The sequence below is a fragment of the Vigna angularis genome, chromosome 8 (genome assembly GCF_016808095.1).
Source record: "Vigna angularis cultivar LongXiaoDou No.4 chromosome 8, ASM1680809v1, whole genome shotgun sequence".
Taxonomy (NCBI): Eukaryota; Viridiplantae; Streptophyta; class Magnoliopsida; order Fabales; family Fabaceae; genus Vigna; species Vigna angularis.
Window position 1 is genome coordinate 25,923,766 of NC_068977.1, and position 72,089 is coordinate 25,995,854.

Below are 72,089 nucleotides of genomic sequence, written 5' to 3' on the forward strand. Positions count from 1 at the left end.
CTCCCCGGAACGCTCGTTCAAAATTCACAACATTTCATCCAACTCTTATACTCTTCATCTTTTATTATCTATCATTTTAATTTCATCTTTATCACCAATTCCAAGAACATCAAATACCAAATGTTCAGTCCTCACTCAGAACGAGGATGAACACTAGGAACGAGACTGAGAAGTCTCCCGTTCCAGAATAGAATAAGACCGAGAGGGTTACTGTTATATTTAGGAATAAACCGATTCAATTATATAATATATGACGAACGTTACTTACAACATGAATCAGTTAAATGAACTGACTCTCGTGAGCTCAAACCAACACTCAAAGAATATATCAAGTAAGGAGGCTCTAGGCTGGAGAAAATGAATGTAGACACGTCAATACGTTAAAGAATCATACTTAGAATAATTCATATACAGAAACCCAATGTCAGTAAATGACCGAACACGGTAAAAGGAAATTCTACTGAAGTTGGACGAACGCTATTTCATCAAGATTGATCAATTATAAACGAGTACGAGCGCTTGGTATAAGACCGAGCACCACTCATTACGAGAGCTTGGTATGAGACCAAACATTTGCCTAGAACGAACACTTGGTATAAGACCAAGCGTTACTAAGCTTATAGAAGATGAGCTTGATAAATATAATCAGTTATTATTTGAGTGGTGTTTAAGAATAACTAAGATATACAAATACATATTTTACAACATTTAGGTTTATCACCGAATACTCAGACGCAACTACGCTTGGCCGAACGCTCAAGCACCGTACTATCACAAGAAGACGCTCGTCCTCAACTAGAATTCTTTCCAAATGAAAGAATTAAATTTCAAACAAATTTACTAGAAGCACCGAAAGGTCAAGGACCGTTCAATGACGAACGTACACTATCATAGGAAAATTCATATCCAGAATTCATTTATTTTCAACTCATTTATCTTCAACTCATTTCTCAATACATAATTTCCTATCTTTATAAATTCATATCATAATCAATTTGCATACTTCGTACAATCCATATCATACTAATAAATCATATTTCACATAAACAATCATAATAGCATTCATACTTTATCTACATTCAACCACTCATCAACATGCTTTCATTATCCACGAACGTGCAATCGAACATACAATTAAATTAGAAAAGCTTCCCTTACCTCTAGCGTGAACGAACGTCCTACAGACTGAAACTCAGTTCGCCGAACTACGATTCCTTCTACCCTCAACGCTCAACGACTCTTCGAACCAAAATCAAGCAACAAACCAAAATCGTTCAGAACGACACTCAGGACTCATGTAACCAGAACTTGGTTTGCATGTTCACAAGAACGAACAGCTGGGGACAAGAAACTTACCGGTTTCAGAACCCAGAACTATTCGGTTTAAATTGAAGCTTGGGACGCCGGGAGTGCTCCTACGGTGCCTGAACGGTGATCGGAAAAGAGGAAGGGTGAGTTTTGGTAGAGAGAAGGGGAAGTTTCTAGAGAGAAGGAGGAGAAATGAAAAATTAGAGTTTGAGAAGAAGGGTGCATGCAGAAGAGAGTGGGACGGAAGTTTCAGAAAAATCATTTTTCTTCCCACGTCAAAACGAGCGTCCGCTCTTCTGCTGACACCTGCATCCCACTATCTGATTTCTCATCCTTGTTGCTTGACACCTAGCGTCCGTGCAGAGGAGTATTTGGGTGCGTTTTAATGAGGTCTGAAAATTTAGATTTAAAAAAAATCTAAACGCAGTAAAAATATATTTAAATCCAAAATTGATCCAATTATTTGGGTTTAGATTGCATGTACTCCCACCCTATTTATAATTTTTAATTATTATCTTTTAGGTCTTTACCGCATCCACAATGAAAGTGGTACCAAATGAAATGTAATTGGTTTTATAATATGAACACGGTTTGGTAGTTGTGGAAATATCAATCCTGAAAACATTTTAAAGCAATTAGTCTATTCCAATCAATTGACTTATCCGAAGACTTGTGAAAAAAAGGTACTTTATACTAACTTGGAATTTTTATTTTAAACCGCAATTTTATTTTATATAAAAAAGTAAACAAACCATCAAACTCGTCCTTAAGTATAGTGGGAGAATTCTACGTTAATATGTTAAAGATATTAAAATTAAAAAGTACTCTGAAAATTCCTTTCGCAAGTTTTGAACAAATTATAGTGTTTGTAATATTTTTTATACTAATACTGGATACTTTTTATGAGACAAAAAAAAATCCGAATTAATATAATATAACAATCTACACCTGAGAACAGGAGAAAACAAGTGAGGGTTTATATATCGCATTTTTATTCTTAAAAGTAAAATTTAATCTTTTTCTTATTGCCACGTATGAGGTATCATAGTTTTATCTCATTCTCATATCCATGAAATTCATAATGTGTATTTTGAATGCATTTTGAAATGTCCATTATTATTTGATTCGAAAAATATTTTTCAAAATATATTGAAAAACATGTATTTTGGATTGCATAATTAGAAATATAATTTTTTTAATATATTTTGAATTGTGTAATTTGAAATATTTTAATCTAAAAGTATTGGAAGTACCTTAGTATGTAAAAAAAAAAACAATAAATCAGATCTGATACCTCATCCCATAAACCATCATCTTAATTCCAAAATCGCAAAAAAAATAAAAAAAAATAATGAAGGAATACCTAATCAATCGATAAAGAAGATGCTAAAGGGAGGGGCAAACCTTCCAAAGGCTTCAAGGGAGGGATTGTGAAGGAAGGGTGAAGAATGAAAGTATAGAACAAAGGTGAAAAGTGAGCAAGGAAGAGAGATGCAGGATAGCTTTTCCCTTCTTATTATAAATATAAAAGGGGTAACTTGGGCATATGAAGAAATCAGGGGTGCATGAAGAAGAATTGGAAATACAGGAAGAAGCATCATATTTTCAATGGTAGAACATATTTGGGTCCTAAAATGCAACCTCGGTTTGCTCGTGTTAAAGAAATACAGAACTTCTCATTGTTTTCTTCCTACACCCCAACTTTTGGGATTCTTTCCATTTCGCCCTTATAAATTATATATTAAATAATTGAATACATATTATTTGTATTTGCTTCTTTCCCATACTGACTTCGTGCAAGCCAAACCTTAGAGTGGGGTGGGTGGTTGAGCTGAAGCAAAACATGCACTAGATTATGTTTTTGGTTTTTTAAATTTTGAAATCTGATTTATATTTATGGTGTTAATCAGATTTCGTAATTTGGTGGATTTTTAGACAAGATTTCAAAATCAAGTATATGATGTGGTGACGTAGATACTAAATTTTGAAATCTGATAACCATAAATAATACCATATCTAATATCAAAATATGTAATTATACACATATTCGATATTTTAAAATCCGATGTACAAGATTTGAAACAATAGGATTTCATAATTCAGTATATATTTTTAACTGAATTTCACATACACACGGAATTTCACAATCCAATTCGCAGATGGCAAATTTCAGTAATTACCAGATTTCACAATTTGATTCACCAATAACGTATTTCAACACCAAACAAATTTCACGACCCCGATTATTCAACGGATTTAAAAAAATAAAACCGGATTTCACAATTATACCTTCAAGCTATGTGAATTGCACTGCCACACGATAAGAATTCCAAAAGCATGAATATGTTAAATATAAACATGGACCCACATCCTTATTTATAGCAAAAATGGCTTGAAATTGGTGCACATAATAAACCTATCAAAACCAAACTTGAATGCATGAAGAGCAAAGCATGTTTGATACCCCGAACTTTAATCATATAATTTATGGAGTAGAAACCCCACATATGCATAGTTATATATTTTGAGATTCAATGTGATCTTATGTATGTATTTAAGTGTAATAGAAATTTTAGAAGAATGTAAAAATTTTTAAGATAGAAAAATTGAAATTTAATACAAATTTTAGAATATTGTAAAAAGAGTCTAAGATACGAAAAAGAAAATAAGAACCATTATATATAGGTAAAAATCTAAAACATTCTAAATAAGTTTTGGCTAGCGTGTTCTAGAGTAATCTATGGGTCTATAAATAATCATGTACTTACCATTTGATGCAAAACAACATCTATCACAACTAAACAACTACAACATTTCTTTCAACTAATACTTTCACATTCTACTATCTACACATTTTCTCTATTCCACTATCTCTACATGTTTTTCTACCCCATTAATTATTCCTTTCACAACCTCAAAATATTAACCGTGGTACCAGACTTACGTTTGATCATTTACTAGATGTAGATAAAATTTCCAACTACTTCTAACAAAACAATAACTCCATTTTATACTACTTCCAAAATATTTTTTCAACTCATGGCTACTACCAATCAAACATCATCAATTCTAGTACCTATTTTCACATCAAAAAATTATGATTTTTGAAGTGTCAAAATGAAAACATTCTTCTGCTCAAGGGAGATTCACTATTCTAAAAGACACATCCACTCTTACTGTAGCTCAAAAGAAGGAGTTAAAGGAAAACAAGCAGAAGGATTCAATGACTTTATTTGCTCTTCAACAAGCAATTGATGAAATAATTTTTCCAAAGATAATTGGTGTCACAAGTGCAAAACAAGCTTGGAACATAATACAGGAGGAGTTTCAAGGAAGTGACAAGGTACGCAATGTTAAACTTCATTCTCTAAGACGAGAGTTTGAATTAATAAGAATGAAATAATTTGAGACCAATAAAGACTACTATTATATAATAAAAGAAATAGTTAGTTAGATGAGAAACTATGGAGAAAATATTCTTGACAAAAAATCATTGACAAAATTTTAATTTTTATTTCCCAAAAATATGATGCAATCGCAACTACGATTGAACAAACAAAAAATTTGGCTACATTCTTAGTAACACAACTAATGAGCTCTCTTGAAGCTTATGAACACGAATGAAAAGACATGAAGAAGACTTGATCAAAAATGTCTTTCAATCAAAATTAAAATTACAGTCTTAAAATAAAGAATATGAAGGAAATAAAAATAGAGGAAAAATTTCTAGAAATAAAGAAAATTCTAGAAGCTTCTCCATGACTCGTCAAGGAAAATATCCTCAATGTGGCATATGTAAAAAGACAAGTCACTTGAAAAAAGATTGTTATGATCATGAAAAACCTCAATGTCAATACTGCAAGAAACTTGGTCACGTAGAGAAGTATTGTCGTAATAAAAATAAGCATCAAACAAACTTTGCGGAAGAACATAATTAGGATAAACTTTTATTCTACGCCAATCAAGAATCTCCTAGTGAAGAAGGAAGTTGATACTTGGATAATGGATGCACCAATCACATAGCGAAAGATCAAAGCATCTTCAAAGACATTGACAAATATGTCAATGTCAAAGTTAGATTAGGAAAGGGCACCATAATGGAGTCTCGAGGCAAACAAACTCTCATGGTAGAGATAAAGAAAGGTACAAAATTAATTAAAGACGTTTTACTAATTCTAAATCTTTTAAGTATTGGTCAAATGATGGAGAATGAATATTCCCTTCATTTTGAGAAAGATACATGCAAAAATTTGATAGTAAAATGATAGAAATATGCCAAGTAAAAATGGAAAAGAGAAATATAAACTTTCTTATAAGCTTCAAACCTGAAACTAAGGTAGAAGTTGATGATTATGTATTAATAAACTTTCCTATAAGCTTCACTTTTTTTTTTGTTTTAATTCTTTGATTATGTATTAAGAGTTTCATAAAGATTTCACATATATTATAAATAGAGACAAAATACAATATAAAAGTATGTGTAAATTTTACTTTATTAAACCTATTTTTTAAAAGTTAAATTATATTTAAATATAACTATCTTAATATGATATTAAAATGATCAAGAGTTGTTGATTTTCATACTCAATATTCTGGACATAAATGTAATATTTTCTTGACTTAGAAAGATATATTTAAAATCTTAGATAAGTAATTTACTAATTTTATCAACTTAAATTAGACTTAATATCACTAACTAAATATTACTTAGGTAATTTAGTTATAGCTGTAGTTACACAAAAAAGTGTAGTAAAATTTCTAGCATATGAAGAGAGTGGGTATTTCTTTGGTTGTTATGACCTTGGATACATTAAAGACCGGGATTGCGACACCGTCCTACACCTATCGGACCCCACAATGTCCACACCGTTGGATAAATTTGACTTTTGCTTCAACTTTATAAAGCTTTAAATGTTTTATAGTTGGTGCTAGACAGAAACATGCACTCCTTTACTAAGAAAAAGACCTATGTCTTACGACTGTTCTGTAAGATAAAAATTGTGATTATATGGGTGTGTGATTCCCATGTCTATCAGTGGTCATTGTCATTATCTCCCTTCATATTTCACACATATCAAAAGGTTGGAATGAGGTACAAGGTATACGAGTTATTCTGGTATCACATAACATAAAAAATTATTTGTTTAAGAGATGAAAATTTCTATAAATTTTAAATTATTTACTATAGAAGTTAATAAACCTATCCTATAATTTTAATTAATATTTTAATATATAATAATAACACCCTAAAATGTATATTACTTGGTTACGTGTTAATTATTAACAATCTTTTTGGTGTTTATTTTTCTGATTTTCGACGCCGTGAACTTTTTTTTAAAATGGTAGCTAATTAATATAGTAAAATATTCTAAGAAAATAATTATTAATCTTTGGACGAGTTTTTTAATAAAATAATGAATTAAATTATAAAAAAAACTAATTTGTTAAAGTTATTTTGTATAATATTTTTTACTTTTGAATTTAAATATAAATATGAATTAATTTTAATTTGTGTAAAATTATGTTTTTATGATTTTAAAGTTTTTATATAAAAGTTGGGTGATGACATAAGTGGAGTTTACTATTTTTCTCTTGTCATGTGGTTCTGGTTCTCACGAGTGTTTAAGTTATAATTTGAGTTATGTATAGGATGACAACGGGGCGGGTCGAGCATGGATAGAGTGATATTCGAACCCAACTCGCATATAAAACTTGTATCTGTTACTTGTCCTGTTATTTGTCGGATACCCGCATAAAAAAAATTCGCAGAATTTTTACTACCTGTGGATATTCGTTGGATACCCGTTTTTAATAGTTTGTGCATTATTATCCAAGCTAAGGTGCAGGAAGCAAAAATAGGAAACAATAAAAATAATAAGCAGATAAAAACATATGAAAAAAAATTGATGGGCTGACCCATTTACTCTCTTTTAGATCAGAAACCACTAGGGTTTCTTCTTCTCAAACAAAAGGAAGCAGCCTAATGGCCACCACCACCTCCTCCGACAACCCCTGCACTCTCTATGACCTACCACCACCACTCGGTTTGTTCGCCACTATCTCATATTTCCCACCACCACCACCACCTTCTTCATCCTCTTCGTGCTTTCCGGCCACACGATCAGCGGCGCCACCGTGCTTTCCACTTCACCGCCGTCGTCACGCCCTCTACCTTGCTCTTCTTCTTGTATAGCGCGTCCAACTGGTTGTTGCTTTCCTTCACTTTCTTGAAGTACTTGTTGATGTTCTCCCACTTCTCTTTGCACCTTTTTGCGTTTCGGTTGTACCGAGCTTCCTCGTCGAGGATGAGATCTCCTCCCATAGAGGACCCTTTGGTCCGTTCTCCTGATACTCTGCATCCAAGTTCGTTCGAAGCGGCAGAAACCCTAAGAAGTGATCCTTATTCTGATTTGAAAAAAAAAACCCTAAAAGGGATTTGGGCTAGGCCCAACAGATTGAATATTAATTGAAAAGTTAGAAAAACAAAATTAAAGGATAAAATTATAATTTCATTTTTTTAACGAGTAATGGATATAGATAGTTTATATATGAACTTGATCCATTAACAAGCAAGTATGAAAATACTCGTTATTCATTGTCTGCAAGTACTCCTACTTGCGGATACTAAATACCCGTAAGAGGCAGATACTCGCGACTACATTTTTTTTTTCATCCCTGGTTGTGTACATGGAGTCAAAATCTATTGCTGAGCATATTCATGAAACTATGAAGTCCTCGTAGGTCATGATGATTCATGAGAAAGTCTTTTTTTTTTCATTTTTTGTTATCTCTCGTGATTCAATGTAATTATTGGGAGGATTGACAGTGGAAAAAATGTTGGTGCCTCAATTATATTATGGCCGAAATTGGGGTTGAATATATTATTATGATGTATATTTGCTTTTATTAATATTATTATATAATTAGAAAATCAATTACATATAAGATTAATTAATCAAAAAGCATCGCATTACATAGTACTTTATTTTATTTTTCACCATATCACTAATTTAAAAACAAACTCAATGACGTGGTTAACTCTTGAAAGAAATATTTCGGAGGTAATTTCCCACATATTTTGTCGGTGATTTCCGACATATTCATTAGATATTACCAGTGTATATTTCCGCATTTCTGTTGGTGTTTACAAGAACATTGTTGCTGACTTTATCGACAGAAATATTTCTAAATAATTTACTTTTCTTAAATTCATGTACATTGGACTTACCTGTGCTTGTTATATTAATAAACTATAAAAACCACTTTCATCCATTTGAAAACCCACAAAATGCTCATATAATAAATTATGACAAACCATAATATATGATGGTATGTTTGAAGTCTTTAGATCATTATAAGCAATCATAATCGAACATACTAATTAAATATGAGGATAAAGGGAATAAATCAATTGTATCATAAATCTTAATATATGTTTATGAACCAAATATCATAAACATATAACGCATATCTTAGAAATCAAATATCTGGTTTAAAATAAAGCTAAAATATAACATACCAACCTAAAACTACAAAAACCTCAAATAATAAAATTCTAAATATTGTTTCTAATAATTTGAATAATGGTAGAAGGTTGTGATTGAGTAAATTTTCCTCTTGTTGATTATATTTGGATTGTTCAGTGTCTTCTTGTTAAAATTTCTCGATGTCTTCTGGTTGAAAAACTGCATATTGATTTTGCTAGTCCTGGCTGAATGGTACTAATTAAAAAGAGTCTGTATATGAAAAGTGAAGGATTGAAATTATTCAAACTAGCTAGTGAATCATTTATCTCTTTTACATGATAAAACTCGTAGCTTAATTGGTTATTGAACTTGTTTGTGCAACAACTCCAAGAAAGCAATGTATTTGTGATAAGATATTTCCTAGTCAAACCATCTTTGATTCCTCACACAATCATTTTGTGAAGCATTAAAAAAAATAGTAAAGACTTGATTCTTTAGGTAGCTAAGTAAAGATTATTTTTTATATTGTATTGTCTATCATGTAAAGTATTTTTTGACTCACTACCTAAGTTACTACAAGAAAAATTGGGAGTTACCTACGATATTTACATACGAATTTAAATTCGTATGTAAAGTATTTTTTGACTCACTACCTAAGTTACTACAAGAAAAATTGGGAGTTATCTACGATATTTACATACGAATTTAAATTCGTATGAAATATAGATATTTTGTATGTAATATAGATATTACATATACGGATCCTACATACGGATTCAGAAAAATAAATTACATATAGATTTTACATACAGATTTTTACCTACCGATAATAGGTTGTAATATTCGTATATAAAGAAGATGCATTATGGCGAGAATGATTCATAAAGACTAAATGTAACACCCCAAAATATAAAACATCTCACACCCAAATTTATTTCATTAATAAAGAAAACATCGTACAATATTACAATCCTCCATTTAGGAGTAACATAGTTCACACTAGAAATACATTATATTTTCACACATAAATAAAACACTCTTAATTTTTTTTTCTTCTTAAAATATTCTTCATTTTTCTGCTGCTTCCTCCTTCACTTGAATTGGTTCAGACGTCGTTCCCTCATCTGCTCCCGTATAACAAAAACATTATACGATCATCGCAAAAATAAGATTTTTCCGGCACAAACAAACAACTAAGGGTGAGCTACCATGCAAAGTTCAAAGAAAAGCATGACACTATTATTATACGTAATACATTCACCATAAATTCTAGTAAGATGCAATTATCATACTAGACTCTATTATCCGGATATAATGTTGATGGAAGTCTCGGGTGGTCATGCACTTGTGGTGATTTCAACAACAAAATTTTTGGCCAAATATAATATATCATATCACCCATAAGGTTAATCCATTAATGTCTATAAACATAGACTAGGACCTCCTACTACTCTCACCACATAACACATCCTTCTCTAATTGATACTGGAAGATTATTAGAGTTTTAGGATCACCACCAACAACAGGACCCTCAACATCAACATATACACTAATACCATGCCATTATAGAGTCTCTCCCCGAGACTCATACTATATTTCAAATGCATAATTTCATATCAAACATCACAATAAACATTCATAATAGAATTCATACAAGATAATTATAAACAATTAACAATAATAAAATATTACTATAAATGGTCATAGAAGAATACAATATTTGACAATCATAAAAATAATCTTAATATAAAAATTCATGGGGAAACAAGAAGTTGAATCTGGCAGAGCCGGTTAGACAACTTCTAATCCATCCAAAAATACAATATAATTAAATAACAAGAACAATACATGTCTGGAGAAATAAGAAGTTGAATCTGGTAGAGCCGGTTAGACAACTTATAATCCTTCCAAAAATGCAATAAAATAAATAAGTAAAGCAATAAATAGTTTGGGGAAACAAGAAGTTGAATCTAGCAGAGCCGGTTAGACAACTTCTAATCCTTCCAAAGATGTAATAAAAATAAGTAAGGAAAGAAATAAAAAGTTTAGGGAAACAAGAAATTGAATCTGGCAGAGCCGGTTAGACAATTTCTAATCCTTCCAAAATACAATAAATATAAATAAGGAAAACAATAAAATGTTTGGGGAAACAAGAAATTGAATCTGGCAGAGCCGATTAGACAATTTCTAATCCTTCCAAAATACAAAAATAAACAACTAATAACATACAAATGACATAACATAATCAACATCACATTTTACAACTATCACACTTGGATATCAACACAAAAGCATACTCTCATTTAAATTCAAGATCATACAGAAACAAAACACTCCATATTCAAGATTTAAGATCAGACAAAAGCAAAATATAGCATATTCAAGACTCAAGATAATACAAAAGGAAATACTCAAAGTTAGCTCCCCTTACCTCTATTCCAGACTTAGTTTCCTCTTCTCAAACCGTTCTCCAGAAACTTCCAGAATTTCCCTTCTTCAACTAGAATTTCCTCCAACTCTCTTCTCTCACAATTTCTCTAGAATTTTGGTGCAAATCTTCAGCCTCCCCCCCTTGGCTATTTATAGCCAAAAAAATTTACTATTCATTTTTAGTATTCATTTTTACTATTCACTTTTACTATTCATTTTTACTATTCAAAAATTATTTTTTATTCACCATTCTTATCTCTGAATCATTAATTCTACGTGGAGTGTTTTCTTCCACAATTTATTTTAATATTTTTTTTAACTATTCACTATTCACTATTTACTATTTACTATTCATTTTTTTTAACTTTTAAAATAAATTCTCAAATTTTTAAACTCCTTCCTTTGAAATTATTATTATTGTTACCTATCATAAATTTTAATTTTTTTTTCTTACCATACTTTTATTAACTTTATAAAAATAAAAAAAAAAGACAACTATTTATTAAATTTAAATATTTTTCATGGGTCTTACACTAAATAAGTATGTAATGGGTTCCAATTTGTATGTAACTGAAAGTGAATCTTTCATACAGAAGTTACATACGGATCTGAAAAAGATTTTATTAAAAAAAATAAGTTACATTGAGGTCTTACGAAACCCTCATCCCCTATTCTACTAACTTCGTCTTCTTCTTCTCTTAACTAAGAACCTTCTACTCTTTCGGCCTCTCATCATTTGTTGACGAAGCATTAGTGTTTGTTGATGAAGTGTTTGTGTTCGGCCTTCTCTTTCTACCTTCTTGTTGGTGTGGATAGTATCATACTCTATATGAGTAAGATATTAGTTGAGTTTGGATAGTATGTATCACCTCCAAAGTCTCCTTCAATATAGTAATATTTTTCGTCACCTCTCGTGTTGTCGTCGTTGCCTCTCGCGCTGTCGTTGTTGTTACTGTCGTCGTTGCCTCTCGCGTTGATGCTATCGCTATCGTATCTCGCATTGCCGCCTCTCGCGACCGCATTCAGTGGCGTCCTCCTCACTCTTCCCGTCCCTAATTTCAAGCACAAGTTTCTGGTAGTGATTTTTAAGGTTAAGAATTTTTAGAGTTTTTGGGTTTCTTATGAGTGATTATTAATGCTCCAATTTCTCTTCCCTTGTTTTTTATTTGTATTATGTTGTGTAAAGAATGTGATTGAATTTATGGGTTTTTTTTTTGCTTTTCTTTGGTTGTGAAGATGAATTGAATTTGAAGAATAATTCGTTATGAAGATGTATTTATGTTGTATTATATTTCAATTTCATCTTTTTTGTGGTGGTTGATTGTGGTAACTAATTAATTTTTTTTGGAGAGGTGTCAATGAAATATATGGTTGGATTTTACGTTTTGGCTAGAAAATTGAAGTCTATTGATTCACAATAGAGTTAAAATTTAAATCTATTGCTTAATAACAGATTTAAAATTTAAGTCTGTCGAATCTAATTTTGTTCTAAAACATACTTAAAAACCCTATTTTTTACTAGTGTATATATAGAGATACCAAAAATTAATATAGGAATTTTTTAATCATAATATATACAATTGCATTTTTTAGAGAGGATTATCTTTGTTCTTAGATTAGAACTCTTATTCTTATCAAAGATTAACATCTTTGTGGCGAATTTTCACTTAACTTATCAATATGCTACCATCCTCATATCAGTCTTATTTCACATTCTTATTTGATTTATTTTTGTTATGCATCTTGAAGATTCAAATTCAGAAAAAATCATAATCTTCTCTAAACAAGATCGCATTAACACTATTTTAAAATAAATTCAACATTTCAAGAAAATTAACAATTCATTTAAATCAATTTGAAGAAATTTTTTTAAATAATTAACTCTCTTTACCTTAAAAAGGAGTCTACAATGTTCTCCTTGGACACTACCTTCTGCATAAGCTTTTCCTGTGTACACAACAAAATCCGATTATTAGATTGCAATTCTATGACCCTCCCACGTGATGAAGGTTCATTTAGAACACAAAAACATCACATACAAACCCAAAAATTTGATCTGTCTCAAATATTAGAGTAATTTCTAAGAAAGGAAAGATTCAACTCACATGTAAATAGAGTGATAGGAGCAAAAATCTCGAACTAGTTGTAGAAATTGTTTCTATTGCTTCAATCTTCAAAAAATAATGAATGCTGTTAGATTCCAAAACAAGTACAGAAGAAAAAGGGAAGAACTCTCGGAGAAGCAGGTAGCAATATTTTTTCAACACTTTTTATTTTGAAGAGGCCTATTTCAATAGTTTTTAAATTTTTAATACCTAAATTTAATCATTTAATAATCTTATATATATATATATATATTGGATTCTCACATACATATATTAATCTTGTATTTGTTTAACTTATTTCAATTTTATTATTAAAAGCTCATAAAATACTTTTAAAAAGTTAAATATTAGAATGAGAGTATTATTTATAATATTTATATTATTTTTTAAAAATTCTATTTATACATACTAATTGGCTTACAACTGCATCATTGCAACCTCTATTTCACCTGTCAAATCATTATGTCATATTAGAAGCATGGTTTCAAAATCTTTTGAATATTTTCAATTTCCCATGTTTTATACTGGTAGTCTAGTCAGGGTTAGGTTCACTTGAAATGATTTGGGAAGAGTGATACAATAGATTTGAGGGTAAGTTTTTTGTTATTTATTTGAGTGGATTTGAAAGTAATTAAGAGTGAATTTAGAAGTAAAGTTTATGACAATTAGTGTAGGATTTGATTGATATGACAGATTTAAAAAATTTGTTTGATTGGTAGAAATCAAAAATTACCAAAATGTCCCTAGGTATTAATATAATATAAAATTATATTTGTTAATGTTATATTTAATTATAAAAAAGTTTATAGAGTAAAATATTAACATTAATTATTAAAATTAATTTTAATATTGTACAAAAAATTTATTTTAGTAAAAAGAATTTATTTATCCACTAAACAAGTTACTACCTATTTAATTAAAAGAATCATAAAAAAAATTAGAAGATTACAATACATAATCTGATAACATGAACAAAATGGTATTAAATGTAAGATCCTTGAAAATATTTGTAAGTCAAATGCTAAAAAAAAATGATGAATAGTAAATTGTGAATAGTAAATTGTGAATAGTAAATTGTGAATAGTAAATTGTGAATAGTAAAACGTGAATAGTAAAAAAAAATAAAAATAAATAATATTTGGAAAGGATAAGTGTTCCACGTAGCTTTGAGATCAGAATTCATCAAATTGCAAATAAAAAAATTATTTTTGTAATAGTAAAATGAATAAAAAAAATGAATAGTTAAAATGAATAGTAAAAAATGAATAGTAATTTTTTTGCTATAAATAGCCAAGAGGGGACGGTTGAAAATTTACACCAAAGAACTTAGAAAATTTTTGAGAGAAGAGAGTTGGAAGAATTTCTAATTTCAAAGGGGATATTCTTGAAGTTTTCAGAGAGCGAGGAGATTAAGTCTGTAGTAGAGGTAAGGGAAGCTAACTTTGAGTATTTCTTTTTGTATTATCTTGAGTCTTGAATATGCTATATTTTTCTTTTGTCTGATCTTAAATCTTGAATATGGAGTATTTTGTTTCTGTATGATTTTGAATTTTAAATGAGAGTATGCTTTTGTGTTAATATCCAAGTGTGATAGTTGTAAAATGTGATGTTGATTATGTTATGCCAATTGTATGTTATTAGTGGTTTATTTTTGTATTTTGGAAGGATTAGAAATTGTCTAACCGGCTCTGCCAGATTCAATTTCTTGTTTCCCAAACATTTTATTGTTTTCCTTATTTATTTTTATTGTATTTTAGAAGGATTAGAAATTGTCTAACCGGCTCTGCCAGATTCAATTTCTTGATTCCCCAAACTTTTTATTTCCTTCCTTATTTATTTTTATTACATTTTTGGAAGGATTAGAAGTTGTCTAACCGGCTCTGCTAGATTCAACTTCTTGTTTCCCCAAACCATTTATTTCTTTACTTATTTATTTTATTGCATTTTTGGAAGGATTAGAAGTTGTCTAACCGGCTCTGCCAGATTCAACTTCTTATTTCCCCAGACATGTATTGTTCTTGTTATTTAATTATATTGTATTGTTGGATGGATTAGAAGTTGTCTAACCGGCTCTGCCAGATTCAACTTCTTTTTTCCCCATGAATTTTTATATTAAGATTATTTTTATGATTGTCAAATATTGTATTCTTCTATGACCATTTATAGTAATGTTTTATTATTGTTAATTGTTTATAATTATCTTGTATGAATTCTATTATGGATGTTTATTGTGATGAATTTATTGAATGAGTTTGTTGGCTGAAATTGATCTTGTTGGAAGGTTTGGAATAAGGGTTTTGTAATAGCTTGTATATGGGTATTAAATATATATACAGTGTTTGAGGTTGTTGTAAGAGGAAGTAAAATTAGGCATTTTAAGATTTAGATCATAAGAAAACAAGGTAGATAAATTAAATAAATAAATTGTTAATTATTGAAGGCCTCCCTTTGTTGGTAGGATAGAGGAACCTTAAAAACCTGAGTTGGCACATCCCTGATCATAGAGCAGCTCTGGCCTGGTCCAGTCAGTTGTGACTAGTCATATGTGCTGGCGTCGAAGGTGAGTTTGATGCGTTCAGACATCTGGGTCCTCTCCGGTGACCAATTGGGGTAAAGAAAGATCTTTAATAGGATGAAATTAAAATAAAATAAGTCAACTGTAGATGCATAAAGTTATCATGGTAAAAACTTCACATATATTTTATTTATCGTTATATTGAGCTCAGACTATATTATGTAGTTGCTAAGATATTTTGAAATGTTTTGGATGATCTATGAATCTTTGATTGGCGAAAATATGTTGAGTTATACTCGTTATGGTCAAAATGAGTTTATAATATGAAGTATGATATCTGGCAATATGTTTAATTTATTGACACCAAAATAGGTTATTGTCAAATTATGATTAGAGAATGAACATGATTGAGTTATGCGGAGAAGAGGTTATGAATTGTTGATTTGATGAAATGTTGGAGTGGATAAGAGGGTATGAAATGTTGATTTGATGAAATGTTGGAGTGGATATAAGAAATCATTGCTTATGAAATGATGTTTCCTACGGGAAGTAGTATGTTCGGTTTATACCATGAGAGCTTGATATGAGCAAAGTAACACCTGAGGTTTATGAAAGCAGGCAGCAAGTGGTCTGACCATAAGGCTTTGACATAAACATATGATTAGTAAATTTTATAGAAGCAGGCAGAGAGAGGTCTGACCATAAGGCTTCAGAGAGTAAGACATAGTATACAGGTGAGGCTTAAGGAAGCAGGCAGAGAGCGGTCTGACCATAAGGCTTTGTGAGTAAGCATGGTAAAATTGTAAGGTTTATGAAATTGAGGAAGATGATTTTGATAATGATGAATTAATGACATCGGGGTAATGATATTTTAGTAATTGTAGAAATACATGATTGAACTATTTTTATTACAAGTTTAATGATTGATATGATATGGTTGGCTTACCCTTATTTGTTTGTGCTATGATCATATAACTCATGTTATATGTGAATAGATAATGTTGCAGATGCGGTTGAAAAAGCTTAGAGATGAGAGAGATGCGGGGAAAAACTTTCAGGGATATTTTGTAAAAAGAATAAATTTGTATTGGAAAAATTATGTTGTGTAAAACTTATAAGTTGAAATTCGAATTTATGTTAAGTGGTGAAGACTATATTGTTTGAAGTTTGTAAGTTTTGTATTGTACTTTGGGAGAATTGAAATTAAGTTGGATTGTTTATAGAAGATAAGTTAATTTAGTCTCTACTAAAAGTAATACTCTTTAAAATATTAGGGTATTACATTAAACGGTTTAAATAATATTTTTAATCAAATTCAACCCAAAATACAACAGAGAAAAATTGCAAATGTGAATAGATTAATGGCAACGAAAACAAAAAAAACTAGAAATGAAAACGACGTTGTGCGTTACCAAGAGGTTATTCACTAACTTACTCGTATTGAGCGTGAAACTCGAATGTGGGGGCTTCTTCGAACTAGAACGTGTTTGCGATATTCAGAGGCCCTTCATCTTCATCAACCATGGAAGAAGGTTGGGTTCTGTTTTTTGTCCGCCGTTGACGACCATAATTGCCCTCTGGATTTGCCAATGGATGTCAAAGCTTGCCTCCACCTTCCTCCACCTCCTTCAATCCCATCCTCCTCCGAAACTCAAACTCCACTTAACCTTGCCTGTGAACTCCATCGCGACGGGACGACGATCCGAAAATAAAACGCTGGTTTAAAGTTTTGAAAAAAGAGATTTGGAGTCGCCACCATAGTTTATTCTGGAAAACTACGGAAAAACCATAAAATGATAAGACATGGTCTGCGAAAATGAGATTCTAAGTTCGGGAGTCAGTTACGTGTAGGGAAGGTATTAGCACCCTACAACGCCTGCCCTAAGGCAGTACCTTTAACTAAATATGCGAATATGATGTGGTTTTCAAAATGTTTAACTATCCCCTAAAATAAGATTCTAAAGAAACAACATGTATTTTTTAATTTTTTGAGCCCGACAAGGATTGACCTTGCTCCTACGTATTCTCATTAAGAATGAGAAATCAGGGTTCCGTAGTTCTTTTGAAATTGTTTGAGAAATTTGCTTGAAGAAATTGATTTTGGATTTTTGGGGAAATGAACCTGACAAGGACTGGCCTTGCTCCTACGTATCTCCACTTTTGATGGATAATCAAGGATCACGTAGTTCTGGCAGAAACATTGTTTGTTGTTTGAAAATGTTGATGTTTTTAGTTTTTTTTTTTTTGAAGATTTTTATATTTTTGGTCATTTTTGATGTAATATTTAGGTTTTTTTTGCGTAATGAGCACTAGGCTGATGCGTACGATCGCACGAGCACTCACACGGCTTTTTCCTTATTTTTTATTGTTTTGCGTAATGAGTACTAGGCTGATGCGTACGATCGCACGAGCACTCACACGGCTTTTTTTTGTTTATTTTAGATTTTGGGTAATGAGTACTAGGCTGATGCGTAAGATCGCACGAGTACTCATACCGATATTTATATTATTACATGTTTTTAAAGTTTTATATTTGTTATTAAGAAGGATAGATGAGTTGAAATATGAAAAGCATAAAGAAAAATTGTGATAGAAAACAAGATGAATTTATAAACTAAAAAAATGATCAAAATGCATATATAAATAGAATGAAGAGAAAATGTGTACCTTGTTGAAGATTTGTGTGATGAAATAAAACCTTACTTGTAATAAGTTGTGAGAAAGATAGATGGAAGATGAAGAAGATAACTTTATGGTAGAAATGTGGTATGGGATTTATTATGTATAGAGAGATTAAGAAATAGTAAAATGTGAGAGAAAAATGAAGTAGAGTTTTGGGATGGAATGAAGAGATTTTGAGAGAGAAGAGATGGATATTATGTAAATTGTGTGTGTGAAGTGAAGAGAATGTAGGTATTTATAGAGTTAAGGATGAAGAAAGTTGATAAATAAAAATAATATAATAAGTTGGTGGAAAATTTAGATGAAATAAAATATAATTAAAAAAATGAATAGAAAAAGTTAATGTGGAAAATAAAGGAAAGAAATAATATAAAAAGTGGGTGGAAAAATAAGGCGAAAAAAATGGATAATAAAAAATGTTGATGGAGAGGATATAATAAAAAAATGTAGTGGAATAATTAGAAAAGTTGATATATAAAATTAATATGAAAATGATGTGGAAAAAATAAAAGAAAAAGATAGATGATGTGGAGAGCGATGTGGATGGTGATGTGGAGAATGGGGTGTGATAAGAAAAGATGGGTGGTGAGGAAGTAAAAAAAAGAGATTATTTTGGACCATTGGATTAAGTGTTTAATAGAAAATTTAAGGGTGCAAAAAGTAAAATAAATAGTGTTTTTCATTTTGGTGTTTTTGTGTTGTGTTTTTTTTTAATTTTATTTACCCGGACGAAATTTGGTATTGACAATCACAATAAACATCCATAATAGAATTCATACAAGATAATTATAAACAATTAACAATAATAAAACATTACAATAAATGGTCATAGAAGAATACAATATCTGACAATCATAAAAATAATCTTAATATAAAAATTCATGGGGAAACAAGAAGTTGAATCTGGCAGAGCCGGTTAGACAACTTCTAATCCTTCCAAAATGCAATAAAATAAATAAGTAAAGAAATAAAACGTTTGGGGAAACAAGAAGTTGAATCTGGCAGAGCCGGTTAGACAACTTCTAATCCTTCCAAAATGCAATAAAATAAATAAGTAAAGAAATAAAACGTTTGGGGAAACAAGAAGTTGAATCTGGCAGAGCCGGTTAGACAACTTCTAATCCTTCCAAAATACAAAAATAAACAACTAATAACATACAAATGGCATAACATAATCAATATCACGTTTTACAACTATCACACTTGGATATCAACACAAAAGCATACTCTCATTTAAATTCAAAATCATACAGAAACAAAATACTCCATAATCAAGATTTAAGATCAGACAAAAGCAAAATATAGCATATTCAAGGCTCAAGATAATACAAAAGGAGATACTCAAGGTTAGCTTCCCTTACCTCTATTACAGACTTAATCTCCTCGCTCTCTGAAAACTTCCAGAATATCCCCTTTGAAATTAGAAATTCTTCCAACTCTCTTCTCTCAAAAATTTTCTAAATTCTTTTGTGTAAATTTTCAGCCTCCCCCCTTGGCTATTTATAGTAAAAAAAATTTACTATTCATTTGTACTATTCATTTTTACTATTCATTTTTTTATTCATTTTACTATTACAAAAATAATTTTTTATTTGCAAATTGGTGAATTCTGATCTCAAAGCTACGTGGAACACTTATCCTTTCCAAAAATAATTTTTTTTTACTATTCACTTTTTACTATTCACAATTTACTATTCACTATTTACTTTTTTTTTTTTTTTTTGTGATTAATTTTATTTACCCGGACGAAATTTGGTATTGACAGCTGCCCCTCTTTACTTAGATTTTACTAGATAATATGACAAATAATGTTTTTATATTATCAGAGTAAAAGATAAGTGAAGATAGAAATACTAATTTCGTCCATATTTCAAAATGAACAAGGAACTTAAAAAAAAGAACAAGGCTGGGAGAATTGAGGTGTGTAGACATTGCGGAGGGTGTAACCACCCTATGGATGAAGTAAATGATTTGATTTTGATCATTGGGTCCGACCATTGTCTTACAGAGGGCCGATATACAATTAGCAGAAAGTAATATTGGGCTTGACCATTGTCTTACAGAGGGCCGAGATACCAATGACAGAAAGTAAAATTGGGCTCGACCATTGCCTTGCAGAGGGCCAAGATTGCAGAGGAAAACTTAAATTCGACCATTGCCATGCAGAGGGTCGTTTGACAATCTGGACTTGACCATTGCCTTGCAGAGGGCCAAGATCGCAGAGGAAAAATTAAATTTGACCATTGCCATGCAGAGGGTCATTTGACAATCTGGACTTGACCATTGCCTTGCAGAGGGCCAAGAATCTGGACTTGACCATTGCCTTGCAGAGGGCCAAGATCGCAGAGGGCCAAGATCGCAGAGGAAAACTTAAATTCGACCATTGCCCTGCAGAGGGTCGTTTGACAATCTGGACTTGACCATTGCCTTGCAGAGGGCCAAGATCGCAGAGGAAAAATTAAATTTGACCATTGCCATGCAGAGGGTCATTTGACAATCTGGACTTGACCATTGCCTTGCAAAGGGCCAAGATCGCAGGGGAAAAATTAAATTTGACCATTGCCATGCAGAGGGTCATTTGACAATCTGGACTTGACCATTGCCTTGCAGAGGGCCAAGATCGCAGAGGAAAAATTAAATTTGACCATTGCCATGCAGAGGGTCATTTGACAATCTGGACTTGACCATTGCCTTGCAGAGGGCCAAGAATCTGGACTTGACCATTGCCTTGCAGAGGGCCAAGATCGCAGAGGAAAACTTAAATTCGACCATTGCCCTGCAGAGGGTCGTTTGACAATCTGGACTTGACCATTGCCTTGCAGAGGGCCGAGATACTAATGACAGAAAGTAAAATTTTGTGGTTGTTTTGAATTGGAAACTTTTGCATTTGTTTTTTTTCCGATTTTTTTAGACAACAATAAGTGTCCATGTTTATGAAATGAGCAAACAAGGCTTTAAAAATTTTGCATAATGTTGAAATCAATGAATCAGGAGTTGTATTATGTAAATTTTGAAATTTGGAGAAGCAAACTTTGATGTATGTTGATTTTTTTTGTCTTTTTGAAGAAAGAAGATTTGATGTAATTTTGTAATTGGAAGAGAAAACTTTGATGCATGTTGATTTTTTTGTCTTTTTGCAAGGAAGAAGATTTGGTAAACATTCATTTAAATTCAAAGTTCATGAAAATATGTACATGATGTGATTTGTTTTTGTAATGGAAAACTATGACATATTTTTTTTTGAGTCAATTTGTTTTCTTTGAAATCATCAAAATTATGAAAATTTAAACCTTCATTTTCCTTTTTTACCATGAATGTCGAATTATAAAGTCAAATGTTCAAAATGAAACTTATGTGTTGGATATTTCTTGATGAAATACTAGTGTGTACATGCTTGATATGAGAGGATGGTTAAAATGGTAAGAGATATTTGGAGGGGTTTAGAGGAGACTGAAATGGCTTTTTGGGTACATCATTCCTTATACAATCATCAATGAAGATGCAATATATGAATGTCAATGTGAAATAGGATATACCCAAAGGTTACTTTGGTTTGGTGTCTGGGAAAAGGAATGTGAGGGGATACGTTATGAATCAGGGACTGAGAATATCATGTGAGATTTATAAAATAAACCCAATTTTGGTGGTGGTAGATTTTTTTTTTGAAATTTAGGGCGAACCAAGATCATGCGAGGCCTAACAAGGGATGCCCCAGTCTTGGTATGAGCTTTGTGAGATTAATAAACTTTGCTCAATATCTTGAAGGGGCCAAAACATATGAAACTTACAAAGTTGCCTTAGTTTTGGAGAACGAGTGAAAAAAGTTATGCAAAACCTACAAAGTTGCCCCTCTTTGGGAATTGGGGGAAGAGTTTGAATGTGATATGAATTTGTTCAAAAATTTGTGATGGATATGGAAATGATTGGCTTGAAAAGATTGCCTCAATATGCTTGATTTTCCTTCCTATAATTCTGATCAATAGGGAGTTTCCTTTCTTCCGAGGACATTTTTTTTCATCATTTTTTTTACAACTGTATTGTTAGTCATTTTGTCTTGTCTCAAAATTTAGCTTTATGAAAATTTAAGCAACCATCATTCAATCTGTGTGGACTTTTATTGAGCTTGTAATGTGGCTTGGGCTGAAGGGTATTGAAAGAAAAGATATGAAGGCCCAAATAAATGTTTGTGGGTTATTTATTTTTTTTTTGTTTTTGAAACAAGAGTTACCATCTACACCTTGCATCGGTTATTCGTCAAATCTGTTTTGACTATTTTTCATTCTTCAAATTTCATTCTTTGTTTGTCATCACTTTGTGATTCTTTCTATTTTTTTTCTTTGCTTTCGATTAATTCTATTCATTTGATCACTAAGTGTGTTTTTTATTTGTTTGCAATTTGAGTTGACTTCTACTGTGCTGGTAACCCTTGCTTAGGTAAATTTTGAAAAGAAGTTTCTTATTGGCTCAAATTTGGTATCAATGGATATATTTTTGGATGAAGAAATATGGCCACACATCATTTCAAATTTTGGTTGTTTTATTTTCACAAGATTAATTAGAAGACAATCAACAAGAGTCATTCATTTTTTTGTTTTTGTTTTGTCCTAACGGATTCAAGGATCTCCCAAATTAAAGCTAATGAAGGTAATCTTAACATGGAAAATCTGCCCCAATGTAAAAGTTTGCGTTTATTTGGACTCAAGAACATGATTTGGGTCAATATTTGGTTTAGTGAAGGTTGAAGGATGATGTTTCCAAGCAATGCACACACAAATACTTCTTAAGAATACGTGATTTAATCATTTGACTATAGGAGATTATGACATCCATCACATTTTTATGAAATGTCATAAAATTGATTATTTGCATCGAAAATAATTGACTCAACATTTAATATGATATGCTTATTTTTGGTTGTAATATGAAGTAAAATGATGATGCTAGTTGAAAAAAAGATTTTTTTTTTATTATTGTTTGTTTTTCTTCACGACATCCTTCAGGAACGAGTTTGTGCTCATTGGATATACCCGTGATGCTTAAATTATTATTACCTTCCCTTTTACTTTAAAAGTCAATGCGATATGAATCGTGTTGAAAGGCAAAAGCGTAAAAGTTGAATAAAACCGTATGGTATTTATTGAATTAACACAAAATACAACAGAATTCAAAAACAGTGTTAATATCCCTTAGTAGCATCCCTTATCGCGAAATCATCATGCGTAAAACTTTTTTACCGCATCAGAATTAACCGGTAAAGGTAACTCTTCTCCGTCCATCCTTGTGAGGATTAACGCCCCTCCAGAGAATGCCTTCTTTACTACAAATGGCCCTTCATAATTTGGGGTCCATTTGCCCCTGTGATCCTTTTGTGTAGGTAAAATCTTTTTTAGCACCATTTCGCCTTCATGGAACTCCCTTGGGCGCACCCTTTTGTCGAAAGCCTTTTTCATCCTTCTTTGGTATAATTGTCCGTGGCATGCTGCTGTTAGTCTCTTTTCTTCGATGAGATTGAGCTGGTCAAACCGAGTTTGAACCCACTCAGCTTCCTCTAATTGTGTTTCCATTAAAACTCGTAAAGATGGGATTTCCACCTCAAATGGAAGTACTGCTTCCATCCCATACACAAGTGAGAAAGGTGTTGCCCCAGTTGATGTTCGTATTGATGTACGATATCCATGTAAAGCAAAAGGAAGCATTTCATGCCAATCTTTATAGGTGACCACCATCTTTTGTACAATCTTCTTGATATTCTTATTAGCAACCTCTACTGCCCCATTCATTTTTGGACGGTAAGGAGAAGAATTAAGATGATGAATTTTGAACTCCTCACATAACTCCGTCATCATCCGGTTGTTCAGGTTGGTGGCATTATCAGTGATAATCTTGTTAGGTAGCCCGTATCTACAGATCAACTCCCTTTTTATGAATTTGGTCACCACCTTTCTAGTCACATTGGCATAAGAAACGGCCTCGACCCACTTGGTGAAATAATCAATTGCGACTAGTATGAAGCGGTGTCCATTTGAAGCTTTTGGCTCTATAGCCCCAATAACATCTATCCCCCACATCGAAAATGGCCATGGTGCAGATAATACGTTCAAGGTCGTGGGCGGTACATTCATATTGTCTTCAAACATCTGACATTTCTCGCACTTTCTCACGTGTGTACAACAATCATTTTCCATGGTCAACCAGAAGTAACCAGCTCTCAAGATCTTCCTGGCCATTGAGTGCCCATTCATGTGGGTGCCAAATGTACCTTCGTGCACTTCTTTCAATATCAGCTCGGCTTCCTTTGCATCCACACATCTGAGGAGAACCATGTCATGATTTCTCTTGTATAAAATATCCCCATTCAAGATAAAGCTGCCAGCCAACCTCCTTAACGACCTTTTATCATTTTCAGATGCCTTCTCGGGATATTTTCGGGTCTTGAGAAAGTGCTTGATATCAAAATACCAGGGTTTACCATCTACCTCTTCCTCGATGAGGTGACAATATGCTGGCTCCGCATGGCTGTTCATTTCAATCATTGGTAACTCTGCATCTTGGTCAACTTCAAACATGGATGACAAAGTAGCCAACGCGTCTGCTAATTGGTTATCTTCCCGCGGTAGGTGGTTAAATGTGATGACGTCAAAATACATCATTAATCCCTTGATGTATGCTTGGTAAGGGATTAATTTTGCATCCCTAGTTTCCCATTCTCCCTTTAATTGGTGGATGACTAAAGTTGAATCCCCATATACGTCCAGAATTTTCACTTTGGACTCTATTGCCGCTCGAATACCCATAGCGCAAGCCTCATATTCTGCAATGTTATTTGTGCAATTAAAACACAACGTCGCTGTCATTGGCGTGTACTGCCGCTCTGGAGAGATAAGAACTACCCCTATGCCATGCCCCATCACATTCGAGGCTCCGTCAAATAATAATATCCACGTTTCTTCGCCTCGAATTTTTCCGTTTTCTTCGAATAGAGCCATGATATCTTCATCGGGAAATTCGGGTTGCATTGGCTGATAATCACTGATGGGTTGATGAGCCAGGTATTCTGCTAACGCACTGCCCTTGACAGATTTTTGAGTGACGTATACGATGTCATATTCTGACAATAGCACCTGCCACCGAGCTATTCTTCCAGTAAGAGCGGGCTTTTCAAAAATATACTTGATGGGATCCATCTTAGATATCAACCAGGTAGAGTGACTTAACATATACTGCCTTAAACGATGAGCAGCCCATGCCAATGCGCAACAAGTTCGCTCTAACGACGAATATCGCTTTTCGCAGTCTGTGAACTTCTTGCTCAAATAATATATAGCATGCTCTATTTTCCCATCTTCTTCGTGCTGACCTAATACACAACCCATTGACTCATCCAACACAGTCAAATACAAAAGGAGCGGTCTTCCTGGCTCAGGTGGACGCAACACTGGAGGGTCCTGTAGATATTGTTTAATCTTTTCAAAAGCGGTCTGACAATCTTCATTCCAAACCAAAGCCTGATTCTTACGCAATAACTTGAATATCGGTTCACAGGTGGCGGTTAATTGCGAGATGAATCTAGCGATGTAGTTTAATCTACCTAGAAAGCCTCGAACCTCTTTTTCTGTCCTAGGGGCAGGCATCTCTACTATTGCTCGTACCTTGTCAGGATCCACTTCTATCCCCCTTTGGCTAACAATAAAACCTAGCAATTTTCCAGATTTTACTCCGAACGTGCATTTAGCGGGGTTTAACCTGAGTTTAAACTTTCTCAGTCTTTCAAATAATTTCCTTAAGTTGAGAATATGCTTTTCTTCTGATTCAGACTTAGCAATCATGTCATCCACATACACTTCGATCTCTTTGTGCATCATATCATGAAAAAGTGTCACCATCGCCCTTTGATATGTTGCCCCAGCATTCTTGAGCCCAAAAGACATCACCTTATAACAAAATGTTCCCCATAATGTGATAAAGGTAGTCTTTTCCATGTCTTCAGGTGCCATCTTGATCTGATTATATCCCGAGAAACCATCCATGAACGAAAATAGTGAAAACTTGGCTGTATTATCAACTAGAGTGTCGATGTGCGGTAGTGGGAAATTGTCTTTTGGACTTGCACGATTCAAATCACGGTAATCAACGCACATCCGAACTTTACCATCTTTCTTGGGTACTGGTACGACGTTCGCCACCCATTGCGGGTATTTTGCCACAGCCAAAAATCCTGCATCAAATTGTTTCTCTACTTCTTCCTTGATTTTCAAGGACATCTCCGGTTTCATTCTTCTTAGTTTCTGTTTGACCGGGAGGCATTCTGGTTTAAGAGGGAGTTTATGCTGCACAATATCGGTATCCAAACCGGGCATATCGTTGTACGACCAAGCGAAAACGTCCTTAAATTCCTTCAATAGGACTCACAACCTTTCTCTCACTTCCTCTTTCATGGTAGTGCCGATCTTTACTTCTTTTATCTCGTCTTCCTCACCCAAGTTGAGAATTTCAATCTCTTCCTGATGGGGTTTTATCTCTTTAGACTCTTGTTCCACTAATCTCAATAGCTCTGGAGAGGGTTCCGGATCATCTTCACAATCATCTTCCGTATTATTGACAGGGTGCTCCCACTTAGGGATATCAACATTATTATTTTCAAAACATTCATTGTCATATCTGCATTATTTAAGTTTGCGAATAAATAAATAGGAAAAACAGTGAAAAAGGCTAAATGATGATAGAAATGAGAACAAACACGATTCAATTATCACACTGAAAGCAAAATAAAAGCATCAACCCGTAAGTCATGAATCCCAAAGCTCCGGGTAAAGCAATAGGGTTAATTAACATATTACATTTCATTTGAATTAAACATCATGGGTAAATCCAAAGTCTTCCAATTGTTGAGTTGTGCATCTGGGGAGCAAACCCACATGAAGTTTGAGCTTTCAGATCTAGCTTCCTCTTCCACAACCGCTATATGGCTAGTGTTCACCCATCCAGCACTGCGAAAACTCTCTTTGATACTACAAATGTGGATCGTCCTCGTCCTTGGTTCCCGTTTCTCCATCCGAGCCAAACTGCGCTCCTTCCTTTCCTCAATCAACCTCTTCTTATCCCCCTTGCTGGGCTTGTACCCCAGGCCATATCTGTTTTTGTTCTCAATCACCTCCAATGGGAATGTACGTCCTTGTCCATACTTCCCTAACCCGTTCCCGTACTTATAACCTTCTTTCAGCATGACCTTTGCCATCATGATAGAGGTGCCTGATAAATGTGGATTCACAAGAAATGGTTCGACATAGGTGTTTCCCACGATCTCTAATGATTGAAAAGCTGTCTCGAGAGCTTCCTCGGCTGCCTCTATGTAACGGGTGGAGGATGGCCCACTCACAAGGAGATCCTCCTCTCCAGAAACTATTATCAGCTTATCTCCCATGATATATTTCAGTTTTTGGTGCAGTGTGGAAGGCACAACTCCTGCAGAATGGATCCATGGGCGACCCAATAGACAACTATAAGCTGGGAGGATATCCATGACCTGGAAGGTTATTTGAAAAACACATGGGCCAATTTGGACCGGCAACTCTATTTCTCCCATGACTTCCCTCTTGCTACCGTCAAATGCTCTCACAATCATAGAACTTGGCTTCATCTGCATTCCGTCACAAGGTAGCCTCTCTAATGTCATTTTGGGCATGACATTTAGGGAGGAGCCGTTGTCTATCAACACACGTGCTATGCCGTAGTCAAAACATTTTACGGAGACATGGAGAGCCTTGTTATGCCCTCTCCCCTCCTCAGGTATTTCCTCATCAGTAAAGGTGAGGTAATTATTAGCAGTGATGTTGCTGACAATGCCCTCGAAACTTTTTAGGGAAATACCTTGTTCTACATGGGCATCGCTCAGTATCTTCATCAACAGTTTTCTATGGGAGGTTGAGTGCATGAGCAATTCTAATAAGGAGATTCGAGCTGGCGTACGATTCAATTGTTCCACCACTTTGTACTCACTTTGTTGTATGAATTTCAAAAACTCGCAAGCCTCTTCCTCAGAGATTTCTTTCTTGTCTTCCTTGTCAGGGGTCTCCTCTATCTGCACCTCTTTCCCCTTTAAGTGCTCCTTAGCATTTGCTGCCACTGGTGTTTCATTATTGCTAGTTCCCTTTCCCATCAAGTTTGGTGGCGTGAAGATTCGACCACTCCTTGTTATTCCGCCGATGCCTGATATATTCTCAATAGCTGGATCCTGACTGGAGAATTGACTTTCAATGCACTGTCCTTCGTCGATTATATGTGTTCCATACCTCCACGGGACAGCTTTCCCGCTCTTGTAAGGAAAAGGAACTGGTGTATGGATGACAACGGACGATCTTCCTTGAATTACTGGTGCAGGGGTGGTTCGAGTGAAACGGATTACCAACGGCTCTGACAGAGTTACATCAGACTCCATACTAGTTTGTGCAAACACCTCCTCATCCTTGTTCTCGTAACACACTTGTATCAAATTCCTATCAAGCAGATCTTGCAGCAACTCTTCAAATTCAACACATTCATCGATAGAGTGTTCCGCGCATGGATGGAGTCCACATGCTCTTCCTAAATCATAATCCCAGTTTAAAAAGCCCAACTTCAATAATTCCTCGAAAATAAACCTTCTGGAACTCCGAATCTTACTTGCATCCCTTATAAGTTCATGCTTCTTAACCTCAATGGCATTTGTTGAGGCACTACCATGCCCGGATAATGGATTAGCATCAATACTAGGTTTATCTTCTTGAAATTTCAGCCACCCCGCGTCGATTAGAGCTTGCACTTTATGTTTGAAGGACATACACCTCTCAGTTGAGTGACCCACGCCTTCCCCATGATAACTACACTTGGCTTCGGCATCATAACCCCTAGGGTATGGAGGCTGCATAGGCATCATCGGACATATAGCAACCAGGCCCTTTTTGACGAGGTGAGGTAATAACTCAGTGTAAGTCATAGGAATGGGGGTGAAGTGAACAAAGTTTCTTTCCTGGGTTTTCCTCGGGTAAGTGCCTTGACCTGCATTCGGATTTGGATTCACGCTTGACGCAGTCCTCCAAGCGTTGCTTGGGATAGGTTGCGGTTGATAAGATCCTTGTTGCTGTTGAGGCCTAATTTGATGAGCAAACGACGCATTAGCTGCATAAGGAGGTTGACCCAAGTATGGTCGGAAGCTATGAGTGGGAGCTTGACTTCTCCACACAGGCATTGCCGATGCCGCATGCACATCCCCTTCCTTCTTCTTTCCCGCATTGAAATTGGGTTTTTTGTAATTTGCCGTTGCGGGCGAACTGTATGCAATTTTCCCACTTTTAACCCCAATTTCTATCCTTTCGCCTATTATAATGATATCAGCGAAATTGGCAGACACGTTCCCGACCATGTGCTCGTAAAATGGCGGCTGGAGAGTGTTCACAAACATTGCCACCACCTCCCTGTCATACAAAGGTGGTTCAACTTGTGCAGCTAACTCTCTCCACCGTTGGGCATATCCCTTGAAAGTTTCGTTGTCCCTCTTTGACATATTTTGCAGCTGTAGTCGGTCCGGTGCGATGTGCGTGTTGTATATATACTGCTTTACAAAGGCGTCTGCCAGGTCTGCCCAGCAACGGATTCGGGACGGCTCAAGGTGGGTGTACCAGTTCAATGCTACCCCAGCCAAACTGTCTTGAAAAAAATGGATGAGTAGCTTATCATTGTAAGCGTACGCAGCCATCTTTCTACAGTACATGGTCAGATGGCTTTTCGGGCAGGTATTACCCTTGTATTTCTCGAACTCCGGTGCTTTAAATTTGTGTGGTATCATCACCCCGGGAACCAAGCTCAGTCTCGCAACATCTCCAAATCCATAGCTCTCGACCCCTTCAATGGCCCTCAATCTCTCCTCTAGAATCTCCAATCTACTCTTGGCCCCATCAGCACTGCTAACTACCCCCTGCAACACAGTGTGTGGTATGACTTTGGCTGAAGAGCCCTCTCCAGTACCTATATGGGGTGGTACAGTTACTCGCGTTCCTTCAACCGTGTTTGCCCCAGTCATCCCTATACTCGCCATGGGAGTCGTCACTGAAACAGGCCCTTGAGTGTCGGTCAGTACTACATTAGCCGTTGGGGGAAGGGAGACTGAAGTTTGCTCTACTTCTGCGTACTCTCCTGTAGGAGGAGTATAACCTGGAGGTAAGCCATATATCGGGAAAGGGACTGATTGGCTTACAGCGTTGAACATCGGGGGATAATAGTGGGCATCCCCTCAACTCGTGCAGATGAAGACTCCCTAGTAGTCTTCAGGGATTCAAGGGCAGCCAAGATTTGGCCAACCTGGTCTTTCAACTCGCTCACATCAGCTTTGATGGATTCTTGTGACTCTTCCCAGCTTTCCATGATCCTTGAATTGGCTCGAGTCCAGTAGGGATGTCGCGGAAAATTGGCCGTTGTTTTTCTTACTTGTATTCTGTTATTATTTTTTTTGAATTTAGATGAGAATAAAAGAAAACATGATGCACGCTAGTAATAGGTGGAAATCACAGGATCACGATGACGTTAATGATGGAAATTAATACAAATCGATATCATACAAAACATCACAGGTCCTTCATATAGAGAAGTCTAATGCATTACATTGTTGTAAGAGAACAAGACATAAACAAATTATCACTCCCTGGCTCGAGCGATGAAGGCTTTCATTTCGCCTACTAACCATTTACAATGGCTGATAAAAAGTTTTATCTCTTCAGGCGGATTATAAAAGTGAGTTATCGCTTCGGCGTCTGACACCATCCTTGGAACATTCTCAATTGCTCCGTTCGCTAAGGCAGCCAGTTGGGAGAAACTTTCCTTCCAATGATCCACAACCCTTTCTTGTTCTACAATGCGATCTTCCATCCATTTAATCAAGGCTTGATGACTCTCTTCGCACTCCATCATTTTCCATCGCTCCTCTTGCTCCTTAATATAACCCTCCATCTGTTTTAACATGTCCCGATGCTCTCCTTCAGCTCTTGCCCGCTTCCACCGTTCTTGGTTCAAATCTGCCTCAAACGACGTAGCCATTTCCTTCATCTGATGCCCTACTTCTTCTACTTGAATTTGGGCATCTCTTAGTCTTTTCAGGGCTTCTCGTTTACCTCTTTTGGCTTCTTCGTAGAGGTGTTCCCATTGTTTCCCTTCTTCCAAAGCTGCATTCTTCTCTTTTATTCTCACGGCTAGTTCTTTGCTTGCGGTCGCCAGATCCTGCTTCAATCGGAGTGTATATCCTCTTTCAGCTTCTCGACTTTTAATCATTTCTTCGTAGGCTCGCGACTTATCCTCTTTATCATTCTTCATATTCACAAAATCATTGTGCATCCTTTGTAGTTCGATTTCTAACCTGGCATTCCTCTCTCTTAGTTCTTCCATCTCCGCTTTCAATTGCCTCACCTCTTCACTCTCTACGTCCTGAGGTTGCCCTTCCTTGGCCAGATGATCATTGATTGTCTTGAAAGGGAGTTTGACTTCATTTACCCTTTCTAAAATCCAAGTGTGGTAACTAACCTTGCTATCTACTACTCCAACCCTTAAATCCCTTTCAGCCCGCACCACGCTTTCCCAAGCATTTCTGACCTTCCTTAACATTTCAGCAAAACGCCCGTCCTCATAGTAGATGAATAGTGTAGTAAGACAGTCCGGTGAAGGCGCCCCTCTTATGGGATGCCCGAATTGCCTTTGGACTAAAACGGGGTTGTAGTTGACACAATATCTGGTACCTATGAGGGGCACATTGGGAAAGCTGCCACAATGATGGATGGAGGGTTTAAGCTCGAGCCAAGGAAGACGCCACTTTATCTTTTCCCCATTCAAACCAGCAAAGAAATGGGCCCACTCATTTCCTCCTCTGTCTTTAAGCCTCTGGTGTGACGGACCTTCCAACGGACAATCAACTACCCCTTTACCCATGCGCGCAGTCATCCACGCATACAGCACCGGCAAACAACAAAGAATTTTCTTTCCGTTCCTTTCATGACAAAAACTCATGGTCCCATAAACATCTGCGAGGACTGCTGTTACAGGGTTCTCTGATCTTGTCTTTTTTGCTACGAAGACATCTATTGCGGTATAATCCACAAAGCCTTCTACTTTGGGAAACAAAACGACGCCATACACGGTAAGGGCTAATACGTCCATGAAAGTCTCCCACTCTTCTTTATCAGCTAGATGATGTAGGTACTGCTCCAAATATTTTTGTGTCAGTCCACACACTTGATTCCTCGTTACCAACCTTTGTTCAAGTTCTTTGGGATGTATTTTCATTATGGCGGCAATGGTGGGGATAGAGGCGTGATGTTCCAGGTGCTGATACGGAGTGGTACCCTCTAGTGGCAATCCGAGTATATACTCAAATTCCTCTATAGTTGGCGCCAGCTGAAAATCCTGAAAGGTGAAGCATCTTAGTGGAGAGTCGTAATACTGTGCAAGGGCTGTGATGGCTGGCAATTGTACTTCCACCTCCATTAGACTCAACAAATTTCCATACTTTTTCTTGAAGGTTTCCCTCTTTATGGTCTTTAACCTTTTGCCTAATTTTATCAGACTTGTCAAGTTCCCACCATGAGTCCTCAGGCGAGATTTATTTCTTAACATGACAGAATCAGTATGTTGTGTAGCACCAGATCTTGTATCAACTTCCATCTTTGTATGATATCAAGTGAACGCTAGTGATTTCCCCTAAAACCAGTATATTATCGAATGATGAATGATGCATAAAGTGACAAAAAAAATGCATGCATGGTAGGAGAATAAAAAATCATTATTTTCGAAGAAGAACAAACAACGTGAGAGTTACAAGAACATACATTCTCCCTTTTGTGCTTTATCAAAGGTTGAATAACTTAAAGTTCTAAGGCCAAAGATATGCATTCACAAGGATAGCTCCCTATTACTTAAATGAAGGCCACCAGAGCTATGGCTCTTTTCACTGTCTCTCCACAACAGTCAGAGTAATCAACTAGATGTGGAGACACAAATGAAGAGAACAGACTCTAGCTGGGGTTCTCACGATAGCCAAACAGGAAGTACATCCCAGAGTGACACCGCTACACAACCCCTCTAATTCTAAGTTGCGCTCAGACCCGGGTATAGGGCCCCACTCATGATATGCATAAAGTGTGTCGAGATTATAATGTAAAACAACAATTGCAAAAATAAACACAAATAAGTAGACATATCAAACATAGGTAAGGAACAATTATTTCAAACATAAAGAACAAGTAAAAGAAACTCACATGCAATTATTTCAAATATCAATCATAGATAAGGAAAAAGGGAAAAAACATAAAGAAAAACCACATCGAATTCGCATACCTAATTAAATGGCCTAACTCTCAGAGTCTCCCCAGCGGAGTCGCCATCTGTCGCAACCGGGATCGCGACGGGACGACGATCCGAAAATAAAACGCTGGTTTAAAGTTTTGAAAAAAGAGATTTGGAGTCGCCACCATAGTTTATTCTGGAAAACTACGGAAAAACCATAAAATGATAAGACATGGTCTGCGAAAATGAGATTCTAAGTTCGGGAGTCGGTTACGTGTAGGGAAGGTATTAGCACCCTACAACGCCTGCCCTAAGGCAGTACCTTTAACTAAATATGCGAATATGATGTGGTTTTCAAAATGTTTAACTATCCCCTAAAATAAGATTCTAAAGAAACAACATGTATTTTTTAATTTTTTGAGCCCGACAAGGATTGACCTTGCTCCTACGTATTCTCATTAAGAATGAGAAATCAGGGTTCCGTAGTTCTTTTGAAATTGTTTGAGAAATTTGCTTGAAGAAATTGATTTTGGATTTTTGGGGAAATGAACCTGACAAGGACTGGCCTTGCTCCTACGTATCTCCACTTTTGATGGAGAATCAAGGATCACGTAGTTCTGGCAGAAACATTGTTTGTTGTTTGAAAATGTTGATGTTTTTAGTTTTTTTTTTTTTGAAGATTTTTATATTTTTGGTCATTTTTGATGTAATATTTAGGTTTTTTTTGCGTAATGAGCACTAGGCTGATGCGTACGATCGCACGAGCACTCACACGGCTTTTTCCTTATTTTTTATTGTTTTGCGTAATGAGTACTAGGCTGATGCGTACGATCGCACGAGCACTCACACGGCTTTTTTTTGTTTATTTTAGATTTTGGGTAATGAGTACTAGGCTGATGCGTAAGATCGCACGAGTACTCATACCGATATTTATATTATTACATGTTTTTAAAGTTTTATATTTGTTATTAAGAAGGATAGATGAGTTGAAATATGAAAAGCATAAAGAAAAATTGTGATAGAAAACAAGATGAATTTATAAACTAAAAAAATGATCAAAATGCATATATAAATAGAATGAAGAGAAAATGTGTACCTTGTTGAAGATTTGTGTGATGAAATAAAACCTTACTTGTAATAAGTTGTGAGAAAGATAGATGGAAGATGAAGAAGATAACTTTATGGTAGAAATGTGGTATGGGATTTATTATGTATAGAGAGATTAAGAAATAGTAAAATGTGAGAGAAAAATGAAGTAGAGTTTTGGGATGGAATGAAGAGATTTTGAGAGAGAAGAGATGGATATTATGTAAATTGTGTGTGTGAAGTGAAGAGAATGTAGGTATTTATAGAGTTAAGGATGAAGAAAGTTGATAAATAAAAATAATATAATAAGTTGGTGGAAAATTTAGATGAAATAAAATATAATTAAAAAAATGAATAGAAAAAGTTAATGTGGAAAATAAAGGAAAGAAATAATATAAAAAGTGGGTGGAAAAATAAGGCGAAAAAAATGGATAATAAAAAATGTTGATGGAGAGGATATAATAAAAAAATGTAGTGGAATAATTAGAAAAGTTGATATATAAAATTAATATGAAAATGATGTGGAAAAAATAAAAGAAAAAGATAGATGATGTGGAGAGCGATGTGGATGGTGATGTGGAGAATGGGGTGTGATAAGAAAAGATGGGTGGTGAGGAAGTAAAAAAAAGAGATTATTTTGGACCATTGGATTAAGTGTTTAATAGAAAATTTAAGGGTGCAAAAAGTAAAATAAATAGTGTTTTTCATTTTGGTGTTTTTGTGTTGTGTTTTTTTTTAATTTTATTTACCCGGACGAAATTTGGTATTGACAATCACAATAAACATCCATAATAGAATTCATACAAGATAATTATAAACAATTAACAATAATAAAACATTACAATAAATGGTCATAGAAGAATACAATATCTGACAATCATAAAAATAATCTTAATATAAAAATTCATGGGGAAACAAGAAGTTGAATCTGGCAGAGTCGGTTAGACAACTTCTAATCCTTCCAAAATGCAATAAAATAAATAAGTAAAGAAATAAAACGTTTGGGGAAACAAGAAGTTGAATCTGGCAGAGCCGGTTAGACAACTTCTAATCCTTCCAAAATGCAATAAAATAAATAAGTAAAGAAATAAAACGTTTGGGGAAACAAGAAGTTGAATCTGGCAGAGCCGGTTAGACAACTTCTAATCCTTCCAAAATGCAATAAAATAAATAAGTAAAGAAATAAAACGTTTGGGGAAACAAGAAGTTGAATCTGGCAGAGCCGGTTAGACAACTTCTAATCCTTCCAAAATACAAAAATAAACAACTAATAACATACAAATGGCATAACATAATCAATATCACGTTTTACAACTATCACACTTGGATATCAACACAAAAGCATACTCTCATTTAAATTCAAAATCATACAGAAACAAAATACTCCATAATCAAGATTTAAGATCAGACAAAAGCAAAATATAGCATATTCAAGGCTCAAGATAATACAAAAGGAGATACTCAAGGTTAGCTTCCCTTACCTCTATTACAGACTTAATCTCCTCGCTCTCTGAAAACTTCCAGAATATCCCCTTTGAAATTAGAAATTCTTCCAACTCTCTTCTCTCAAAAATTTTCTAAATTCTTTTGTGTAAATTTTCAGCCTCCCCCCTTGGCTATTTATAGTAAAAAAAATTTACTATTCATTTGTACTATTCATTTGTACTATTCATTTTTTTATTCATTTTACTATTACAAAAATAATTTTTTATTTGCAAATTGGTGAATTCTGATCTCACAGCTACGTGGAACACTTATCCTTTCCAAAAATAATTTTTTTTTAGTATTCACTTTTTACTATTCATAATTTACTATTCACTATTTACTTTTTTTTTTTTTTTTTTTGTGATTAATTTTATTTACCCGGACGAAATTTGGTATTGACACACTGGAATCAAGTATGAAGCAGTGTATTCGATCACACCTAGTCTCGTAACCGAATACGAGATGTTGAAGCAATTCTCAAGGCTATGGAACCCAATCCCAGCAACTGGAACTGAATATGCTGCAACACAAAACATGATGGAACGGAATCCATCCACACGAAACCAAATACAATCTCCACTTCTGTATCTTCTACGCGCTGGAATATATTATTGTTACTTGGAATCAAATACTTCAATTTGACATGAGTTATTTCAAACAAAAAGTGATGACATTTGACGAAAAGGCTAAGATTAAGGATGACATTTCTTAATAAATCAGCTCAAATCATCGCATTTCAACAAGATACTGAAAATGCATCAATTCCACAAATCATCTCAAATTCTTCCTCGCTAATCACTCGAAACCAACATGAAAATCTCACAAAGTATCGCTCAAAATTCTTCTTGAATAGAGTATTCCGCTCATGTCAACACAGCGTAAGGAAAACTGAATCTGAGAAGTGAAATAGTCCTCAACTGCATTTCCTTCGGTCGTGTCGTGTTGAACAGCTTCCAAAAATTAATGAAGAGCCATTAATGGACTGTGTTCTTTAAATGTTCTACTGTCATTCATATGTACGTTCAAACCTATCTCTCAGCCATTTACGCTTATAATATTGCAATCAAAATAAATATATTACGTCTTAACATTAATATTCTACGCTTTTTCCTTACACTGTTAAGTTGAAAGTTGTTATTGCATTAAAAAAAATTAAAATAATAATTAAATTTGGTAATAAAAAATAATTATTTATCATAATAATCAATTTATATACAATTTATAAATTAAAAGTTATTAATAATTAAAATAGTTTTTAAATCAGTATCAAAATTAGTTATTATAGTGATTAATTATTTTTATTATTAAACTAATCATTATTTAAATATTTTCTTTTGTACATTTATGATTTTCACGTATGGAAATAAGTTTTCAATCACAATTAAAATTAAAAGGATAGTTTAAGTCTCTACTGTAGTATTCACTGTTTTAACTGTTTTCACGGAAGTATTTAGACTGAGTGTACCTTTTTTCATGATAACAAAATAATAATAAAATTATTATTGACATAATTAGAAAAATAAATATATATTTTTATAATGTTATATATAACTACTGTAATTTAAAAAATAGTTAAATTTTAAAAGATTCAAATAAACGAGTGGTAAAAAATAATGAGACTCAGTTATTTTAATATTAAATGGTTTTATTATAAATAATTTTGTTATAAATGAATTTCATTATTTTAAAACGTACCATCTCTCTAGAAATTACTTTTCCATAATTCTTTAGCTTCTCTTTAAAGTTCTAACTTCTTAATCATCTATTTGATAATCAGGAAGTACCTAATTGATCACGGAAATGAGGTCTACGTTTTGACCTAATCAATTCTTTGTTTAAAGCAAATAAGTTTCTACCCTTTCTCTTTTGTAATTTCAGTTTTTGGTCATGCAAAGAATTCCATTTTTCCATGTATCAATATTGTTCCTTCCTTGATTCTTTACCAACTTGCATTTCTAAGAATTGTTCCCGATCACCAATTGGTGAGTTGTAGGCTTTTCTAGAGTTCTTTGAACTCTAAGAAAGGAGTTGACATTTTAGAGCTCCATTGACCAATGTAAGGTAAGAGAAACTAGTGTTATATTTTGATGAAATGATTGTTTGGTAGTTTATGAAATTGATGTATATTGTTGAATTATATAAAATATTTGTTATTCATTTTTGAAGTGTTTTAGAAGATGAATTGTGGTTGTGTAATTTTGTTTGATCAAATAATTGTTGGTGGACTTGTATGATTTTGCGTTAAACTTCAAATTTTATGAGAGATGGTGCTATTGTGATGTGTGATGGTGGTGTTTTAGGTTAAATGTGGAGGATGAAGCACTTGGAAAGTTAGATGATTTCACAAGTGTAGATCTTGTCTTTCGTAGGTTTATTTTCTTATATAAGTAATGTCAGAAGTCAAAACAAAGGAAGGTGTTAGTGCATAGTGGCAGGACAATGTTTGAGAAGGCATGGTTGGGTATATCAATAATGTTGAGATATGAAGAAGACTAATGGTGAAAACAATAAGGATAAAGCTAAGAAAGAAATAGGAATTTTAAAGTGGGCCAGGGGAAACAGTCTTTATAAAAGAAGAGTAAGCTTAAGAATAGGTTGAGGAGTAGTTGTATTGGGCTGAGTTTCTAGTTGAAAGAAAATGAAGTCTTTGAGAAGAATGAAGTATTGTAAGAGTCTTAAGTTAAGTATCTACTCAGAAGGAGATGGTTAAGTCTTATTAGCAAGTGGATGGATCAAAATTAAGTTTAGAGGGATATTTTCAAGATCAGTGGTTTCTATATAAGGAAAGTTGACCATGGGCCAAGATGAAAGATTTCAAGTGTAGAAGGAAGGAGTACATCAAAATGTCAATTTGGTAAGGAAAGGTAACGTTAGAGAATTAAGAGCAAGGTGAATGAGGAAAGAAGAAGAAAGGTTTTGAAATAGATAATAGGGATGTCTACAACATGAGTTGTTGAAGTGATTATCGAGATGATCAGAGAGTTTAAGTTGGTTGATATGTTTAGAGATATGAAGTTGCAGTCTGTGTTAAAGTCATTTTTCATCAGTGGTGGTTTTGTGATGGTGTTGAGTGACCGACTGAGTTTGATCAAGAGAGAAGTAATTGTTGGATGCTGAGTTACCGAAGACAATGAGTTTGTGGGTTCAGATCAGGTCAGAGAGTTGGTGTTGCAGGCTGAGAGTATTCTAAGGTTCAGAGTTTTAAAGGTAGGTTTTGTGTTACTAAAGATTCTGAGTTGAAGAGGGTATTTCTTGAAGAAGGTTTTAAGTTTAGCTGGTAGTGGTGAGTACATGAAGATTGCTAAGTAATGTGGCGTTTGTGGAGCCAATCAAAGGGCTCGGGTTTGAAGTTTATATGAAGTGCTTTCTTAGCAAGATGGAAGCATAACCTTATAAGATAATGGGTCATCTATAAACCTTTGTTCTAATGGATTTTGGTCTTCATAAGTGTTCCTCATTTTAAGGGAAGGAAAACAGTTGGGGTGCATCAAGTGGGGGTTAAGAAAAAGAAGAAAATCAGTGTTACGTGAATCAAGGATGTTTGATGAATGCAAGTGAAGCATAGATGATGTTGTCCTTTCATATGTTTGGGGTGTGATCACTAGGGAGGTTTGGTTATTTTCAAATCGTTCTCTGGTGGTTTATGCTTTTCAAGAGAAGTTTCATGTTTCAAGAAGGAAAGTTAGTGGTTATAGATCAGTTATGGACCAAGTTAGAAAGTAAAGAAAAATGGTTGTGAGAATCAAAAGAGGTTAACATGGATATTTGAAGAAAAGAAGATTGCGTCTTTATGGTGTAAGGGTTTTTGGTTGGTGTTTTAAACAGAACTAATGGTAAAATTTCTTTTTTAGATGATTCTTGTAGAGGGTGTGGAATATAAGAGGCATGTGAAGGTTTGGTTGTAGAAGTAATGGTCTGGACTTAGTGTAATCATCGGAAGAACTACAAGTTTGATAGATCTCAAAAGAAAAGTAAAGAACAGATTGGAACCGTTTAGTATAAGTTTGGGCAGTTAGTAGTGACTTTTGGTATGTACGTTTTTTTCCAAGAAATAGAAACAATGTTGAGGAAACCAAATGACAAAGTTGTTATGGAAGAGAAGAATTCTCAGGGTTTTTGCAAGATCATATCAATTTTGAATAAGGTTTTTCAAAGGTGTTAGTTTTCAAGTTATAGTTGATATGAAAATGGGTGTCCTTCTCAACAAACCGATGAGTAAGGAAATATGAAATCAAAGTAGTGCAACAGATAATACTTACCAGTAAGTGGAATGTGAAGAGCTTCCATAATCATAAGTTAATGGTTTGTAAAGAGTGAGCTTCTTTAACAAGGTAGTGATGTTGTTGTCTGAGTTGAGTTGAAAGTCTGTATGGTGATCTTGAAAAGTTCTGAGTGAGATTATATGGAAAATTAGGTAAAAGGCAGAGAAAATGACAAGAGTATACAATTTCAAGTCGTAGTGTTAACCTTGAAGTGAGAAAGTATAAATGGAAGTTAAACAAAAAAAGTGGGTCAATGAGATGAATAAGTTGAACAAAGTTTTGGTTTCAAGTGTAGTGACAATCTCAAGGTAAGGAGCTTTAACTGTGTTTAAAAATTGAAAGAAGATTCAAGTTCTTGGTTTGGTATGGATTGAGTAAGAGTTGGTTGAAGAATAGGAAGACTAGGGTAAGGGGTAAAGTTGTAAAAAGATTTCATTAGTATAATTGAAAAACTATAACTAATGAGTTTCTCAAAATGGTTGAGAAAATGGACAATTAGACAACCCTAGTTTGAGATGTATCATGTGAGATGACTAAATACTGATCAAGCTAGTGGTTTCAATTCGAGAAGAAGGTAGAGTTAAGCGTGAGTGCAAGCTAGTGGGTCAAGAAAGGAAAATGTTTCATGTTGGCTAGTTGAAGAAGTCAAGATGGAGTGTTCAAATTTGGTTTAATCAATGCAACAGACAAGCGTTATACTTTGGTAATGGATAACGAAGTTGGAAACTATGTTCCTAAAGGGTTAAGATCAATCAAAGAAGGTGAAGGTGTCATCGGAATGATTGTGTTTAAAGGTGATCAAGAGTGTTAACAATTGGTAGTAAACCAAAAGTCGTGAGTGACTAAGACAGTTGTATGATGTTTCATAGAAGAAGCCAGAGAAGGTGAATTGATATCAGTTAGGTGTAAATCCAAAGTAAAGAATAGCTAAAGTGTTAGAAGGAAATTACAAGAGGTAGCAGATGACCTATGGGTGGAGCTTGCAGTATGGAAAATACAAATTGAGTGGTTATGAGGAAGAAAGATCCGTAAGAGCAGAGGTTTAGATATGAAGGATTTGTTTTGAGAATAATGGCTAGACCAATCTACATTATTTGAACACTGGAGCATTTTAGCATAGAGGCAATGTTTTTCATGTTAGTAAAGTTGTTGGGGAGAAATCTGAGGTAAAATGAATTAGTAGTTGAGATGTTGAGTTTTGTATGGTTTTAGGTTCAATTTTAAGGGTTTTAACTAGTGAGATTTCAAATTATAACTTATGGGCTGTATGTGATGAATTGTAATCTATTATTGGGTCTATTAAGACTTGTTCAATTGGTAAGGTTGCAGAAATTTGATGTATAAGGTGTAAATATGAGTTTAGGTGCTTTGGAGTGTAAAAAATGATTTAATGCAATTAATCTTGAGTCTAATGATAAAATGAATGCTTATTTTAACTTATAAATGTGTATTTTTATCAATTCTAATGTTTAAGGAACCAACTCGATCCATAGAACAAGTTATGGCACAAACTCATCCAAACTGGTGGCTCCCCTATGTCACCCTCTTCAAACTCGTTCCTTATGACCCACATAAACTTTTGTTCACTCTTCTCCAACCTAATAGCGATCTCTCTCAGTTGCGTCCAAGAGAACCTTCTCTAAGCAGCCCTAGATGCTCCATTCCAAAGGCTTCACCGTTGAGCGCTTGCTTCCAATGCTAGGGCGTTGAGTGCCAGCCCTTAGGCGCCCTTGAGCGCCACTGCACGATATTTAGGGTTTTCAGGGTTCTAGATATCATTTTTGGATGTTCTTTAGGTTGTTTTGGGGGGTTTTGAGCCTTCCGGAGTTGTTGGTGAGGGTTGTCAAGCTGTTTTCTTTACCTAATGCACATATTAAGATACTATAAAGAAAAACTGTGTTATTATGTAACTTTTGATTACTTGTAATGGTGTTTTTGGGTGTTTATTGTATAATTAGAGGTTTCATGTGATAATACATATATATATATACATATACATAAATATATACATATACATATATATGTGTGTATATATATATATATATATGTGTGTGTGTGTGTGTGTGTGTGTGTATATATATATATATATATAAAATTATGAGAGGGATTTGTTGATGATGAATATGTAGTTGATTATCTAAATGACATTGATGGACGGAATTCCATGACCCTCGTGGAGAGGTTACATGGTGGTGTCTTGTGTTGTTGTATGAATGTATGGAACTTTGTACTTAGAGTTTATCCTGATGCTCTCAATAACCCCAACTCAAGCAGAGGTGGTTGGTTATGTCGTGGAGAGTAGTAGGAAGTCCAGTCTAGGGCTTTACCTTGGCCAAATACATGTACAGGCTAACCTTGTGTGGTAGCTTGGGATAGGTCAACTCTATTACTATTACAAGTGCATAAACTACTATAGTTTGACATTCATACTATATCTGGATTAGTTAAGTCTAAGGTTGTGATATGATTTGGGATGTATGTTTTATCATGTGTGTAATATAATGTATGATTGAATTTTTATTAAACTTATGATGTATTGTTTACCACTAGCTTACCCTTATTTTTGTGTTGTCTGTTATTTTTTCTTTGTGAAAGTATGAGCTTAAGAATATGATCTTTTCAGTTGTTTCAGTAAAAATAAGAATAAAGTAGTTGAAAAGTCCGATAATTCTACAAATGTAGATCTTATCTTTCATAAGGTTGTATAATAATTCTATTACCATATATATAATATTTTATTTAATAGTATTTTACTATTAATAATGAAATGTTACATAGTAACTATCTTTATATTGAATTATTATATCTTTTTCTTTCTTAATAAACATTAGAAATAAGTTAAAGAAAAATAGTTTATAAGTTGCTTGAAATAAAAAAAAGAAATTGAGATAAATAATTCCGGATTTATTTAGCAAGAGCATGTGCTACCCCAATGCAAGTAGTTAAGCATGGAAAAGGCCACAAAATTATTAGCTGTCAGTACTCAGTTTGGAATTAATATGTCTAATTTAAATAGCTCAAAACTTTTATAATATGAAAACCATATGTTCAGTTAACCTTAAACTTCATCGCTTAACGACTTAAAAATGGTTAAAATAGACATTCTTCCTTAAAGCTATGTCTAAAAAATTATTCATGAAAATTTATAAGATCAAAAGTTTTGATAAATTACATGAGAAAATTGAAATTATGTTATATGCTTAAACAAATTCAAGAAGAGGTGGCTTTTAAACAAAAATTTCTCGCTAATGCTTCTTTACTTTCATAATAAACTTTATATATATATATATATATATATATATATGACAAAAATAAAGTTTAATAAATGGTTCCAAATAAAATAAAAAAAGTGTAAATACTAGTATTGTAATGCAAATGGAGGACATCTTGTTGGAATTATTTGCATGTGGGGATTAATTTAATTATTCGTACTTTGCATTTAAAATGAAATGGTAAAATATATTCTCCATGGAATTCATTTACTTCTCAAGAGAATCTAAACTTGTAACATCGTTCTATAGTAATCTTGACAACATTGAGAATTTACAAGATAACTCATCATCATCATTATTTTTCTGAATCTCACACTTTTCTAGTAATTATTAATAAGTCTGAATAAATTATGCTTAGCAGGATAATTGCACAATCATTACCTGAGTTAGTGTGCTCTCCATTTTTGCACTAACTCGTTCAAAGCAACCACAGAAGATCCACCTTCACTCATTGCTTCTTTCGCACTGATTTTCATTTTAAACATTCTCTGTCTAATCTCTTTTCCCCTGTCCGAGTCCATCAGCTCCTTCACTCGCTCTCCCAACTCGGTAGAACTCACTAAACCTTCTTTGTTCCTCTCCACACCCAAACCCACCTTCATTTCCTCCACCAAAATCACCTTGTTCAGCTTCTGCTCTGCATACAGAGGCCACGCCACCATGGGCACCCCTTCCCACACTCCCTCCAACACCGAGTTCCACCCGCAGTGAGTCACGAACCCACCCACTGACTCGTGATTCAGAATTTCAGCCTGTGGGGCCCAGTCTCTCACCACCATCCCCTTCTCTTTTGTCCTCTCCAGAAACCCCTCTGGCAGCAACTCGTCCAAACTCGGTGGCTCCCCCGAGTCACCCTCTTCGAACTCGCTCCTCACAACCCACAAAAACCTTTGTTCACTCTTCTCCAGCCCAATAGCGATCTCTCTCAGCTGCGTCCTGGAGAACCTTCCCATGCTTCCAAAGCTCAAAAACACCACACTCTGACTCGGTTGCGAGTCGAGCCAACTCAGACACCCATTATCGTCCCCTTTGCCAGGTTCAGAAGAAATCACAGGCCCCATGCAGAACACGGGTGGCGTGGTTCCTTCCATCAACCCTTCGTTGAACGCTTCTATGACCCTCCCTTCGATGGCATCACAACTGTTTACTATAACCCCGTAACTGTCCCTCATGCATTTCCCTATGTCGATAAAAATCTGGCAACTTTCGCTTTGACGATCCTTTCCCGTATCAGGGAGGTCATCGGTGTGGATCCTGGGCACCCCGGGAATGGTGAAGTGCATGTTGAGGTCCTTGATGGACTTGGTAGTGCTTTCATGAATGATGATTTGCTTAAGGAGAATGGCGAGGGTGGAGGCACCGGAAGTGTAGTAGAAGTACGTGGGGATTTGGAGCGCGTCGGTGACACGTGTGGCTGTGTGGTTCATAAAGTCTAGGACGACGGCTATGAGGTTCGAGGAATGCGAGATATAGTTGAGGATGCGTCGGAAGTGGTGGGTGGTGGCGCGGCAGAGCTCGAAGTTTAGGGCTTGAGGGTGGAGGACGGTGGGGAGAGAGATCTGTGGTATGCGGTGGAAGGTGATGGAGGGGGTGGCGGCAGTGACGGCGGTAATGTATTTGGCGGTGGCGGCGCAGGTGAAGGCGGTGGGGGAGGTGGGGGTGTCTTGGTTAGGGGGTGGAGTGAGGAAGAGGATGTTGATGGAGAGAGAAGGGTGATGGGATAACATGAATTTGCCTAGTTCCACCATCGAAACCAGGTGTCCTCTTCCCAAAGCTGAGTACAGAACAATGGAATCCTTCTTCATGGTCATGGCGATTCAAGAGAAAGTCTTTGTTTCTCTTATGATTCAAAGGAGGATGGTTGTGTGATGAAGGTAAAACTTTATGGCTCTATTTATAGGAAGAAACACGACGCCCAACTGTCTTGGATTAAATATATGTCTGCTGGGAAATCTTAAAATTTAAATTCTGAAACTAGATGATAATAGGTTGGATCCGACTTCAATTTAATTCAGTATAATCTAAATTTAATATTTTAAAATTTATATTTGATTATTTAATTTATTAGATTTGACATATTTGAATTATTTGGGTTACGGATTAATGCAATCGTTATTAAATTAAAAATATTTAATGAAAAAATTATTTTTGTTTTAAATAAATAATAAAATTATAATGAATTTTTAATTTTAAAAAATATGTATAACTTTAATAATTATTATTATAAAAACTATGATTTTATATAAATTACTATTAAATTTTAACAAAAATATCATATTAAAATTAAAATTTAAAATTTAATATATTTCCAAATTTATAAATATTAAAATATAAATTTGAGGAATATTTTGTCATTTAATATTTTCAACGTTATATTGAAATTTAAAAAACAAAATTGATTGCTTATTTTTATGAATAGATAAATATTCATTTTAAAAATTATTATTGATACTAACACTATAGGTACGAATCATACGCAACACCCTTGCATTATTTTACTCAACAAAAATTATATGAAAAGGTATAAATAGAGTTTTTTTTATTGAAAATCACGGATGAACCTTTATTTATGTTTCGTGTTTGCACGAATTCGTGAAAAGAAGAGTTTCCCTCTATAAAAAAGGTCAGCATTATACTCAGATTTTGAATAATTATGCATCTCACGTTCATAACAAATAACAATGCCTTCAAAATTAAACTAGAAACTTTCAGAGGACCACTGAATGTTTATTTTATGCTTATATGTGCTTATACAGTTATGTTTATGCATACTGCATAGAAGATTGTGATTTGCCCTTTCATAATTTGAAGTTGTTTATAACATTGTGGTTTGTATACTTAATTGTTTTCCTTTATCTTTTTCTCATCATACTGATGTATTAATCAATTTTACTTTTATTTTCTACTTTTCATGAGTGAGCAATATATAGATTTTTCCTTGTTTGTTGTTTGTCACAGTGAAAAATAGAACGATTAATTGTGAGAGGAATGAAAACAAGATAATTGTATTAATTTCTTTCATGTAGAAATGAAGAATATGACTAAAGGTTTGGAGGAATGTGCAAAATATATGCTTAACAAGTATATTTGATTATTTTCTAATTTTAATGAAGAATATTCAATATTAAGCATTTTAAGGTACTAGATTATTAGATGAAGAATAAAATATTTAAATAAAATAATAAAGTAAATGCAATAAGGTGATTGTAATACTAAGTTCTTTCACTCAATTCTTAGCTGGAAATAAAAATAAAAAGATGCTAAGAGGAGATGAAGTATAATGGGCTTGGAGTAGCACAAGAGGAAGTTATAATATATTATGAATAAATCATTTTTTTTTCTCATTTAAAATAAATGTAAAGTTTTTAATTCATGTTTGCATTTAAAATAAATGTAAAGTTTTTAACGTAAGCTTCTTTCGATTAGTTATTAGTGTAGTTTTTACTTTTAAAATGTTTTATATGTTTTAGTATTAGAGTAAACGAAATATATTAAAATACAGTGATAATTTTGACAATGTATTAAACTTATAAGTTTTAATTCTTGAAAAAAAATCAAAGTTTAGTTCCTTAAAATCTGAGATTTAAAAGTTTACTAAAATTTTAAAATTCTCTTTCTTTTTAAATTACTTTATCGGAAAAAAGAGGTATAGGTTCTAATTGTTAAGAAAATCAAAGCATAAAAACATTTTCATGCTTTACGTTCTAAATAATCGAAACTTAAAAGTTAAATTAAAGTTCAAATTGGATAGAGTCTTAGGTCTTCGTTATTTTTAAAAATAAAGCCTATTACCCTTTATGTTTCAATTTTACTAATAATCAAGTTTTAAAATTTTGTCTAGAGTAGCGAAAGTTGCACAATGTCTTTCTTTTTCTTTTTTTTTCGCGATTTTTTCTTTTTCTTCATCTTTGTCATTTCATCTTCTTCTTCGTCATGTCTTTTTCTTCATCATTTTCGTCATCTCTTATTTTTCTTCATGAAATCCTACTTCGTTGTCATCTAACTTCGTACCTCCACCGTCGCTTAACGTCCAACTGATGAACTGGTGAATACTTATTACCAATTTTTTTTGTGTTTTTTGTGGAATTCATGTAATCCTTGGGTTCTTTATTGGTAAAGTTTCATCTTTAATGTTGTCATTGTTGTTCAAGTATTATTACATTGTGGTCGAATTGATTAGCTTTCCAAAACACGTCCAAAATTGCATCTTTATTGTTGCTCACGTTTCACGCTCCTTGGTTTCTATTATTATCTTGAAAATTTAGTTTTAGTATGAGCCTGTAATTATTTTTTTGTAATGGAAAATTTTATTTTTTATATGTTGCATATGTGATTAATTATATGCTTAAATATATTTATTTATTTTGTTTTATTTAAGATTGTTGTTGCATCAAGTTAGCCTTATTTTATCATTTGAGATTAAATACAAAAGTTATTTACTGTCTCCAAGTTTTATTTTAAAGAAATTGTATGTTCTAAAAATTAATATAAAAGAATATTGTAATAATAATTCATATCTATTAAATTTTGAATTGTCCATTAGATAGTTTAAGAAAGATTAATAACTTTTTAATAGTTTATAAGTAGATCAGTATGTAATTACATATGAATAAATCGGTATGTGACATTACCTGCGACTATTTTACATATGAATTTTTGTTCTGTACGTAATAGATAAGTAACGTTACTTTACCTATGACTTTTTAAGTTATATATGGATTTGAACCTTAAATAACAACTATTTTTCTAGTACTAGGTTATGATATCAATAGTTAAATCGAAGGTTTATAACTAGGACAAAAACTATAATTAACATTGAATGTGTAACTCTTTATATTTAAGAGTATAACAATTCAACTGCCACAATTTGATTGTGTCGTGGCTAGTCTTCACCGCGTGAGAATTGATATCACTTGCAACAAATGTTTGGTCTTTCAAGTGGATTACGAAAATCCTACAACTTTATAAATTAATGTTCCTTGATTATATGTTTAACATGTTAGATTTATGTTAAAGGAACAGAGATTGGTTAGAGGAATGTCACTATCTAACACAATTTCAGTACTCGTAAATGGAAGCATAAGAAAGGAATTTAATATGCTAAGACGACTACAACAAGGAGATTCCCTCTAGCTCCATTTTTATTAACAATAGTAGGAAAGAAGACTTATAGTGAATTAATAAGAGAGATAATCTGGTAAAATTTATTCAGGATATAAGGTGGGAAATAATATAATAGAGGTTAACATTTGATTTATTACATAGGGAGGAAATTACAAAATATGGATGTGAACGACATTCTCATCCACATTCAAGAAAATCAATTCAAGAGACTTAACTTTTCATGTGGAGGAGAAGACGAAAACGTAATGTAAAAGTATTCACAACATGTTTACTATTCATGCAACATGATTTCACCAAATTGGACTTCACTTTTGAGTATCTATTCTTTGGAGATGGCACACATCGCAAACCTTCTCATCATGCCACTCATTCCCTGTTGTATATAACAAAACTCCAATGCACGATAATAAACTCCATGTTGACAGATTTTGCTTAGATTCAAGTATTCCATACTCGTTTTTATTTGTATAAATATTCAATGTGAATTATAACGTATTTCAGTATCAAAGAACCTCACAGATGATCCATTGTGAATACTCATTTGATCAGAACATCAAAACTAAGCTTATAAATGATTTGCCAAGTTGTCTAAAGAAATTCACATACTAGATTTTTTATTTAGATTTGTCTAGTTAGAGATGTTAGAAAAAATAATCAAAATAATAAATAATAATAATAATAAGTAGAGATAGATATTGATAAAGCCAAACAATTTTTATAATAAAAAATTAAAATATAATTGTAAATGAGAAAAAAAAATACAAAGAGCTAGGTTAAGACATGTAGAGAGTTATTTCTAAAGAAAAAATATCCTTGTTGTACACAGGAAGACAAAATATTATATGTTTCTCTCCCAAAATAGAATAATCCCAAGATACAACGTGTCGGATCGATCCAATTCAAAGAAGGATTTCTGAACTGTATGAACACCAATGTTTTAAATTACAATATAGAAGATAATACTGAAAATAAATTTTTATAAACTGTTTTTATTTGTTGTGTATTTCCATCATGCAAATCGGTAGTATTTATGAGAGGAAAAGAATAAGATATGATTAAACTGTAATAAACCTATTTAAACAAAAAAATAATTTGTAATAATTTAAAAACATTTAGGGTTAAATATGTTTTTAGTCTCTAAACTATTGGTCGTTTCTGGTTTTCGTCCCTCTTACAAAATAAGGTACAATTTGGTCCTCATTCTTTTCGAAACTTTGGTTTTAGTCATCGAAAACTAACACCGTTAAAAATGTGGTAGTTTTCGATGTTAGTTTTCGAGAACTAAAACCAAAGTTTTGAGGACAGAAAATTTAGTCTATCCTAGACATCTCAAACGTACTCTTTACAACAATTCCTTGCAGAAAGTGAAGTCTTGATGTCTTGACAGGTCTCCTGATCATCTTCTGAATTCTCCAGTATTTTTCTGGCTATTTTTCCTGTGTCAGAAGATCGTTTCTGCCTTTCTGTCACATCTTTTAAAATCACATAACTTCATTAATTCGCTCAGCGCACCGGTGTGTGTGCGCTATGCGAATTTCGTGTAACTGCTGCCTCTCAACTGATGTTATTCGCACAACGCACAGGTATTGGTGCGCTATGCGAATTTGCTTTTTCTGGCAGTGCGAATTGAGGCTTGCGCTATGCGAGAATTGGCTGACAAACTCCCAATTATACGTCTTTCCTGTACAATAATTTACAAAATAATCTACTTCCTATTACAACATTTCACTCAGTAATAACATGAAAAATGAGAAGATTGAGATCATTTATAAGTGTAAAAACAACTGTTTTTCACACTTATCATCAGCTAACTTAAAGGAATGACTTTTTTCATTTGATAATCGGAAAGGAAAGAAGCCCATATACCAACAATACTACCACCACCATCAATAACTCCAACACTTGGCATTTTAGATTAGGACACTTATCTAGTAGCCGTCTTAATGTCTTGAATCAACAATTTCCTTTTATTTCAAAGGATTCTCATGAAATTTGTGACATTTGTCATTTAACTAAACAAAAGAAATTGCCTTATTCTCCTAGCTTTAGTAGAGGTTCTAAAATTTTTGAATTAATTCATATGGATATTTGGGGCCCTTTTCCAAAACATCTATTCATGGGCACAAGTATTTTCTCACTATACTTGATGATTTTAGTAGATACACATGGGTTGTTCTATTAAAATAAAAAAAGTGAAGTGAGAATGCATATACAAAATTTTATTAACTTAGTTGAAAATCAATTTGAAACCACAATTAAATGTATCCGATCCGATAATGGACCAGAATTTTTTCTAAAAGACCTTTTCAATTCTAAAGGAATTATACATCAAACTAGTTGTGTTTACACACCTCAACAAAATGGGAGAGTGGAACGCAAACGCCAGCATATTCTCAATGTTGCCAGGGCCCTCATGTTTCAATCCAAAATCCCATCAAATTTTTGGTCCTATGCTATCAAACATGTTGTTTTTATCATTAATCGTGTTCCCTCACCCATCATTTCATATAAAACACCTTTTGAACTTCTAAATAAAGTTCCGCCTGATTTTTCAATGATCAAAATCTTTGGTTGTTTATGTTATGCATCCACTCACAATCAAATTCATAAATTTGAACCTCGATCTAGAAAAGGTGTTTCTTTGGGTTTACAAAATGGCACAAAAAGATATGTTATTCTAGACATTAATACAAGAGAAATTTTCATTTCTAGAAATGTTATTTTCTATGAAACAGTTTTTCCTTTCCATACTTCTCCCTTACTCCCTACACTTATAACCCAACATACCTTAACCATAGAACCAAACCCAGATTCTCAATCCACACCACAAGGAAAACCCCCAGAAACTCAACGCCCCAACCCAAACACGTCTTCATCTTTACCAGAACAAAGTTTCTCCCTTTTCCCTGAAACCACAACCTCCAACCCTAATTCCAGTTCACCAGAAATCCAAACCCGCCACACACCAACCCCAATTGTTGTCCCACCACCGTGCCGTTCAGAACGTGACACCCATCCTCATCCATACCTTTCCGAATATCAATACAAGCTTCCTTCCCTTAAGTATGCACAATCATCCACAAAATGTTCACATCCGATTCAAAGTTTTATCTCATACACCAATGTCTCCCCTTCACACCATCGTTTTCTCATGGCCATATCTTCTGAGCGTGAACCTGCCAGTTTCTATGAAGCAGTGAAGCTACAGTGTTGGCGTGACGCCATGCAATGAGATCAAAGCCCTCGAGTTAAATCATACTTGGGATGTGGTTGAGACTCCTCCCTCTGTTCGACCCATAGGTTGCAAGTGGGTATACAAAATCAAGAGGTTACCCGATGGAAGCATAGAGTGCTACAAAGCGCGATTGGTAGCAAAGGGGTATTCACAAATTGAAGGCATCGATTATTTCGAAACATTCTCCCCAGTCGTCAAAATGACCACTGTTCGTATAATCCTTGCCTTAGCTTCTATCAACCACTGGCACATCCAACAATTAGATGTCAGTAATGCTTTCCTACATGGAGACCTTGTGGAGGATGTCTACATGGAGAGGCCACTGGGATTATCAGGATACAGTTTTGGTCAAAGCTGCAAATTGCGCAAATCCCTCTACGGGCTGAAGCAATCAAGCAGGAAATGGTATGAAAAGTTATCTAATTTGTTGTTAACATGTGGTTATAAAGAAGCTCATGCTGACCATAGTCTCTTCACCAAAAAGCATGGTTCAATTTTTACTGCCTTGATAATATATGTGGATGATATTGTGCTAACTGGTAACTCTGTTCAAGAAATCAACCACATTAAACAGATCCTTCACAGCAATTTTCATATCAAGGATTTAGGAAAGCTCAAGTACTTCCTAGGAATTGAAGTGGCTCACTCTTCAAAGGGGATTTCACTTTGTCAACGCAAGTACTGCTTAGACTTGCTTATGGATTCAAGAATGCTTGGCTGCAAACCCTCTTCCACTCCAATGGACAATACTCTTAGGCTTCACAATGATGCTTCTGGCTATCTTAATGATCCCTTGCCATGTAGGCGCCTTGTCGGCCGATTGGTTTATTTGACAAATACTCGCCCTGATATTGTTTTTGCAACACAACAACTGAGTCAATTCATGTCCAAGCCCACCAAAGCTCATCATGATGCGGCCATGCATGTTCTTCGTTACCTTAAAGGTTGCCCGGGTACAGGTCTATTCTTCCCTAGAATCTGTCCTACTCACGTCTTTGGTTTTAGTGATGCTGATTGGGCCACCTGTGTGGATTCAAGACGTTCCATCACGGGTTATTATTTTTTTTATTGGAAGCTCTCTTATCTCATGGAAAACCAAGAAACAAACCACTGTGTCGCGATCATCCTCTGAGGCTGAATATAGAGCCCTCGCTTCCGCTACTTGCGAGTTACAATGCATCATTTATTTGCTCAAAGATCTACATATTTTCCCCTCTCAGATTTCTCTACTTTACTGTGACAATAACAGTGCCCTTCACATTGTTGCCAATCCCGTATTCCATGAAAGAACGAAACATCTGGATATAGACTGTCACATTGTGCGTGAAAAATCCCAAGAAGGCTTGATGAAACTACTCCCTGTTCCTTCTGCCAACCAGCTCGTGGATATTTTCACAAAAGCCTTACCTCCACATTCCTTCAAGCTAAACTTATCCAAGCTGTAGTTACAAAACATTTTTGCACCTCCAGCTTGTGGGGGGCTAATAGAAAAACCTTATAATTCTGGTTTGAATACCATGTAATCAATAACATAATGGTAGCATAACAAAGGAATCTTTTCTGTTTTAGTGGACATTTTAGAACAACAATGAGCTGTCAATAGGTAGTACAAAATATGCTTTTATTCTCCAAGATTTTAGGACACACCCGTTCCTTATATATGATGTAATCATTTTGAGAATAAGAGACTAACTTTTATGCAAATTACCTTTCTTCCATTTTTACTGTCTGTTAATAACCTTTTCTTTCGCAAATGTATATTTTAGTTCAAGTGTTTGTGATAACTAATAGTAGTTTTAGTGTGACAAATTATGTTATAAATATTATCATATTTCTTGTTATCAGGACAAAAATTTTATCCATAAATTTTCCCCACTTACTCGAGCGATTTAATCATATCTATAACAAATATATTATATAATAGGTTTAATCATTTTGATAATAGTTATAAATGTTAGATTTTTTTAAATATGTCTCTTTTTTCTTAATTGGATTTTTAAAAGTAAAAAATCAAAATAATTGGATTTCTACAGTTAAATTAGACTAACAAGTTAAAATTAGACTGAATTGTCATTGCTTGGTTAAAAACCTATATAGTAAACTGAAAACTAATTTTACTATCTACGAATGTTAGAAAAAATAATAAAAATAATTAATAATAATAACAATAAGACAAAGATAAAGATTGATAGAGTCAAAGAATTCTTATAACAAATTTAAGGACATAAGATAAAATTGTAAATAAGAAAATAAGTAGAAAAAATTTGGATTAATGTAGTTCATATAGAGAAAATGTTTCCATTGCACATGGCAAGACAAAATATTGTGAGTTTCTCTTTCAAGATACAATAATCCATCCTACTAATTGAGTACAGGATATGTGAATATTATGAACATTAATATTTAAAAAAATAATATAATACAAAAAATTGAAAACCAATTTTATATAAACTCTGTTTTATTGTGTATTTCTTTCATACAATAAATATGTAATATTTATAGATAGAAAAAGATAAGATAAATTAAATTGTAACTTGAATTATAATAAAATTAAGTTAAAACAACTTATAAAAATTAACAGTTCATAAAAATAAAAATATAATAAAAAAATTATTTATTTACTTTTTAAAGTATATTAAAAAATTTCAACAACATTTAATAGATATGTTTGCCTAGATTATGTATCATCTAAAAATATTTAAAAAACTGATTTTAGAGAATGCTTTGATTTAAAGTCCATTTAATCCCAATTGAATAAATTTTAACTAAAAAATAAATTAAAACTCAATAATACAAGAAAGTTAAAATTAAATAATTTAAAATTACATAGAAATACACTCATAAAATAATAATATTAGATAATTACTACGGTAACTCCAAAAATATATAAGTTTTAATATAAAATATACTTTTATAAATATAATTTTTATTTAAATATAAACTACTTTTATCTTATAAAAAAGTTAAATTTACATTTCATTTCTTATCTTTTTATCTAGCAAAACCTTTGAAAAATGATTGAAACCAGGTCCTAGATTTTCCTCCTTAACATAGTTTCGTGAAGATTCAAGAAGATTTCTTTTCTCTTTTATACGGTGATCCCAGAGAAAAATGGTGTGTAGAAGTGTTTTCCTAAATTTGTGGCTGCGTAAGTGTCTTGAATTATAAAACTAACTAGAGAGTCCACGGTGTTGATCTCATCATGTTTCAGGAAAAGGTAATCTTTGCTTCTTATTCTTTTTTCTTTTTTTTTTCCATTGTTTCTCTCCTAATTCAAAGGCTTTCTTTGGACTTCGTGTTTTTGAAAGAAAGTTTCTTGCCCAATTTATGGCCATGGTGGGAAGAAGTAGCGTAATTAAATGCCTTTTGGTTTATATGTCGGCGATATATTTTAAACAACTATCAATAACTGTAACATTATGCATGATTGAGCTTCTAGATAAATAACAATTTCAAATTTATACGTAATTATAAAATACTAACTATACATAAAATTTACGTTAAATATTAAATCCCTTATAAATTATAAAATAATTGTTGATAATAACTGGTTTGGTGTATATTTTATTTTAAAATATATTTTAGTAAATGATGTATATGTAGTTACTCAGTATACGATCATGAGAAATAATGTTAGATGTGATGTTTTCAATTATAATGACTTGTTCTAGAAGAGTTTTGGAGACATCCAATTAATACCACCAAACCAAATGTCCAGCTCAAAAGGTTGCACTCAGAATTTCTTGGAGCCTAACAACTCCAATACCACCATGAAATATTAAATAAAACCTTTATTATCATTAACCATTAACCAACAATACAGAGACTTTCACAGGAATATTGGTGGTGACATTTCTCATCTACTAAAAGTTAAAGTTAATTAAATTTTAAATTAACTGAGTTATCATAAATTTATGTTAACAAAATTTACTTTTATTAAATTTATTTTATTAATATTTTATGTCATTGTTAGATTATTTATTAACATCTAATTGAAGATCATACATGGATTAAAGATAAAATAAATTAACAATATATAAATAAACACGAATTTTACTTTATAAATATAAAATTAAGTTAAATTTAAATTATCTCTTAATACTATACTTTATAAATGTAAGTTAAAATTGACGTTTTAAGAAATTAGATGAGAAGAATTTTGTAAAATGTGATACTAGAAGACCTACATAGTTAGAAAATATTTTACATTTCTTCTTTTAAATAAATTAAAATGCATGAGTTAAATTTATGTCAAAATTTAATGTGTTGTTGCTGATAAATAATCTTGAAGACTTTTTCTTGTAACAACTTGAGTCGTGAAACAACAATCTTTTAGATGACACTGGCAGCCATAGTTTTAACTTATATGATGAGAAATGGACAATTAAGCAGACCTTGCCTAACTACAAGAACCACATGCTGCTGTCACTTCTCACTGTATTATTGACTCTTTCTTTTTGTTTTCTTTTTGCATATTTAGACATCATGTTCTGGAAGAATATGCTAGTGTACATTTTTTAATGCTTTCCTCTGATTCTGGTATTCTATATTTTGGATTCTTCATTCACTTTATTTTTTCAGTGTTAACATTGGCTGTATTAAATTTTTAAAAATTTAATTCTTCTTTATTTTGATTGTGCAACCGAACAAAAGATTTAAATCAGCTTTATATATTGTTTTCACGTTTATATTTTATTTACTTAAATTAACAGGTTTAAAATGATTTCAAAATATGGAAACTTTATATCTCTACTAGATACATTTCATTTTAGAAAAAAAGATAAAAAAAAAAGTTATTGTTTAAGTATTTGTACTTAAACTTAAGAACATATTTTTCTTAAAATTCGTGTTAAGAAATCTTTTAAATTATTTACCGTCACATTTTCTACTTTTCTTTTACCTTTTTCTATCCTTTATTAAAAAAATTAGATATTCAAGAAAATAAAAGAAGAAAGGAAAAATACTTTTAATCAGGCTAAAGTTCTTTTCAATATAAAGCAATGTTTTTAAGTTTATAAAATATGGAATGAATTTTTTTTTTTAAATAATGATAATAGCTTGTAGGATATATCACTTAAGAGGTTTTAAAAAACAAGTATTTCTGTCCCACAAATTTCAGTTTATGATTAATTAATTTTCCTATAGAAAAGTAGAAGTGTCTTTTTTATGGGACAGATACACATGTCCTAGATTTTTCTTTCTTTTTCTATATGGACCCTTTCTAGATGCACAAGTTGTGGTCAACTGTAACGACTTTTGAGTCAGTGCATGCCCAATTTATGATCCAGAGTCATTCCCCTGTCACAACGTGTTGCCAATTTTCCAGTGCTGGTCCATCAATGTTTTGTCATAGTTTAATCCCTCAAACATTAAAATATAGATTACTATGATGTATTATTGTTTATCTCACATATTATATACATTATAACAACGGTGGGTATTTTACCTGCATTTTATATATGAAAGAGACAAGTTGATATGTACTATCATTGCATTATTACGATGTTACTTTCATGGAAAAATAAATACTTTAGAGGATTAAGAAAAGTAAGCCCTAGTATGATGGATAATAGTTTATAATATCCTTTCCGCTTGAAATAGTTCTTAATATGATCAATAATTTAATTAACTCGTAAAAGGAAAACACTCTTTTATTTAATTTTGTGATGTATAAGTTTGCATGAAAATAAAAGTTGTCTGCCAATTGTAACATTGATTTTCCAATATTGGTGAATATAAAATAGGAAGATAGTTGGTGTAATGCATAGAATTAACGGAGGGCATTAAAAAAAATGTTATCATTTTTGGTGGTTCAAAATTAGGGTTCTTAGTAACAAATAGTATTGCCGATCGACTATATAAAACCCTTCAAATTTTGTCCAAATAAATAAATTGAAGTTGATTTTTTTTCTGTTCAGGTGATATGACTGAGATTTGGTAAGGAGACAATGGTTTACAAGAAAAGATAGCATAAATACCAGAAAGAATTGTAGGAAACAAAGTAAGATATTATTATGAAATAAAAAATATACTCCACTTTAGGTACATGGAGAATTTGTAACATAAAATTATATAGTCTTTTGAAATATAAATTTCATACATATAAAATATATGTATAGGAAATGAATACAATTATTTAAAAAACAATAATAAATAAAATTTTAACTTAAAAAAATATTATGATGAGCAAACCAAAAATAAATCAAATTCATTAAAATATCAATATACAAAGAATCACAAACACACATGATATTCTAAATAAGATCATATTTGTAAACTTTGATATCTTATTCATCTTAACTCTCCAAAGCCCATTAATCATTTTTTGTCGTACAAAAATTTATTAAAAATAATAAAAAAATACAAGCATGTAGATCATATTATACTTCACGAAACATAGATAAATTATACCTATTATAAAAAAAATTAAATAAATGCATGAAGGTAAAACATTAAACTACCTATATTTCTTTTTTATAAACCAAAGCTAGATTAATTAGTTAACTTATCAACAAACAGATATTCAGCAAACACAATTTCGATTAACGCATTTCATAAGATTCATTAACTATATCCTAATAGGGACTAACATTTGCTCCAATCTAGTACTTAGATTTACAGAATGAACCTACGAATAATAAATCGGGATAAGTTCATTACAACTTAGGTTCACGGATCTATGCATGTCAGTGTGTAAAAATTGTAAAAAAAAATTCTTTCTTTTCCCCTTCTTGTCCCTTTAATAAATTGTATTTGAATGTTTATTATAAATATAATATTGAGAATATAATACTTTTATGAATTCAAAATCACAAATTTAGGATAATAAAATTTCCTTATTTAATTGATGGTCCAAGTCATATAAACTAAAATAATAGGTAGTAAAAAAAGTAATGAAGAATTCTTACACACCCTTACATGTATAAATATGTGGACATAAATTGTAATAAACTTAGTATAATTCTTAGGTTCACTCATAAACCTAAATACTAATTTGGACCAAAGGTTAGTATCTCGTAGAATATATTTAATTTAGTGTAAATTTGTAGTAAATTATGAAAATGAAAGAAGTTTAAGAAATATATTTGTATGATTAGTTGTGATTCTAAATATCCTCTTCAAAGTGAAAAAAACTATGTTTCATGATTTTGAATTATATATATATATATATATATATATATAGATAGATAGATAGATAGATATATATTATTTTAATTTGTTGAAGAAATTATTTTTGGTAACTTTGATTTGCTTTTATTTTCTTTAAAATTAGGGACAATATATTTGGTATTTATTCATTTTAATGAATATGTATTATATTGTCAAGTTTACTTTGTCTCATTATTTTTATAAATCTTCTTCATACTTTCTTGTATGTAGTGGTTGGATTAATATTTGTGAGTTTTTTTAATGGCATAATTATCAAGGAGGAAATTGTTACAAAGTGACATTAATTATTCCATGATAGAGGTAAGACAAGTCACAATCTGTTCATGGAAATTGGACGGTTATATTCTTAACTAGAGTGAGTTAAACCATATCAATTATAAATAGGTGGACAAAATTAATTGAACTCTAATGAACTATCAATTGACTACATTATATTGAACAAAAACAATTGATGTTTCCAATAGCTTAATTGTACTATTTTATAGTTCAGTTTTAGAAAACTAAACTTCTAAAGTTACATATAAGTTAACTATTTATTAACTTAAAACTAATTTCTTTTATACTTTTACATATTTGAGAGTCTCTAAAAATGTAATTTAGTTTGCCTACTAACGACTTGACTAAGCTTTGGTTGATGCCGATTCGGTCGAATTCTATCCCTTTTCGATTAGAGTTGACTCGTCAAAATTAGTCAAAATTTGGAAAGGGTAGAATTTGTCAAATTTTGATTGTAAATGACTCGACTGAGTTTCGGTGATACTTAGCTTAGTTAAATTTCACTAATATTTTGCTATTACTAATTCGGTCGAATTTGGTTGATTTTTGGCTATGAGCAATTCAACCAAATTTAGCAGATTTTCGGTTAGGACAGACTCGATCAAGTCTCGGTTAGGACTAACTCGACCAAATTTCGGTTAAGGCCGTTCCAACCAAATTCGGCCGATTTTTTATTAGGGTCGACTTGGCTAAATTTCGGTCCAAACCAACTTGATTGAGTTTCGTGTGTGACTTCCCATCCTATTTCAACCAAGGTTGAGACTAACTTGACTGAGTTACAACTATGTCTGTCTCGACTAAATTTCGACCCTGACCCATTTCGATAAAGTAAAGACAAAACTTTATTGTCTATTAGTTAATTTTTATATTTTTTAAAGATTTTTAAATAATAATTTAGTTTAGTTTAGTTTGTTAGAAATAAAGTAGTTAATTCGTTTGAATTAATTTTTATTTTAATGTAGTTCAAACAAATTAATTTTTAATTTAATGTAAATTTTAACGGTATAGTTCATTTTGGTGTATGCCATATACTTTTAAAGCACAATGCAAACGTTTGGTGTGAAACAGTCTTAGACAACCCTCAACAAGTGAAATGACAACATTTATCAGGTCTTGCAGTTGCGAGATTTGTGAAAACCCTTATTAAGAGACTTAAATGTTACACTTCTTTTAAAATGATTATTTATAAATGATAGTATATTAAATTTTCACTCTAGGAGCATGAATAAGGTAAATATTGCAAACACATTTATCACAACAATATTTGAAAGAGCCTCGATCTCAAATAAAACAAGCTTGAGCTCTACACAAAAGTTATATCAATAATTTTTAATACATATTAAAGCTCTCTCGTTCTTGTTAAAATGAGGATTATTCTACAAAAAAAATTCTCCAGCTTCACTAAATACTCGAATTTCGATTTAGGTGGCTTGCATATTTTCTAGCATAAAAAATACTGTAATTGAAATATCTTATGAATCAATTTTATCAATAAAGGTTGTAACATGAAAGTTCAACAACTTGACTATTTTCTAAATTGTATTCAATGTAATGTTAATCATATAAAATCCTCATGTAAGAATAATTATTATAGCTCAAATCTTATAATTTATGCTACAAGCACTAGTAAAAAAAACGTATTTTAACTCGCACATGACGCTTTGGTTTCAGAAAAACCGAAACGTATCAAAACGCGGTGGCAATATCACAATTTTAATCATCTTATATATCTCGGTTATTGATGAACTGATGCCTAAAGATAATAATGTCTTGATTGTTTGAGTGACCGATGCATATAATCGTTTCTAGGTGAACCGAACGACCTCACTTATTTGCAAAACTGAGACAGTAGTTGACCGAATGATCTCGGTTGAGCACCTAACCGAGGCATTTAGTCATGTACAGACTGTACAGACCGAACGACCTCACTTGTTTGCAGAACCGAGATAGTAGCTGACCGAACGGCCTCGGTTGAGCGCCTAACCGAGGCCTTTAGTCCTGTCATCCCTGTAAATCTTCTGTTGCCACTGTAATGTACAGACTGAAGAGACCGAACGACCTCTCGTCTACTAACGTACACTCAATAGACCGAACGCCCTCGCTTGTTTGTAGAACCGAGGCAGTAGTTGACCGAACGGCCTCGGTTGAGCGCCTAACTGTGGCCTTTAGTCCTGTCATCCTTGCAAATCCCTCTGTTGCCAGTGTAATGTACAGACTGAAGAGATCGAACAACCTCGCTTTTTGCAGAACCGAGGCTTTAGTTGACCGAACGACTTCGGTTGAGCGCCTAACCGAGGAGTTTAGGTTTAAATTATTTTTAAAAATGTCATTCACTGAAACTATTACGCATCGGTTGACCGAACGACCGAGGTAGTAGAGCATTTATGGAACTACACCTCCACTTTCACGAATAGTTTTCTTCATGTGATCTTTCTTCTTCCTCCAAGCAAACACTATTCTCCCACTGCTCGCGCCTCCCCCTCCGCGTTCGTCGCACCTCCCTCGTCGTTCTCGCCCCGCCTTCGTGGCCGCTGTTGGACAACCTCCTTCGCTCCTCGCTCGCGAGGACTCGCTCAAATATCACAATTCTTGTAACCTTGTACCTTTGTCGCTCCGTTGTCGTGGGTCGTCGTCACTGGCATTCATTGCTGCCACCTCTGTTGTTGTCGCATCATTGGTGTCGTCGCTGCTACCTTCGTTGATGCTTCTATCTCACTGCTTGTATTTCGTGAACGAAGCATCCACCTCCATTTCTTTTTAGGTTGCCTGCATTGATCTCTAGGATGCACCACTGCCGTCGTCGCCACTGCTAGGTGCACCACTATCATGGTTGGGACCGTTCTTCATCCGCCATTGGTGTTGCTGTTCTTGTTGGCCCGGTATTGTTGCGATATTGGGGTTAAAGTTCAGATTGAGAAACTTAGGGTTTTAAGTTTGGGGAATTTCATTTTGAGGATCCGTTCGCGCTATTATGGTCTGTGAGGGTTGTTGGTGGTTGTGCTAGTTAGAGAAGAAGACTTTGCGTGTGCCTATGGTAGTTGGACAAAGGTGGCACGATTGTTGGGTGGTGGTCCGATGTGAGAATGGAGTGTTGAAGATTGGTGGCACGGTTGTTGGGTGGTGGTCCGATGTCAAGCTTCTCGACAGTGCAAGCGAAAAAGCAACCTAGATGGTGGACGTAAGTCACAACCGTCTCCCGAGAGGCGGAAAAGCTGGCGAAAACAAACGTTAAAAAAATAAAATAAAAAATACTCTATTGCCTCAGTTAGGGTCCCAACCGAGGCAGTAGAGTCTAAGATACTACCTCGGTTCAAAAGGAACCGAGGCGAAAACCTACCCCTTTTTGGTTCGGTTTAGAATCGAGACAAAAAGCTTATCCCTTTTTACCTCGCCTGTATATACCTCGATTGCAGAACCGGTGCCTATAAGCGAAAATAACCCGTGCCATTTCCCTTGACTGCACTAGTGAAGTAAGGCTCAAAAAGTCTACATAATGAAATCTCCATCACAAATAGACGTACTTTAACTCAGCCGCTCTAGTAATATATATTATAGGATTTCAATAGGCTGAACAAATGACAAATCTAGTTAAGTAGTCTCTAACTCATGACTCTAATATTATGTTAAGATAATTAACAAGAAAAGTTATACTTACAAGAGAGAAAATTAGGATTTATATAAGGTAATGGATAAAGGTAGGAAAACTACCATACGCATGCAAACGTTACAAACATAAAAATAGAAAGGTATATATCATATTAAAAGTGACCATATGAACAATAGAGAAGGCTGAATCAGATTTATTTTGATGGACTAAACCAGAATTCCAAAAATATGACAAATCAATGAATCAAGCCTATTTGGGGAGCAATACCTGTAGATTACAAAAAGTCATTCTAGGAACGTTTTAAGGTGAACAACCAATTAAACTAATTGTCATTCTTATTTTAGTATGTTCATTAATCAATGTTTGTTTGTTTATTGTTACAGATGAAGGTGCAATGGAAACCTGAACATGAAACTCAAATACAAAGAAATTTCCACATGAAAGCATCTCATCAACTGTCAAAGATTTTTAGGGATGCCTGCAATGCAGGGAAGCGCCCTTACTAGTTGGGCAAGCACATTTGGAACTCTTTACTCGCTCATTAGAATTCAGCAGAGTTTCGCAATAAGTGTGCTACAACCCAGAGGAACAGAGCTTCTAAAAAGGGTGGGACCCTTCATACTGGTGGGTCGATCACGGTTCATGAGCATGCCATTCGTATGGTAAACTTTCAATACTTTTCTGTTTCTTTCATATATAACACTTATGTATTTTCTATTTCATGTACACTTCTAACTCTAAATTATGTTACAGGCACAAGCTCTAGGACGGGTTGTCCATGTTGATGAGGTCTTTGCACAGACTCATGTTCAAAAGGACACCAATGAATTCGTTGATGAAAGATCTCGGAAGACTCATGTAAGCAAATAATAATGCTATTAATAGTAATTTTTCATTATGTTATTGTATCATTCCCTAACATTGCTTTTAATGTTTGAACAGGAAGAATTTTCTACGAGACTTTCACAGGTTAGATCCGAACATGGGTCAGCTCCTACACTGGATGATGCGAGTAATGAGGACGACGACATCCATAGGACACAATGCTAGTTCGACATCGTTGGTGGGAAGAAAAATGGATGAGTGTACGGTGCATGACAACTTGTTGCAAACTATACAACATCAAGAGGAGGTACTCTGAAGCACCAACCTTTGTCTTCCACCACTACTGCTGGCGAGGCCATCGAGCGCTTGACATAGCTACTACAACAACGTGACTAGGAAAATCGTGATTTGAGAGAAGAATACAGTGACTTGAGAAACGAGTTTACAAACTTCAAGTCCCTGGTCATGGAGTGTTGCCTGGTGCTTCAGACATTCATTCCACCATCCCTCCGACACGACCCTCCCCGTCACCCATTGTCCCTCAGCAGCCCACATCAGTCCAACCCACATCATTCTAGCCCACACCATTCCAACCATCTATAGAGCAGCAGGATGATGAAGATCCTGATGATGACTATGTAAATTATTAGTTTTATTTTGTTATTGAACATAGTTTGTTAGAACATTTGGATGTTAGAACATTATGTTTCATGTCTAGATGATATTGTTTTATGTTTCATGTTTCATTTATAAATAGAAGTTCTTAAATTTGAAGAATACAAATGATGTTATATAGGTTTTTTTGTCATTAATGATTGGATGATTTTGGGATGCATATTATGGAGGTTTGTCTATGGTTTGAAAATATTATGTAGGTCTGTCTGTGCTGTGAACATTTTATGCACATTTGTTTGGTTAGATAAGAAATACAAATATGAATTAGTTTTGTCTAGATCTTACCAAAGGATTTATCGAAGACTTTTGCCGTTTGGTTATTACTGAAGGCTTTCGCCCTTCGGTAATTATCGAAGGCTTCCGCCCTTCGGTAATTATCGAAGGCTTCCGCCCTTTGGTAATTACCGAAGGCTTTTGTCCCTCGGTAATTGTTAGTGACAAGGGATTTACCGAGGATACTGTGGCCATCGATAAGCCGTCAATAATGACCTATTATCGACGACTTCTGGCTATTTCTGAGGAATTGTGACTTTGGGTATACTATTAAAATGAGAGGTTACACATATAGTTTGAGATACACGATAGAATAATTACTCATCCTTGTCAATTCAAAAAATATGAAAAAGATATATAATAATAATATTATTAATAATAATAATAGTAGCAATAATTAATAAATTAAAAATTTTCATGCTTTTGAGATAAAAGTTTAAATTTTTTAAATTTGCAAAGGTAACCATTTTACAGAAAATGCTATAGATTATCAATGATAACTATACAATAATCATATATAATAGAACAGCATAATAATAATAATAATAATAATAATAATAATAATAATAATAATAATAATAATTATTATTATTATTATTATTAATGTTATTATTGTTATTAATATTACAACTTTGTTATGCTGGTATTAATCTATATATCTAGGTTATATTAAATGTGTAAATAATGCACGAACAAGCAGCGATGTTAACTTACATTTGTTGCGTCTATATAATTAGTGAAAGTCTAAGCCAATGCTCATCAATAATATATATCCATGTTTCAAGCAATTTTACGTTATGTCACTGACATTAGTATCCACCCTTTCAATTTAATTTTAACTTCAAAAGTTGCTTCTACTAGTTAATATATAATCGACTCAACATCAACGATGTTGACCCTAAATAAAAATTATAGTTTAACTTATAACTTCTGTCATATGCAGTTCTTAACCTCTAATTTATCTAAACTAATGTTGAAAAACATATCCTGAACAATTAATTTTACCAAAAAATATTGTAATATTAGCCACCACAATTTCAGGTCACCATCCGCAAGCAAGTGGACAATAAACACAAACTGAGGCATAAATCATGGCCTAAAATAGTGCAAAAATGCACTGCATCTGCATCTATCTCCTTCCGATAACTTGGATGAAAAAACAAAATAATGACTCTATTAATTGAAGTTGATCCTTATTTTGAGCCTTCAATGAATCAACAACTCAATATATTTTGCCATTCAAAGAAAATGATTTTTGGGTATATTCTTTATAATTTCTTATCGGTGTACGTTTGTTTTTCAAATACTCAATCTGACATTTATTCTTCTTCTTTTCCCGGAAAAGGAAGTGTACCAGCAGGACCGGACGTTGTACGGAAAGACATCCACCATACGGACCGGCCGCCCATTCCACGCCGCACTCAAAGTCCTACGTACACTACGTGCACTAGGGCTTGGGGGGCTTATGTACCAGCAGGACCGGACGCCGTACGGAAAGACATCCACGAAAAGGACCGGCCGCCCGCGTGACAAGGCCGCCCACCAAAGTCACATTGGATTACTGACTGGGCGTCCAAACTAACCTTTAGTACCGACCGGTACTCCCAGTCATGAATCGAACATCCGTCTAGGAGCGCAAAAGGAGCGAGCGTCCGCCCAGGAGCGCAAAAGGAGCGAACGTCCGTCCGTCAAGCACCGAGACCGAGCGTCCTTTCGTGAACCGAGCGACCACCTGGTCGAGCACCGAAACCGAGCGTCCAAGTTATCGCTGCCCGGTCGCACAATGGACTGAGCGACCCTCCAAGGTCGGCCAGTCATGAATCGAACGTCCGCCCAGGTGCGCAAAAGGACCGAGCGTCCGGTGTGACCGGACAACAGAACCAGATGGCCGCCCGCCCAGGTTGACATCCCTGGCCGACCATCCTTCCCAACCGATCGCGCTTGGGGCGTTATCAGGCCCACTAAAGGTAAAAGGGCTGTTATCAAGCCCACTAAAGGTAAAAGCCCATTACAATCAGTATAAATAAAGGTTCCAGGTATGAGTTCTGGACGAGATTCCTTATGATGCAATACATGCCTCACATATTGCTCTGTCATATTATTGACTTGAGCGTCGGAGTGCCTTTGACAGGTACCTGACCCCCCGGCTTGGAGTATGGAGCAGCGCCAGGAGTAGGAGGACGACCGCCCGGCTTGGAGTGTGGAGCAGCGTCCGTCCGTCACGGTATTGTCCGCCAACGTTCGGCCTTCGGTTCGTGGGATTCAACAACGACCGTCCGGTTTTCGTTAGCTTCTAGTGTCCCAGGCGCCAGAGCCGTCCGATCCGCATCAACTGGTGAGAAAGCGTCCGCCCAGTTCATGACAGCTTTAAACGTTCGCCCGCCCGCCTTTACCGTTCGTGACCGCCCGCCCGTCTTCGACAAGTAAGTTTGTGTTGTAACAGGATCCTCACGGAAAATTTCAAAACATTTGGCGCCCACCGTGGGGCCGAGTGGATATACCCCGTTGTAGACACAGGGAACCAATGAGCATTGAAGGGCACCCCAAGAGAACATCAACTTCCTCCGTTCAGCCTTTTGCACTCGGCTTCATCAACCCAACAACTCTGTATCCCGGCCGTTCGACCTCAACTTCCGGTCGTTCGGCCTCAACATGCTCTCGGCCATTTGGCCTCATTTGTCGGCCATCTGGCCTCAAGTCTCGGCCAGCCGGCCTCAACCTTAGCCAAATTGGCATGCAGCATCCGGATATGGAGCCTGAACTCTCGGTCATCCGGCCTCAACATATTCTCGGCCATCTGGCCTCAAGTCTCGGCCGTCCGGCCTCAACCTCAACCGTCCGGACATTCGGCCACCAAGGTACGTGTTGACTTCTACCATCCGGCCATTCGGCCTCCAAGGTACCGTTCGACCTTTACCGTTTGGCCATTCGACCTTAGGTACTTCACCAAATTTGGCAATCAACGTTCGACCGTCCGGCCTCAACCTCTTGGTCGTTCGTCCCAAGTCTCGGCCGTCCTGAGGCATCTCCCATTCAGCCGTATTAATCAGAGGTTTGGTCGTTCAGCCTCACGGGTTCAACCGTTCGATCTCCCGGGCCCCAAATACGTTCGTCCATTTGACCTCCCATTAATTTGGCCGTTTGATGCATTCATTTCGGCCATTCGGCCTCACGTGCATCCGACAAGTCGGCCCCCCACGTACTCGTTTCGGCAATTCGTCCTTGCAGGTGTCTGGTCGCTCGACCTCCACTGTTTGACCTTCTATTGCCTCAACATTCACGTATTCGGTCGTTCGGCTTCACAAGAACTCGACCGTTCGGCCACAAAGGTACTTGGCCATCAGGCTTCTGTCGTCCGCCCTTCATGGCGTCAAGCTTTCAGGCATTCAACAATTCGGCCGAACATATTTCGTCTACTAAGATGTTGTTCAAGAACTCACGGGCCACGGACGGTCATTAAGGACCCCTGGTCCAACAAACCGTTATTTTCGGAAGTGCTCTCTAGGAACACCTTTTCATCCGAATATCTTCAACCGCCATCCACCTTACAAGGTATAAACACATACTTTCTTTAAACTGAAAATTCGATCATGTTTCCCTCGTAATACAGGTAACCCGCAATAATTGCACGACTCCATAATGCAAAAAGGGCTCTTCTCAATCATCCCGCATCAAACATCAACGAAGCCCAAGTTGATGAACGGAGTTTCACTCCTGTCAACTTGGCCGGCCAGTGAATGTTAAGTTCTTTATTCAACAACTGTTGCTCGACTCCAGACAAGGTCCAAGTTGATGAACGGATAGTTCCACCGAGAACCACTTTCAACTTGGCCGGACGGTGAACGGAGAGTTCCACCGAGAACCACTGCCGTCCGAACTAAAAGACCAAGTTGATGAATAGAGTGTTCCACCGAGAACCACTCTCAACTTGGCCGGACCAGCCGTCCGCCCCTCAAAGACCAAGTTGATGAATAGAGTGTTCCACCGAGAACCACTCTCAACTTGGCCGGACCAGCCGTCCGCCCCTCAAAGACCAAGTTGATGAATAGAGTGTTCCACCGAGAACCACTCTCAACTTGGCCGGACCAGCCGTTCGCCCCTCAAAGACCAAGTTGATGAATAGAGTGTTCCACCGAGAGCCACTCTCAACGTGGCCGGACGGTGAGAGGAGTTTTTTCAAAAATGACCAAGTTGATGAATAGAGTGTTCCACCGAGAACCACTCTCAACTTGGCCGGACAGTGAACGATCGACCGACATCAAGCGTTCGACCAATTAGGCCTTCAAGGTACGTATTCAACCCTTACCATTCGGCCATTCGGCCGTCCTCAATTCTCGGCCATCCGGCCTCAACAAAGCTTTTGGTCATCCGGCCTCAAGCACTCGGCCGTCCTCAACTCTCGGCCATCCGGCCCCAACAAGCTTTTGGTCATCCGGCCTCAAGCACTCGGCCGTCCTCAATTCTCGGCCATCCGGCCTCAACAAAGCTTTTGGTCATCCGGCCTCAAGCACTCGATCGTCCGGCCTCAACTCTCGGCCATCCGGCCCCAACAAGCATTCGGTCAACCGACGTACAGCGTCCGACCATTTGGCCCCCAAGGTACGTGGTCGACCTCCACCGTTCGGCAAAAACTGGACTCAGGAATTCGGGAGCCATCTACAAAACCCCTTCGCATAATAAAATTATGCTAGGGCTTGGGGGGCTTATGTACCAGCAGGACCGGACGTCGTACGAAAAGACATCCACCATACGGACCGGCCGCCCATTCCACGTCGCACTCAAAGTCATACGTACACTACGTGCACTAGGGCTTGGGGGGCTTATGTACCAGCAGGACCGGACGCCGTACGGAAAGACATCCACGAAAAGGACCGGCCGCCCGCGTGACAAGGCCGCCCACCAAAGTGACATTGGATTACTGACTGGGCGTTCAAACTAACCTTTAGTACCGACCGGTACTCCCTAGTCATGAATCGAATGTTCGCCCAGGAGTGCAAAAGGAGCGAGCGTCCGCCTAGGAGCGCAAAAGAAGCGAGCGTCCGCCCAGGAGCGCAAAAGGAGCGAACGTCCGTCCGTCAAGCACCGAGACCGAGCATCCTTTCGTGAACCGAGCGACCACCCGGTCGAGCACCAAAACCGAGCGTCCAAGTTATCGCTGCCCGGTCGCACAATGGACTGAGCGACCCTCCAAGGTCGGCCAGTCATGAATCGAACGTCCGCCCAGGTGCGCAAAAGGACCGAGCGTCCGGTGTGACCGGACAGTAGAACCAGATGGCCGCCCGCCCAGGTTGACATCCCTGGACGACCATCCTTCCCAACCGATCGCGCTTGGGGCGTAATCAGGCCCACTAAAGGTAAAAGGGCCGTTATCAGGCCCACTAAAGGTGAAAGCCCATTACAATCAGTATAAATAAAGGTTCCAGGTATGAGTTCTGGACGAGATTCCTTATGATGCAATACATGCATCACATATTGCTTTGTCATATTATTGACTTGAGCGTCGAAGTGCCTTGGATAGGTACCTGACCCCCCACTTGGAGTATGGAGCAGCGCCAGGAGTAGGAGGACGACCGCCCGGCTTGGAGTATGGAGCAGTGCTTGGTGTACGAGGACGACCGCCCGGCTTGGGGTGTGGAGCAGCGTCCGTCCGTCACGGTATCGTCCGCCAACGTTCGGCCTTCGGTTCGTGGGATTCAACAACGACCGTCCGGTTTTCATTAGCTTCTAGTGTCCCAAGCGCCAGAGCCGTCCGATCCGCATCAACTAGTGAGAAAGCGTCCGCCCGGTTCATGACAGCTTTAAACGTTCGCCCGCCCGCCTTTACTGTTCGTGACTGCCCGCCCGTCTTCGACAAGTAAGTTTGTGTTTTAACAGGATCCTCACGGAAAATGTCGAAACAGGAAGAAATTTCAATTTCTCCATGTAACATTATTAAAGGAAGTTGGAAAATCAAGTGTGACTCTAAGTCTCACATTGGATAGAAATGAGAAAGTAGAGCATTATATAAAGTGAAAGACTCACTAACCCATTGTCTGAAGGTTTTGGATAGAGAGTGGTGTCAATTCCTTATATAGTTGGTTGAGTTCATATCTCTTTGGTATTGTGTCTCCCCGGTGAACCTCTTCCTCGATAGACCTAAAGCGTGTCCTGTTAAGATGAACGACGGTACAAAGGGGTACTCATGGTTGGAAGCAAATAAACACACAAAGACAGTGAAAATGGTAAGTTCATATTAAGTCATCGTATTTTTTTATCTCAATTAGGTCCCTGTTTCTATAAAATTGAGTCAATTGGAACCTTGCCGTTAGTTTCAGTGGACGACGTTAAATTTACTGAGTCATGGCATGCTGACCAAACAAATTTTAATGATGTGACACATTGAGATCGCATGATGGAATCCTCCTTGACGTAGTCCTCCTTTTGTATTTTTACTTTTCCTAGCTTAGCTCTTAAGGAGCATGGGTTACTATAAATACTCAACTCCTCTCTTGTATTAGGACTTTTGAGATTAATGAGAATTGAATTTTCTGAAATCAGAAATTATTCTCTCTTGAAAGTCATAGGCTAGAGAGTCCAAAGACTCCCTCTAGCCACCTTCCAAGCACACTCTCATTCTTCCATTTCTCCAAAATTCCACGGTGCTTTCTCTCTCATCCTCCACGCTGACTTCTCACCGCCACATCTCGTGCACGCGTCAGCTCCTTGTTACATCAGCTTCTCGCGCCAACCACGTCTTCATTCCTTTCATCAGCACTTCGCATCCACGCATTCTCCCAATCCGCATCCTCATTTTACACAACTGCTGATCATTCTCTCTCAAGAAAGAGAGGCATCTCACTCGCTCTCGAGAGCTCTCTTCCTTGGCTCCAACCATCCTCCAACCACAGATCTGCCTTTCTCCTCCATTTTCACCGATTGTAAGTCACTTTCCACCGATTATCCCTCTTTTCCTCCGTTCATTTCCTTGTTCCACCGATTAAATCAGTCAAGATA

The 72,089-nt window shown here is 34.9% G+C and overlaps 3 protein-coding genes across 3 annotated transcripts; all 3 read right to left on the reverse strand.

The window, feature by feature from the left end:
• Positions 1-7,429: 7,429 nt before the first annotated feature.
• LOC128193781 (uncharacterized) lies at positions 7,430-26,863 on the reverse strand. Its single transcript, XM_052867884.1, has 5 exons — positions 26,111-26,863; positions 24,966-25,858; positions 23,741-24,884; positions 13,096-13,151; positions 7,430-7,661 (listed from the first exon to the last, which is right to left on the reverse strand). Exons 1-5 carry the CDS (start codon positions 26,861-26,863, stop codon positions 7,430-7,432), a joined length of 3,078 nt encoding a protein of 1,025 aa, XP_052723844.1.
• A 48-nt stretch (positions 26,864-26,911) lies between these two features.
• LOC128193782 (uncharacterized) lies at positions 26,912-30,902 on the reverse strand. Its single transcript, XM_052867885.1, has 3 exons — positions 30,746-30,902; positions 27,344-30,692; positions 26,912-27,164 (listed from the first exon to the last, which is right to left on the reverse strand). The coding sequence occupies exons 1-3, from the start codon at positions 30,900-30,902 to the stop codon at positions 26,912-26,914; spliced, it is 3,759 nt and encodes a 1,252-aa protein (XP_052723845.1).
• A 13,174-nt stretch (positions 30,903-44,076) lies between these two features.
• Positions 44,077-45,762, reverse strand: LOC108344826 (isoflavone 7-O-glucosyltransferase 1-like). Its single transcript, NM_001329837.1, is given in 1 exon segment — positions 44,077-45,762. A coding segment is annotated over 1 exon segment (1,425 nt). The 5' UTR covers positions 45,723-45,762; the 3' UTR covers positions 44,077-44,297.
• Between the last annotated feature and the right edge of the window lie 26,327 nt (positions 45,763-72,089).

Excerpts from the sequence above, each read along its gene's own strand:
- LOC128193782 (XM_052867885.1), bottom strand. The coding sequence starts at position 30,902 with ATGGAAAGCTGGGAAGAGTCACAAGAATCCATCAAAGCTGATGTGAGC. Across the intron at positions 30,693-30,745 it reads GCCCACTATTATCCCCCGAT|GTTATACTCCTCCTACAGGA; the intron begins GTTCAACGCTGT and ends GCTTACCTCCAG. Across the intron at positions 27,165-27,343 it reads ATGTTTAATTCAAATGAAAT|ATATGACAATGAATGTTTTG; the intron begins GTAATATGTTAA and ends TAAATAATGCAG.
- LOC128193781 (XM_052867884.1), bottom strand. The coding sequence starts at position 26,863 with ATGCCCGGTTTGGATACCGATATTGTGCAGCATAAACTCCCTCTTAAA. Across the intron at positions 25,859-26,110 it reads CCCCTAGGACAGAAAAAGAG|CACGAAGAAGATGGGAAAAT; the intron begins GTTCGAGGCTTT and ends GTATTAGGTCAG. Across the intron at positions 7,662-13,095 it reads ATTGTAGACTCCTTTTTAAG|AGTATCAGGAGAACGGACCA; the intron begins GTAAAGAGAGTT and ends ACTTGGATGCAG.